The sequence below is a fragment of the Amborella trichopoda genome, chromosome 13 (assembly GCF_054954075.1).
Source record: "Amborella trichopoda isolate Santa Cruz 75 chromosome 13, AtrichopodaSantaCruz75HAP2 v2.0, whole genome shotgun sequence".
Lineage (NCBI taxonomy): Eukaryota > Viridiplantae > Streptophyta > Magnoliopsida > Amborellales > Amborellaceae > Amborella > Amborella trichopoda.
Genome location: NC_142348.1, coordinates 13016265 through 13088353, shown reverse-complemented (window position 1 = coordinate 13088353; position 72089 = coordinate 13016265). Strand labels below are relative to the sequence as shown.

Sequence of the window (72089 nt, the reverse complement as noted above, 5' to 3'; positions counted from 1 at the left end):
CTTTAGCCTATTCTAAGCTGATATCAGACACGCCCTCATTGGATTTGATTCGTTTATTTGAACAAGAGGCGTCATCTTCTCAAGCAGGCACGAGATCGTGAGTAGGAGCAGAAGATTCATCACGAAGTCTCAAAGCCTTGGGACACAGGGGAAGAGGACATGCACGTTCCCCCCAAGAATCATAGTTGGAGGTTGCCGTGGGGTTGTCTTGCTTGATCAACCCCTCACGGGAAGAAGACTTCTTCCTTTTCCATAACAAACCTGCTTTAACAAGGAGTGTGGAAGAGTGTCGTCGAAGCAGAAAGACAGGACAACGATCGATCGCTTCCCCAAGAGAAGTATAATGTTGAGTATTGTGAAACTGGCGAAGCACCATTTGAGGGAAATACCCCTTTGAGAAGTACTGTCCCCCCAGATTATGACATGAATGCCCCATAACAGGCAGAAATAGGGGCATATTCTCAAGACTCCTGATCACCCAATCAAAGCACAACAACTCGTCCAAAACCTAGAGATAATAATTGACATACGTCAATCCCAAAGCAGCAGATACGACCGTCGTTGATAGAGTAGGACAGACAATGGCAATGTGTTCATAGGCCCAAATTTGTAGAAAATATGAGGCAAAATGATCCCAACAAGTCACATAACAGAAGCCCAGAACCCCGGAGCCATCCGAGGCAGATTGACCAGGCCGACACTAGTGGTGTCGCCCAGCCTGTGTAGGCGACACTAGTGGTGTCGCCCATCCTGTGTGAGCGCACTAGTAGTGTTGCTCAGGACACCACCAGTGTCGCTCAACTGAGACCCTCCCGGATCGAGCTGGGCGTTTTCCAGTGAATTCTTGTGGCAAAAATATGAGATCCAGGGGCCAAAACCAAAAAAAAAACTGAGTTGCATGGGAAAAATAAAATAAAATTGAGTTTGAAAATATACCTGCAAAATCAGGATATTACCCTCAATGAATCGGTCACCAACCCCAGTAAATGTCCGCCAACACAGTCAGAACAATGGTGTAACCCGCTCGCTCCCAAAAGGCATGGGCTAAAGGAATACGGGAACTTCGAACCGTCTTACAACCGCTTGAAAAAAGGATGGATCCCAGCAACACAAAAAGAAAAATACGGATATATTAGGCGGCCCGAGACCGCTCTCGATTCTAGACCAGCAACTCCATATCTACCCACTGACCATGTGAGGAGGAGTAGGCAGCCCTCAACAGTCGCGCACCCATGATGGAATGATCGTCGGTGGTAGTAGAGCATTGATACGCAATCCCGACCAAACTCAAGTCAGAAACCCTGGCAATTTCCTCCAAAGTTGACGTTGTCTTGCCCATAGGAAGGAAGAATTTGATATTTGAACCTCTCAGTGAGAGCCTCGAGGAGCGGAAATTTCACATGGCAAGAGGCGATGTTCAAGACGCCTATCATCGAAACTGAAGCCAAAAATGCCATGAGCTCGGGCCACTGGCGAGCAAAAAGAAACCATTCCCTGAATTAGGGCCCGAGGATAGGAAAGTCGTTAGCACGTCGAGGAACTTCACCCGATCGAAGGCCCAACAAGATATGGGAGGGCAGACCTTCAAGGACGTGCCTAACCCTAGGAAAAAGAGGGGAGGCCTCCTCTTCTCTCCCATTATCAGCCTGCTCAGAAACCTTTCCCTTGGCCTTGGAGATCGTGTTGTCCTTCTTAGGAGCCATAAAAGCCTAAGGATGAGTGCAAGAAAAACGAGTAAGATCAGAGGGAAGATGATGAAGAAGGAAGAAGATGGAGATGGCAAGAAGAAAGATGAGTTTAAAGGATGAAGGGAGAATGGGAAGGAAGATTATTTTTATAGAAAACAAGAAATCCGACCCAAAACTAGTCCTGGAGATATCCACTTCGACCAACAGAGAATTTAGATAACCCTAAAACCTTCCAAAACCATAAACTTCGATTTTGGAGGTCGGAGGTTTGGGCAACACGCCTAGTGTCTCCCAATTCCGTACTCAGGCTGGGCGGCACCACCCGTGTCGCCCGGGTGACACTACTAGTGTCGCTCATAAAATTTTTGAAAAAAAAAGGACCTTTTCTTATCCTACTTTCTAAAAAAAAATAAAAAATTGTTTGGACGACACGGCTAGTGCCGCACATACTTTTTTGGCCCAAAATGAAAATTTTCTTTCTCGTGTTGTTTTTCCTACCTTTTGTGAGGTTTTTGCCCATTTTACTTGGGCGACACTAGGCATGTTGCCTAGATCCGCACCCTAAAAAACAATTTTTTTTTATAGGGATCTGTTGGTTATGGAAAGTTATCATTTCCAACAAATTCTTGATCCCTATAAGATGTTATTTCGTGCCCGTTTGAGGGACGTCTAGAAGAGAAATGAAACCTTAGGAAAGAGTAAGCTGAGAAAACCTTAACCCTAAGCCTGAAAATCCTAAACCTTAGACCTAGAGCACAACAACCTTAGTTCTAAACCATATCCAGGGCACAATAACCCTTCTTCAACCACAGATCTTCTAGTCAACATTCGAATCACAGAGGAAAAGAGGACGCCGGTTCTGATACGGGCGACCCCTCAAAGGTTCGGGAGTCCCGAGCCATCAGGCCCGGTTTGGTATCATTTCTTCCTTTTACTGTTTTGAATATGTTTTATTTATTTTTATCTATTAATTTGCTTTAAAAATCGTGTTTTGATGCTCTGTATCATGCTGGCTTTGCCACAGATCTAAGAGCATATCTGCTCTTTTTCGAGTAGATCTAGCCTCATATCTGAATTCGATTTGTCTCATTTTCTCTACCACTGCATTTTCATCAGTTTAAGGTGTCAAGATCTGAGAGATCTTCGTCAGAAGATCAGTCAGATTTTCATCGTAAACAACTTTCATCTTATATATATAAGATTAACAATCCATACTAAATAGGAAACTTCCTATAGATATCACATATTTCTCAAAAGTCCAAGAGATATATCCAAGACTCCTAATCCTTTTTGGATTTCTATTTACCTTATGAAATTATCAATATCAATCTCAATCCCACATAATATGGGAATATCTCAATCCCACAACATATGGAAATATCTTAATCCCACATAATAGGGGAATTTCTCAATTCCACAACATACGGGAATATCTCAATCCCACATAATATGGGAATATCTTAATCCCATATAATATGGATCAATATCAATCAATCCCACAAAATATGAGATTTCCTTATGTGGGTGATTTTTGATAGCACCAAATTCAACAATCTCCACCTCGATATCAAAATCATCTGCTCACCATGCCAACATACATTGCATAGCTTTATGGATTCGTCATCTTTTACCAAATAATTTTCTTCATCAATCTTGTTGAAAAATAGTGTTTGCCATCAAATTTACCCACCTTGAATTTTGCATTCGAAATCTTTACTCCCATACCGACAACCCAAAACCAAGGCTTTGATGCCACTTGTTCTGCGTGGAAGCTCTAAACCCGATGGGTTGATTGTTGGCAAATAAAGTACGAGAAAAAGAATCGACATGTCACGCCCCAAGAATTTACAATACTGGTATTCCTGAGATGTGACAGTCAAAACATATATACATCTCTTTTTAGGACAAATTTACAATGGAGAAATCTTACAAAGTAACAAAAGAAAGTTTAAGCACAACTACAATATCTTCCAGAGTTGATCTTGACGAGCACTCAAAATGAAACCGCAGTTATCTTGAAAAAATGTTTACCATAGTTTGATGAGTTTGGCTACTCAGTAAGTGATCATCATAATCCTAAAAATAATCATGGTTGAAAGATATCAATATTTTAAAAAAAGAAGATCTATTAACAGAAATGCATTAATAGATTCACTTTCAAAATGCATAATTAACTATAATCCGAATAATTGAAATGCATATAACATTTTAAAAGCAGTGCATAATTCAAAGGATTTCACAAATTACCTTACTCGCGTCACAAGTAGGTCATCTATATACCCCATCAGCATCCTGATGGGTCCACTTAATCCCTATCGGCGTTCCAGATAGGTCAACTTAATCCCTGTAGGTCCACTTATACCTCACCGGCGTACCCGATGAGTCCACTTAATCCCTACTGACGTCCCAGATAGGTCCACTTATACCTCACCGGCGAACCGGATGAGTCAACTTGCATACTTAAAGTATTTCTAAATCTCTTTAAACATTTGAAATCAGCAATTTCATGTACTCAACATATCAATGAAATTACTTATATGAATGTCACTAAAACCATTAATAACAATCACTTTCAATAACATATCAAAAATAACCAGTCAAATATTTTGGGCTCAAATTTAGAAAGGTAGCAGTTCGTAAAGACATTTTATCATAATTGCCAATCAAATATGTACAGAAAAATTCTTATAGAAATTCAAGAATACGGAATTATCACAATTTATGGGATGTCAATTTGCAAATAAACATTACACAAACAATGCTATAATCAAATGCAAAAAGAGCAGTTTTCAAATAATATGGCAGTCATTTGCATATGAATTTTATGATGTTTAAATATTCAAAAACAGTAAAAAGAAATCTCAGCATTTTACTAAAAGCATAAATATCACATTTATTTCTAATAATTTTGCAGTATTTAAAATTTTCTAACAATAGGCAAGAAAAATAAATAAATTTATTTTTCTAAGAATTTACAGCATTTAAGATTTCTAACATAGATAAAATATCACAATTTTATTAAAAAAGATTATTTTTCAAAATAATGAGGTCGCTTGCGCATAAAATTTATTGCGCCTAAAATTCATGATAAGAAGCAGAGGTAATTATTTCATTTCATTTGAAAAAGAACGGATTATTTTTCAAGATAATGAAGTCACTTACCTAAAATATTTGAGAGGGAGCTTCCGATAAAAATTCAGCTAAAGAGAGAAAGAGTTCACTGCGTTTCGACTAGAGAGAGAAAGATCTTAAAAATTTTCTAGGGTGGTCATCCTCGCCTCTCCTATTTAAATTCTTAAGATACCTTATTATATTATTTTATTAAATTAAACCTCATACATGAGGTGTAACAATTATATTACACATGAACGTTTAAAGCCCACGTCCACTAAAGGACGTGGCAAGGAAGCAAAAACTTAAATTCCCTAAGGACCATCATGCTCATATGGATCATCACTTATTAAAAGTTTCTTTTTTTTTTTTCTTTTTTTTGAAATTTTAGGATTACTACATTCTTCCCCCCTTAAAGAAATTTAGTCCTCTGAATTTAATTTTAAGTACCTTCTTTTTTAATTTCCTAAGAATCTTTGACCTAATGCTCTAATACCATAATTGTCACGCCCCAAAAATTTACAATACTAATATTCCTGAGATGTGACAATCAAAACATATATACATCTATTTTTAGGACAAATTTACAATGGCGAAATCTTACAAAGTAACAAAAGAAAGTTTATGCACTACTACAATATCTTTCAGAGTTGATCCTGACGAGCACTCAAACTGAAACCATAGTTATCCTGAAAAAATGTTTACCATAGTTTGATGAGTTTGGCTACTCAGTAAGTGATCATCATAATTCTAAAAATAATCATGGTTGAAAGATATCAATATTTAAAAAAAAGAAGATCTATTAACAGAAATGCATTAACAGTTTCACTTTCCAAATGCATAATTAACTATAATCCGAATAATTGAAATGCATATAACATTTTAACAGCAGAGCATAATTCAAAGGATTTCACAAATTACCCTACTGGCGTCACAAGTAGGTAACCTATATACCCCATCAGCGTCCTGATACGTCTACTTAATCCCTATCGGCATCCCAGATAGGTCCACTTAATCCCTGTAGGTCTACGTATACCTCACCGGCGTACCCGATGAGTCCACTTAGAAAGGTCCACTTATACCTCACCGGCGAACTTGATTAGTCCACTTGCATACTTAAAGTATTTCTAAATCTCTTTAAACATTTGAAATCAGCAATATCATGTACTCAACATATCAATGAAATTATTAATATGAATTTCACTGAAACCATTAATAACAATCACTTTCAATAACATCTCAAAAATAACCAGTCAAATATTTTGGGCTCAAAATTAGAAAGGTAGAAGTTCGTAAAGACATTTTAGCATAATTACCAATCTAATATGTATAGAAAAATTCTCATAGAAATTCAAGAATACGGAATTATCACAATTTATGGGATGTCAATTTGCAAATGAACATTTCACAGACAATGCTATAATCAAATGCAAAATATCAGTTTTCAAATAATATGGCAGTCATTTCCATATGAATTTTACGATGTCTAAATATTCAAAAACAGTAGAAAGAAATCTCATAATTTTACTAAAAGCAGAAATATCACATTTGTTTCTAATAATTTTACAGTATTTAAAATTTGCTAACAATAGACAAGAAAAATAAATAAATTTATTTTTCTAAGAATTTACAGCATTTAAGATTTCTAACATAGATAAAATATCACAATTTTATTAAAAATATTAGTTTTTAAAATAATTAGGCCGCTTGCGCATAAAATTTATCACACCTAAAATTCATGATAATAAGCAGAAGTAATTATTTCATTTCATTTTTAAAAAGAACGGATTATTTTTCAAGATAATGAAGTCACTTACCTAAAATATTTGAGAGGGAGCTTCCGATAAAAATTCAGCTAAAGTGAGAAAGAGCTCACTGCGTTTTGACTAGAGAGAAAAAGATCTCAAAAATTTTCTAGGGTGGCCGTCCTCGCCTCTCCTATTTAAATTCTTAAGATACCTTATTATATTATTTTATTAAATTACATCTCATACATGAGGTGTAACAATTATATTACACATGAACGTCTAAAGCCCACGTCCACTAAAGGACGTGGCAAGCAAACAAAAACTTAAACCAAAAGCGTTTGAAAGTAGTGATGTTCCCTAAGGACCATCATGCTCATATGGATCATCACTTATTAAAAGTTTTTTTTTTTTTTCTTTTTTTTCTTTTTTTTGAAATTTTAGGATTACTACATTCTTCCCCCCTTAAAGAAATTTAGTTCTCTAAATTTAATTTTAAGCACTTTCTTTTTATATTTCCTAAGAATCTTAGACCTAATGCTCTGATATCATAATTGTCACGCCCCAAGAATTTACAATACTGATATTCCTGAGATGTGACAATCAAAATATATATACATCTCTTTTTAGGACAAATTTACAATGGCAAAATCTTACAAAGTAACAAAAGAAAGTTTAAGCACAACTACAATATCTTCCAGAGTTGATCCTGACGCGCACTCAAAATGAAACCGCAGTTATCTTGAAAAAATGTTTACCATAGTTTGATGAGTTTGGCTACTCAGTAAGTGATCATCATAATCCTAAAAATAATCATGGTTGAAAGATATCAATATTTTAAAAAAAGAAGATCTATTAACAGAAATGCATTAACAGATTCACTTCCAAAATGCATAATTAACTATAATCCGAATAATTGAAATGCATATAACATTTTAACGGCAGTGCATAATTCAAAGGATTTCACAAATTACCCTACTGGCGTTATAAGTAGGTCACCCATATACCCCATCAGCGTCCTGATGTGTCCACTTAATCCCTATCGACGTCCCGGATACGTCCACTTAATCCCTGGAGGTCCACTTATACCTCACCGGCGTACCCGATGCGTCCACTTAGATAGGTCCACTTATACCTCACCGGCGAACCGGATGAGTCCACTTGCATACTTAAAGTATTTTTGAATCTCTTTAAACATTCGAAATCAGCAATATCATGTACTCAACATATCAATGAAATTATTAATATGAATTTCACTGAAACCATTAATAACAATCACTTTCAATAACATCTCAAAAATAATCAGTCAAATATTTTGGGCTCAAATTTAGAAAGGTAGCAGTTCGTAAAGACATTTTAGCATAATTGCCAATCTAATATATATAGAAAAATTCTTTTAGAAATTCAAGAATACGGAATTATCACAATTTATGGGATGTCAATTTGCAAATAAACATTTCACAAACAATGCTATAATCAAATGCAAAAATATCAGTTTTCAAATATTATGGCAGCCATTTGCATATGAATTTTATGATGTCTAAATATTCAAAAACAGTAGAAAGAAATCTCATAATTTTACTAAAAGCAGAAATATCACATTTATTTCTAATAATTTTACAGTATTTAAAATTTTCTAACAATAGACAAGAAAAATAAATAAATTTATTTTTCTAAGAATTTTTAGCATTTAAGATTTCTAACATAGATAAAATATCACAATTTTATTAAAAAGATTATTTTTCTAAATAATGAGGTCGCTTGCACATAAAATTTATCGTGCCTGAAATTATTGATAATAAGCAGAAGTAATTATTTCATTTCATTTTTAAAAAGAACGGATTATTTTTCAAGATAATGAAGTCACTTACCTAAAATATTTGAGAGGGAGCTTCAAATAAAAATTCGGCTAAAGAGAGAAAGAGCTCACTGCCTTTCGACTAGAGAGAGAAAGATCTCAAAAATATTCTAGGGTGGGAGTCCTCGCCTCTCGTATTTAAATTCTTAAGATACCTTATTATATTATTTTATTAAATTACACCTCATACATGAGGTGTAACAATTATATTACACCTGAACGTTTAAAGCCCACGTCCACTAAAGGTGGCAAGGAAGCAAAAACTTAAACCAAAAGCGTTTGAAAGTAGTGATGGTCCCTAAGGACCATCATGCTCATATGGACCATCACTTATTAAAAGTTTCTTCTTTTTTTTTTCTTTTTTTCTTGTTTTTGAAATTTTACAATTATTACATGACAGAAACAAGCAACAAGCAAACAAAAATAAAGCAGAAACTAAATAATAGAAAAAGAACACCATGATTTATGTGGTTCATCACATTGTCACTACATTCACGAGTGAAGACGATCGATGTTTTTCACTAAATCAAAGAAACAAAATTACAAATTAACTTACTTGAGAGAACCAGAGACGCAATCTCCTATAGTGCCTTCTTCTCTACAATTTTCTCTCTCTGCAAAAACCACCAAAATTTCTTTCTATTTTTCTTTATGCACTTTCTCTCTCCAAAATATATCTTTGTAAGAGAGGACAAACCCATAAGTGCACTAAGTATGGCCTACTTTTTCCACACAGGTTTTCTCTCTCTAAAAAAGCATCTTCATACAGAGAGAATAAAGTCTCAAAGACAAGTACGTCAAACCAATCTCAACTTTCCTAACTTTATCAAAAAAGAACTTTATCCCTATCCATGTGGACTCAAAGCCTCATCTTAATCTAAGTAAGACTTATCTACAATCTTAGATAATAAACAATAGGCTCTACCCAAATAAATAGGAAACCTAGGGAAATCACGTAAGAGCAAATTTTTATGCTCATATCTCTTGCCAATTTAGAGATTTCCAAACAATATTAATTTCCTAAAATTTAGGATTTACATCCCAACAAAATATGGAAACTTAAACCGAGACTTATCTTTGAATACAAGACAAATCAACAGATCCTTCATCTCAAATCTTTTGCTCAAAGAAGTCTTGAGCTTATCAATTTTTGCCTTATCTTTGCACACCAAAAGTATGTCCTCTACATATAAGACTAAAATCAAGTATGTATCATCAACAAAGAACTTTAAATAGATGCAATGGTCAGACTTACTTCTTGTGTACCCAAATCTCATCATGAACATATCAAATGTTTTATATCATTGTCTTGATGCTTGCATGAACCCATACAAAGACTTCTTCAATTTGCATACAAGTCCTTCTTTGCCTTTCTCTATGAAGCCTTCTGGTTGTTGCATTTACACTTCCTCTTCAAGTTCTCTATACAAGAAAGTTCTATTCACATCCATTTGCTCAAGCTCTAAATCATGCATAACAACTAGCCCAAGCACCAAGCGAATTGAAACCAACTTGACTATCGGTGCAAAAATTTCATCAAAGTCAATGCCTTGTTTTTGTGAAAAACCTTTTTCCACCAATCTTGCCCTATATCTTGCAAGCACGCCATAGTGCCCCTTTATCTTGAACATCCATTTACAACAAAAGACCTTTCAACCTTTATGTAGCTCCACTAAAATGCAAGTCTTGTTTCTTTGAAGGACCAATATCTCTTCTTCCATAGCTCTTTTCTAATGCTTGGTACCATTGTTATCAATGGCTTCACATAATGATGTTGGCTCTTCATTTTCAGCTATCAAAGTGTGCAAAGTATTTGGATCTACATAATCTTTGTGCCACTCTGGTGCATGAGTTTCTCTAATAGAGCATCGATGTGTCAAAGTCACAACTTCATTATGATGGCCATGTGGTTCTTCATCTTGACTTCCTAGTTCTTCATGTTCTTTACCATGATCAATGAGTATATTCTTTTAAGACATAGTTACACTTGGTGGAAGTATTTCAGGATTGCTTTCAAATTCTTGACTCTCTTGTAGCACTTCTTGACCATTGTCCTTCGTCATCATCCCTTTTACCACTACCTTGGATTCATCAAAATGCACATCCCGACTAGTGAATATTTTTTAGGTACTTGGATGCCATAACTGATATCCCTTCACACCCTTGTTATAACCTACAAAGATGCACTTCTTTAGCCTTGGATTTAACTTGTTCCTTTAGAACTTGGAATAGGTGCATAGGCATCACAACCAAAAAATTTTAAATCGGAGTAGTCACTAGGAGTTTTATACCATAGCTCATTAGGAGTTTTGCTTCCCAATGCTACTGAAGGTGATTGGTTGATATGATAACAAGCCATTGATACTACTTTCGCCCATAATTCTTGTTTTAAGGCCGGCATTGCTTAACATGCACCTCACACACTCCATCAAATTGCGATGCATCCTCTCGGCCACATCATTTTGTTGAGTATTATAGTCATTTGTGTAATGCCTTGTAATTCTCTCGACCTTTCAAAAACTTTCGAGCTCCTTTGATACAAACACTCCACCATTATCGTTCCAAAGAACTTTGATGTGATGCCCTGTAGATTTTTCAACTTCGACTTTAAAATTCTTGAATGTACAAAACACATTGGTTAAGTGCTTCGATCTCACCCTTCAAATCTGGATGATCTGGCAGTATGCGTCTCGAGTTTCGAGGGTTCCCGAGACTTTGAGATCGCTCTCTTAAGAACCTCACTCAGGAACCTCACTCAGGTATACCAACCGATGAGAGAGGAATTTAAGGTGGGTTTGGACTTACTGGGGTTGGCTCTCGTGGGCGCCCTCTTAGATCACGAAGAAAGCCTCTCAGTTCTATAACTGGTTCAAAATCACCTTCCTTGGTATGTATTCTCCTGTTTCTGCAATCACACACACATGGTTAATTTTATAAGCCAAGTGGGCCGAAGGACACCACCTTGTCTTTGGGTGAATGTACACAACGCGTGTACATTCGAAGGAGAAATGAGAAGAAGTGATGAGATGAGGGTTTGGAGAAGGAAGAAGAGAGAAGAAGAAGAAAAAAAAGAGATATTTGATGGGGTGACTAGCCTAATACGGTGGCTAGATTGGCATGATGATTGACCTAATTTGGTAGCAAGACGCGCACGGTAACACAGACCGGTACGGTGGCAATACTACTCGACGACAAAACACCAACACCGACCAGCTTAGCACAACAACTAGTTCAACGTGGCAGCAAGACGGGCACAGTAACTTAGACCTACACGACGGCAATACTGCTCGATAACGAAACTATCGGGATAATGCTAGACTTGTGTCTTAGTCAAATGAGAGAGGCAAAAGAAGAAGAAAGAGGACGATATGGGATAAGAAAAGTAGAGAGAGAAGAAGAGAGGAAAGGAGAGAGAAAAGAAGAGAAAAAGAAGAGAAAGAAATGAAGAGTAAGAAAGAAGAGAGATAAAGGAAGAGAGAGAAAGAAGAGAGAGAAAAGCACAGACGGTGATGGACTTTCGCCATCCATGATAGAGAAAAGAGGATTTTAAGAAAGAGGAGGAAAGGAAAGTAGAAAGAGAAAAAAGGAAAGAAGAGATGGCAAAGGAAAGTGATGAGAGAAATTGGGAAAGAGCCGGAGGAGAAAGAAGGAAAGAGAGAGAAAGAGATTAGGAAAGAGAAGAAGAATAAGGAAAGACGAGAGAAAGAAACACGCACGGCGTTGCCACCACCGTGTGTGTTAGAGAGAGAAGAAAATAGAAAGAGAGATTTGTAAACGGCGTTGCCACTGCCGTGCATGCTAAAGGAAAGAAACAAATACACACGACGTTGCCTTCGTCGTGTTTATCAAAGAGAGGAGAAAATAGAAAGATAGATTTGTGCATGGCGTTGCCATCGCCGTGCATGGTAGAGGAAAGAAAGACAGAGAGAAAGACAACAGAGAGAGAAGGGAGACGAAAGGGATTCGTGCACGACGTTGCCATCGCCGTGCAAGTTCTGACAGAGAGAGACAGAGAGAGATAGAGCAGAGAGAACATAAAGGAAGAAGGAAAAGAGGAAGAAGAAGAGTAAGAAGAAAACGCACACGGCGTTGTCATCGCCATGTGTATGAGACAGAGAAGAAGAGAGAGAAGAAAACCTACATGGCATTGCCATCATTGTGTGTGTGAGATAGAGAAGAAGAGAGAAAAGAAAATGCACACGACGCTGACACTGCCGGGTGTGTGAGATAGAGAAGAAGAGAGAAAAGAAAACGCACACGACATTGCCATCTTCATGTGTGTAAGATAGAGAAGAAAATGCACATGGCATTGCCACCGCCGTGTGTGTAAGATAAAGAAGAAGATGGAGAAGAAAGACCTCATGGTGTTGCCACCACCGTGGGTGTGAGATATAAAAGAAGAGAGAGGGACGTTCATGCATGGCGCTGCCATCACCATGCACATTCAGTCAGAGAGAAACAGAGAGAAAGATCTAAAAGAAGAAGAAAGAGAGAGAATGTGACACCCACAATGCTGCCATTGCCGTGTAGGTTAGAGAAAGAGAAGAAAGAAGATGATATGCACGGCTCTGCCACAACCGTGCGTGTTCACAGAAAAGAAGAGAGAAAAGCCGAGAAAATAAGAAGGAGAAAAGAGAGAGGAAGTAAGAGAGATAAAAAGGAGGAGGAGAGAGAAAGAGATAGAGACGAGAGGAGAGAAAGAGAGAGACGAGAGGGGGAGAGATAAAATTACCTTACCGAAGGGTATCTACCATTTTCTTCCTTCTCCTCTTTCTCTCTCCAAGACGACCCACAAACTCAAAGAAAAAATGTGAAATTTATTGATCAATTGAAAGTCTAAGGGGGAATCAAGGAAGAGTTAGGAAAAGCCAGCCAAGAACCCTTTACAATTAGGATTAGCATGTATTTATAGAATTGGGCCCAAACATGAGTGGATGCCCAAAAACTATCTCAATTGATGATAATCACAATTATTTTGAATTAAAATAAATTCTAAAAATGGGTACAAAATGATTGTTTTCCCCTACCTAACAATTTATGGAATTCTAAAACAGTCCCTGCTGCTGCCCAAGAAGATAGTGATCTTCCATAGATGATCCGAAGTTTCTCTTGTGCCCGTTTGATTGAAAGATGATTGTTTTCTTGTAGGGCTCGGCATGGCGATCGATTTGATTCTAACTTCAAGCCATGGATCGTGTGTTTAAGCCACGATCATGCGACTTGAAACTTAGATGAATCGTGAAAACTTTGGATCGATAGTGTGCTTCTTTTTTTATGTTTCTTCATGATTACTTTGCTGGATCACACTGAGCATGCCGTCACGATCATGTGGCAACAAATGCAGCTCAATTTCGTGTCCGGACGAAGATTTTGCAACTTTCGAGTTTTGGTCGAAATCTGAAATTCCGGAGCCAAAATTTACAATCACTTTATTGGCTTTGTGTGCGAAATCCGACTGTTCATCATGCACAGGGTTCGGACCAATGGTAGCCCTTGACCTTACGCACGCAATGGAACTGCTCTCATGTCAATCTGACATGTGAGCACTGTGATTTGGCCACTCGAGCGAGAGGGGTTGCTCTTGATTTTCCTACAACTTTCTTCACGAATCAATAACTTATCTCTAGGTTTTCTCCTTGTTCAGGAGTCGTCACGAGGCGTGCCACATATCAAAATGCTAATCTTGATGAGATGAACGCGCTCATAAAATTTGGGCACGGTCCGATTCGAAACGAATGAGATATGGACCCCGAAAATCACTGCCTAAGGCAACAAAAACAGTCACCTTTAATGGTGATTTGGTGCAAGGAGGCCACACGAGAATAGCGTGCGGCCTACCCTTTTTTGATATTTTACCTATAACGTTGTCATGGAATAGCCGATTAAGCCATAAGGGTTTTTTATCGTGTTAGATCCAATTGCGGTGGTCCTACAGTAATTTGACGCACCGAAAATAGAGCTCTAGTTACAGGGTCCGTTTCAAGATGCTAGAGGCTGCTTTTTCCAAAATTGTTTCTTTGTCTGCACTGCCTAAGACATGTTTGATTGCGACGAAACTTGGCAGGTGGCCTTTTGAAGTGCTTAAGAACATTTTGACTTGTTCTGGGGCAATTTTGACACTGTTGAGACTATATGTCAGGATTTATTGACCGGCTTCCTCTTTATTCCACATCGGGGACCTAAGGTGTTGAAAAATATCTTCAAACAGCTTGCCCTACCGAATGTTGTGCTTTAAGAGAAGTAAGAAGGACAACATTCAAAAAATTTCCTTCAGCTTTATTACTTTTTTCTTCCTAGCCACAGGACCACGTGAACGCCGAGGAGATTCACGCAGTGTTGTAACTAGGATGCTCAGACATTTGTATGCAATGTACAAGTCCATATGTGGAGACTTTATGGGGAGAAGAGACTTTTTTGAAGGATCCTATCAATGTCCTCACCCTCAAGGGACTAATTGTGATTCTGACAACTGAGGATTTTGGTATAGACCTCGTTGGTTAGAATCAGGCCCGTCTGGCGGTTGAGTGCCACACTGAAGGGCATTTTTCCCATTTTGGTCTAGGTTTGTTTGTGGATGGTCTGCTGAAGGACCTTTGGTTGGCGCCCCTCAGGGTGGTAGACTAGGATTCTACTCGATGGGCAGGGTACCTCAGTTTATCGTGGTGACCAGCTATGGGTATAACCCCTGCCCCCTGCTGACAGTGTCGTTACATAGCAAGTCCAAGTTCTAGCTAACTTTGGCCTTCTTGGGGTGTCTTTAGCATTTTGTAGTGTGTTTGTTTTGTTGTTGGTGGTGGATGGTGTGCTAAAGGGCCTTTGGTTGGCGTCTGTCTGCGTGGTGCACCAGATTGTACTCAGTTGGACAGGGTACCTCAGTTTATCGAGGTGACCTCTGTATGTATAACCCCAGCCCCTACTAGCAATGTCGTTACATAGTAAGTCCAAGTTCTAGCTGACTTTGGCCTTCTTGGGGCGACTTTAGCATTTTGGAGGGTGGTTGTGACCTCGTGGGAATAGTGTTCTTCCTCATGAGACTTGTCTTGCCTTCTTGGTGAGTCTTCTGTCTTTCGAGTCCTTTTTGTAAATGGACTCAGGTTGTCGAAATCTTGCTTGATGCTTGTATTTTTTTTTATCCTGGTATTGTGACACCAGAGATTTTTTCTTGAATGTGGGCTGAAGCCACCTGTTGAGGCGAGTGTTACATCAACCTGTTTATTGATCCAAGCGTCCTTTGCAGATTTTCACTTGGACTTGGGAAGCGGCACCGTATAGACGGTTTTTACCAACTTCCTTTTATTCAGGGCTCTTTTACCCATGACCTTTCAGCCATGTCCACCCTTATTTTTCCATTTTTACTCATGGCTCGTTTGAGGTTTTCACCGTGCCCAGGTTTTTATTTACGAAACTCTTTTACTCATGGTTTCATGACCATGCCCGTTCATCATTTTTACTCATGACGTTCCCTTGTTCAGGTATACACCATGCCCGTTATTCTCTTTTTTTGTGAAGGCATATCTAGAATCATGCCTTCAGGACCTGTGCGAAGTCTTTTAACGTCATGCGGCCAGGAGGTGCACTACAATTTAAGGTCATACAGTTGGACCATAATAGAGATGGATGGCAGTCTGTTGAGACCATAGAGTGAGTATGGTGGGTGTTTTGACTGACTTTGTGGAGATGACATGAGACTACCTATGAAAGATGGATGATGTATGAATGGTGGGTGAAAAATGGTGACCCACTAGCTGACGGTAAGCATGGATGGTAGGATGGTTCGTCGTTTTGTGAGCATGGGCGAGATTCATTGGGGAATGATAAATGGTAATGGAGAAAGATGGATTTACTGGGGAGTTTGATGAAGGTGAAGCGCGCACATGGACGGGTCAGTTAGGGAAGAAGTGCGCGAAGATGCACATAAAAGGCATGTGCACGTGTGTGGGGGCGTGTTTAAGGTCATGCCTCAAGGACTTGTACAAAGCAGTTTAACGTCGTGTGACCAGAACATACACTATGGTTTAAGGTCATATAGCTTTCACAGTGGTCATGCAGTTTAGGGTCATGCGACTAGGACCATGCAGTTTAAGGTAATGCAACTAGACCTCCACTACAATTTAAGGTCATATAGTTTGGAGCATGGTGCTAAGCCTTTTAATGTCATGCAGTTTGGACGTGCACTAAGGTTTAAGGTCATATAGCTTAGACTGTAGTTATGCAATTTAAAGTCATGCAACTAGGACCATACAGTTTAAGGTTGTGAAACTAGACCTCCACTACAGTTTAAGGTCATATAGCTTGGACTATGGTGCTAAGCCTTTTAACGTCATGAGACCATGAAGTGCTCTACAATTTAAGGTCATATAGTTTGGAGCGTGGTTATGTAGTTTAAAGTCATACAACTAGGACCATGCAGTTTAAGGTCATGCAACTAGACCGTCGCTACAGTTTAAGGTCGTATAGTTTGGACCATGTTGTTTTAAGGTCGTGCATCTAGACCAAGGCTGTGCAGTTTAAGGTCATGCAGCATGGACTAAGGCTGTGCAGTTTAAGATCATGCAGCTCAGAACAAGGTTGTGCACTTTAAGGTCATGCATCACGGACCAAGGCTGTGCAAGTTAAGGTCATGCATCATAGACCAGTGTGGGTCGCCCAGTAGGTGAAGCTTTATGGGAGATAGATATGTGGATAGTAATTTAACTCCCTAGGGATAAAATGATAGCATGGGGTTTTTAGGTGGGGAGCCGACTTCACTAGGGATTAGGGGACAAGTACGACTCCCTACGGAACTCCATGGGGAATAGGCTCATGGAAGGTAACCGGCCTCCTAGGGATGAGACAGCTTGGTGCGAGACTGACCCACAGGGGATTGAAGGGGTAAGCATGACCTTAAATCCGCTAGGGATCAATGGGCTGTAATACAGGTGTATTTCCTACTGGGGATGAGGGACAATGGCCTACTCCTGACTCCATTGGGGATGACCAGTCATGATCTAGGTGGAACGGCCTGAATGCAACTCCACTAGGGATGACAGAAGTTACGGCTTTGATGCAACTACGCTAAGGATAATGGTAGAATACTCACAATTATGATCAAGTTCAAAAAATGGCGACACTAGCCACGGAGAATAGCAACATAGGCGGTGATAGTCATTAGCGCACATAGCGCTAGCACGAGCGGCACTGGCATGTACGAGACTGGTCATAGGCAGCAGTAGCACGGATGTGCATGTCGCTAGTACGCGCAACATTGGTTGCATGGGCGTTAGTCATGCACGGCGATACAGCCGGTGTTAGTCTGTGTTCAACATTGGTTGCACGCAGCATTAGTGACAGGCGACAATAAGCCTCTATTTGGGCCTCAGGTCTGAGCCCAACCCGGTCTAGCCCATCTGAAGGTTGATGCTCGACGTTGCGCAGTTAGCAGTAAGCCTCTGTTTTGGGCCTCGAGTTTGAGCCCGACCCGGTCCGACCCATTATGGCGTGGCCTTCAGGGACCAGTCTGGTATTCTTGCTTTGTGAGGGGTACCTTGGGGAACCGTCTTCTATATAAGGGGGAAAACCCCCATTTTTACTGTTCTACTGAAGGTAAAACAGTGAGAGAGAAGAGACTTCCGGTGGGAACTTCCAGCGAGCCCGCAGGTATTTCGGCAAGTTTAGCAGCTTCAGCAAGGTGTCCATAGGAGTTTGCTGGGGAGTGCCGAGGTTTCCACTGAGGAATAGAAGGTTCAGGTGAAGAGGGAGAACATCGGTGGGTTGCAAAGGTATTCTAGTAGAGGTTCTCAGTCACCAGAGTGGTGGGGAAAGAGGCAAGCGAGGGCCGCCAGACATTTCCGTGAACTTCCGGTGGTTTTCCATCACCGGGGAGTAGTGGGAGAGTGGCAGCGGTGAGCGGAAGTGTTTTTCGGAATCAGGAAAAAGTGAAAAGGCATACAGTTGGTTTCCAACGAGCGGGAGACGGTTTCTCGGTGGGTAACCGAAGGTCGCAGGGAAAGTGATCAGTCACAGGGAGACGAAGGGTTGCCAGGGATTCTAGTCTTATCAGGAAAACGAAGAGTCTCGGGAAAGTGCACAATCACTGGGGAGACAAAGGGTTGCGGGGAGACAAAGGGTTGCGGGGAGGTGAAAGGTCACTGTCGGCATTACCCCTTTGTTCAACACCGTTGGTGCTAGCCCTCTAAGTCACAGCCGGCATTAGTCCTCAAGAAGCGCAACCGGTGCTGGGCTTTAGAGACACAAGTGGCGCTAGCCTCATGCGGTGCATATCAGTGCCTCAGTCACGCATGGCCAACGACATGACGCATACGACCTTGATCACATGGGGCGGTGGCTGTTCACTTGACGATCCTTTCATGAACGGCAGTAAGTTGCTCTCGATTGTGGTTATGCTAGGTGAAGAGTTGCGTGAGGCGATTGTCACACACAGCGATGAATAGGCTAGGCAAAGGGTGATAGCCAACTGGGATGAATGGAAGTTAGATGGAGAATTTTGACTTGTCTTTCTTCCTCTTTAAACGTGCCCATGAGTCTTCTCCCAATATCTGCGATCTTCATGAGGCAAGGGTATTGTTTTCCCCACAGACTCCGGATCACCATCATTTGACTTTTGGGGTGACATCAAATTTGTGAAGTAGTACTTGACATCAGTATAGTGAGTTTCGGCTACAGGAAACGAAATTCTATCAGCATAGACCATATACTTTCTTCCATCTCGACTATACTTGAAGCACTGATGCAATGTGGATGGAACCACCTCCTGATCATGGAGCCATGGGCAGCCGAGAAGGATGTTGTAAGATGTGTTGGTGTCGATCACATGAAATTGGGCATAATCATTTAATTCACCGATCTTGAGACGAAGGCGGACCATGCCAGCCGGCATCTCTCCTAACTGGTTGAACCCCTGGACTATGATATGAGTTGGAGTAAGATCCTCAAACCCTAATCCCAATAGAGTGAGGATCCTTCTTGAGATAAGGTTGACTGCTGACCCTCCATCCAACATAATTCGGTTGATGGGGCATGCAACTTACCAGTCACAAAGAGAGGGCGGTTAAGAAATTTTTCTCCCAATTATAAATCATCCTCTGAGAAGGTGACTGTCATACATCTACTCAAGATTGTTGGGTCCACCTCAATGGGTTCCACCTCAATCTCGTGCACCTCTGGATTAGAAAGAGCCTGAACCAGAGTCATACGGTAATCCCTTGAGAACATGAGGGCGTCATAGATGCTGAGAAGGGCTGGAATCTTCCTTAGGTGTCCTATCATATCATTTTTCACCTTTTCCTTGTCAACTTCCTGTGCTTCTGGTCCTGCCACTGGTTTGGGTGGTATGGTAGGCTGAGGAGCAGTTTTAGGTGGAGAAGGTTTGTTTTGGGCTGCTGGCTGGCCAGATTGCGCGGCCAGCTTGGTTTGGGTAGTCTGATTGGATGTTTGAGGTTGAGGTTTAATAGATGGCTAGGTATATGGGACTAGCGGAATCCCAGGGAATTGAAGGATGGGTGGATTGTCAAAGGTATTTGGGCGAGAAAGGAGCCCAGGAAGTTGGAGGATGGGTAAATTGTTTGAAGAATTTGGGTAAGGGAGAAGTGGCGGACCAGGGAACTTTAGGATTCCAGGCTTCTGAGGTGGAGGTTACAGCGTTTTCCCCGACCTTAGGCTCATTTGCCCCATGCTGGGTGAAGTTTTTGAGATTTGCACCATGTGGCAAGCTTCCTAAGAATAAAAGCTCTGCCCCCTTGTTTCTCTCAGTCTCTGCTCAAAGTTGGGCACAAGAGGCCACTGTGATTTTTTTGACTTTGACTTCATGTGCTTCTCGATAGAAGATGATGGCTTTGACTTAGCTCGAGCTGCCAAGGCATCAACAACTGTTAAGAATCCAGCCGCCTGGGCTAACGTCTTTTTCAGCCGTCTCCGATGCGTCTTGCTTATATTGGTTCCTTTGAGCTCTCTGTCAAGAGCCTCAAAGTCTAGACATTTCAAGGATGTACCTGCAGGAGATATAGAAGACGAAGGGTAAGAAAAAGATGAATAAGAGGAAGAAGGACAAGGGTAAGTAGGTGAGGGACTTTTAAGGTCATTCCCCTCATAGGACCGATCTGGGCAGCTTTTTACGTCATCACTAGAATTGGACGTGTGCATGAGTCTTTTAGGTCTTTCCCCTTCTTAGACCATTGAGGAGTGCTTTTAATGTCGTCACCCTCATTGGACGTGCCCCGAGTAAGAGATGACTCAAGGGTATCCTCTTGATGAGATGAAGGAATGAGGTCGGTGGAAACCGGGATGAAGTCTTTTAAAGTCGGCAGGGGAGGAAGAGGCTCAAGGAATTCTAGCTCGACCGGTAGTTGAGGAACCTTGTTCTTCCGGTGAGCAGCCCTTGGTAATCGTCTTCTTCTAGTCACCTTTGGAGGTGCTTGGTCAGTCTTGCTAGGTGTCACACCCCAAGAATTTACAATACTGATATTCTTGAGATGTGACAGTCAAAACAAAGCAATTTTAGATATCTACCATGCATTGAATCAAAATTAAAAACACCTTTTAATTTTTTTTAAATTTTTTTTATTTTTTTTTTGATATTTTAGGATTATTATATAAACTCTGTTCATAACTAATATTAACATAAAGGTCTAAACATATATACATCTCTTGACAGAACAATTTTATAATGGTGAATTCTTACAAAGTAACAAAAGAAAGTTTAAGCACAACTACAATATCTTCCAAAGTTGATCCTGACGAGCACTCAAAATGAAACCGCAGTTATCCTGAAAAAAATGTTTACCATAGTTTGATGAGTTTGGCTACTCAGTAAGTGACCATCATAATCCTAAAAATAATCATGGTTGAAAGATATCAATATTTTAAAAAAAGAGATCTATTAACAGAAATGCATCAACAGTTTCACTTTCAAAAATGCATAATTAAGTATAATTTGAATAATTGAAATGCGTATAACATTTTAACGGCAGTGCATAATTCAAAAGATTTCACAAACTACCCTATTGGCGTCCCAAGTAGGTCACCTATATACCCCATCTACGTCCTGATGGGTCCACTTAATCCCTATCAGCGTCCCAGATAGGTCCACTTAATCCCTGCAGGTCCATTTATACCTCACCGGCATACCGGATGAGTCCACTTAATCCCTACCGACGTACCGGATAGGTCCACTTATACCTCACCGGCGAACTGGATGAGTCCACTTGCATACTTAAAGTATTTCTAAATCTCTTTAAACATTCGAAAGCAGCAATATCATGTACTCAACATATCACTGTAATTATTAATATGAATTTCACTGAAACCATTAATAACAGTCACTTTCAATAACATTTAAAAAATACCCAGTCAAATATTTTGGGCTCAAATTCAGAAAGGTAGCAGTTCGTAAAGACATTCTAACATAATTTCCAATCTAGTATGTATAGAAAAACTCTTATAGAAATCCAAGAATACAAAATTATCACAATTTATGGGATGTTAATTCGCAAATAAACATTTCACAGACAATGCTATAATCAATGCAAAAATATCAGTTTTCAAATAATAAGGCAGTCATTTGCACATGAATTTTACAATATCTAAATATTCAAAAACAGTAGAAAGAAATCTCATAATTTTACTAAAAGCAGAAATATCACATTTGTTTCTAATAATTTTACAGTATTTAAAATTCTCTAACAATAGACAAGAAAAATAAATTTATTTCTAAGAATTTACAGCATTTAAAATTTCTAACATAGATAAAATATCACAATTCTATTAAAAAGATTATTTTTCGAGACAATGAGGTCACTTACAGTTGCTCATCAGATTTGATTCATCGAAACCATATATAGGTCTGGACCTTCAAAATGGTCTAAGAGATTCAAGGTTTAGAGTCCCTAAGCTTTACTTTGTACGGTTACTGCTCTCTCATTTTTATTTTCTTTGAATGAACTAACCCTTGTAGAATAGTAAAGCCCCTTGAAATCGCCGACTACATAGCGGAAGTAAAAATTATATAAGCGAAGGAAGACCTCATTACTAAACTATTAAAAAGGGATGGTCGGAGAAGGACTACTCCAAGAGAAACATCAAATCGTGCTTTCTTGTTATTCACAGAACTCATACGTATATAAGGAATATAAGGGAGAACACATTTTTTTTTTTTTTTCTAATGATTTACAATATTTAAATTTCAAACAGCAAATAAAATTTCACAATTTTACTCGAAGTTTTTTTTTTTCCCAAAATAATGAGGTCGCTTGCGCATAAAATTTATCGCGCCTAAAATTCATGATAATAAGCAGAAGTAATTATTTCATTTCATTTTTAAAAAGAACGGATTATTTTTCAAGATAATGAAGTCACTTACCTAAAATATTTGAGAGGGAGCTTCCGATAAAAATTTGGCTAGAGAAAGGAGCTCACTGTGTTTGTAAGAGGGAGAGCGAGAGTGGAGTTCTGTAAGGAGACGCCTTACCCTTCACCCTATTTAAATCTATTAAAATGCCTCCACTTCATGTATGAGGTGTAGTATAAATGTCTGCCTTTAACACATAAAAACCACGTCTACAATGCAACAAAGCTTAAACCAAATGAAGGTAAAAGCTTTTAAAAGTAGTGATGGTCCCTAAGGACCATCATGCTCATATGGACCATCACTGATTAAAAGTTTCTTCATTTTTTTTTTTTTTGAAATTTTAAGATTATTACACTAGGTTTGTGAACAGCCTTAGCTTGACAAATAGCTTCTCACTTTAAAGACTTAAGCTTGCTCCGCCCGTGATGGGCCTTCGATGGTTGGGAAATTGAGGGTTCAGCGGGATTCAAGGCTTCATCATGGGAGTCTTGTACTGGGACACTCTCCTAAGTGGAAGTATCAACTTGTGGGTGTTCAGCATAAGCAATGTGACCTGCCTGGACTTTTTCCACAACCACGGCTTCGAACCTATAATATTTGTGCAGCTCATGGCCTCATATATGATTGTATGGGCACCAGTGATTCTTGGTCCCCTGAGCGAGGTGTTTTGGCTGCCTCGCAGGCTTAGGAGTGATGAGCCCTTGTTGGAGCATCGCCTCAAACAGGGCTAGAAGCGGGTTCGAATAATCATTTCTCAGGTCTTGAGTCAAGGGGTCCTCTTGTACTAGTGGAGGAGAGATTTGGGGATCTCTATTTGGAATGTCACCAACTTCTTGGCCTCTCTGCACTTTCTTCGCTAATACTTAGTGGAAGCCAGCGCATTCGCTCAGGTCATGCCCTGATATCTAATGAAATGGACACCAGAGACCCTTAGCTCCTCGAGTCCGGTGCTTGGGTTGTCTTGTTGGTTTTGACGTGATGAGGCCTTCTTGAAGCATCATGGCAAACAAGGGTCGAATGATGCTGGGTACCTCATCTTCATCCTGAACTGTCACTACGTGGGACGCTTCTGCTGCCCCAAATGCTTTCTTGTTCTTCGAGCTTGATCTAACCCTTTTGGATCAGAGCCTCAATGAGATCTTTAAGTATGTAGCATTCTTTTGTGGGTGGTTTACCCTTCGATGATAAGCACAGTATCTTGCATGCGTACCGAGACCGGCTTGATCAGGAGACTTGATCTCAGGTAGCTCTATCATGTTATGTTCCATCAATAGTCGAAGCAATGCGGTAACCCATTCCTTTTCAAAAGGATAAACCTTTTTCTGATGTCTGGTCCAATAGTCATCTTGGTTAAGGTTTGCAGGTGGAGGTACCCGATTGTATGACGTATGTTGTTTGCTTGTCTGAGGTGTTGTCTTTGTTGTGCTTACCCCTTTGGAGAGATCCAAAGTCTAAGAGGCATCCTTATTGGGGTCACTCACGGTAACAGCTGCATTGATTACCCCTTTTGTTGGTTTCCTTGGGCGTTGGATCGAGAACTACCATTGCCCCGGTTGTTTCCCAAGCTTGAGGATTGTTGTCGTGACCCAACATAGTGCGGTGATAGACTCTCTATGTGAACTGACTTAGAGATCAGCTCAGACATGCAGATCAAGTTGGAGGCCTCGACATGCAAAGCGGTCTCAAGTCGTAGGTTTCGCACATAAGTCTGAACTGCTTCCTTCTCAAGCATGGGTTGGGATGACGAGCAGCCAAATCTCTCCACCTTGCTATGAATTAGTCCACAGGTTCATCTAGATCTGGGGTCAAGGTGAGAAGCTCGATGGTTTGACCCTCTCTCTCAACCTCGTAGAAGCGTTGGTGGAACAGCTTCTCTATTTCCTCCCAAGTATGTACTGAATTTGGGGGAAGTTGAGCATACCACTGAAAAGCTGGGCTATCAAGGGTTTCAACGAACTGATGGAGTAGGAGTCTCCCGTCAGCTATTGTCTCTTGACGTGCCGCTTGGAAGTGAGCGATATGCTGGTACCGGGATGTGGTGCCATTGAACAGGGGAAACTTCCCTTTCTTGTAGTCTGATGGAAATGGCACCTGATCAATGTAAGAGGGGTACGGCTTCTGGTAAAGCGTTGCACCCTGTATTCCCGGGATCTGCTTGTTCTTTATTCTATGAGTTACCATAGCATTAATGTCTACCTGTGAGACAAGGTGAGGGACAAAATTGTCCTGTGAGGCAGGGGGTAGAGGCTGCCTTGGAGGTGCACCATCTAAGTGACAGGAGTTGGCCTCATGGTTAGCCGAGTGTTGCACAGCTTCTATGCGATCAATCTTCTCCATCATTGCATGCACCATGTCTTCGAACCTATTCATGCGCTCTTCCTGCGAGTTGCCAGGTTAGTTTACCACCATTACGCTAACTATTTCTCCAGGTAGGTCAGACTTAGGTGCATTTAAGGGCCTCCGAGCTTGACAGATCGTATGTGGCAGATCAGTCAATAAGGGGTCAGCATGCCCTGACTGGACTCGACTCTTATATGCGGACTGTGTGAGGACCAGTTCTTGACGGGTTTGGGACCGTGGCTACTGGGTAGTCAGGTCGTCTTCTATGACGCTGACCACGATGTAGGATTCTTGCACCCCTTTTTCAGTCTCTGCGATTCAAAGAGGGTAGAAAGGATTTTCATGAAGGGGACCTTTGGAGCTGGGTGCCCCAACCTTTCTGGTCGACTCCTTAATCAGAATCTTTAGTCCTATATCTTGCTTGATCTTTAGACTGCGATAGACCTCTATCCAGAACTAAGAATGTGGTCGAGGTTGGCCTACCTTCTTAGAGCATGAGAGGGCGGTGTCCATGAGAAGGGGGGGGCAGTAAATGTGAACCTTGGACCGGGGGCCAGCTTGGGCTGCAACCTTGGAAGTTGAAGAACTTCATCAGTCGTTAGGCCTTTGCCCCGAGCTCCTATGTGGCTCCAGGATGGGGCTGACTGAGGATGGTACTCTTAGGGAAAACCTTCGAGTACTAGGTCTTGAGGTTTCCGTCGGGAGGAGAAAGGGCAGAAGAAGAGGGGAGCGCTCTCAACGATGTCTGGGTCGCGAGTAAACAGTGGCCTGGGAAGGCGACACGTGTACGCCCCTTGAAGTAGCATTCTGGGTGACTTGGGGGTCAGCCCGGGCTTGAACAGGTGGTTTGGCCTTAGGAGGCCGAGAACTGCGAGCACGTGCCTGGAAGGGAACAGGTGGAAGCATGCCCCTTACAGAGTGCGCAAATTTGTGCTGAGTGAGAGGACGAAGGGGTCGTCTCCCGTGTGCTTGGGTTGGCACCGCGACGACGTTGCCCCGAGCAGTGGGATGCATATGCATGCGCACCGCTTTCGGCTCATGGAGGCTTGATCCTGAACGCTTACTCGAGGTAGCACAAGGGCTGCCCGAGGTGTGACTCGAGTGGATGACCCACGAGCCTTAGTGTGTGTGCGTGAGGTGGAGGCCCCAGGGTCTCCTCCTCGATGTGTTGAGTCTCTAGTCATAGAGACCCATGGTGGCGCAGGAATGTGGGGGGGGTGGCCTTACGATGACCCACAGAAGCAATGGCAATTTTCTTGCCTTTTGCAGAAAGGGACTGGGCAGCCTTCCGGCGTACCTCGGCAATGCGACCAACAAGTGACTTGTCGGTGACAGGGTGCATGCTGTGAGTGGCAGCAGACGTGCTACCAATGCAAGGAGCCTTGGTAGAAGTTCTACCAGGGCAAAGAGATGGGGAGTTAGGGACCTTTAAGTCCCTCCTCACGCCTATCCAAGTTAAGACGTGGGAGCTAGACATTGGGTCTTAGCTCAAAAGGAAGGTTGGGAATGAAGTTCGAGGAACTTGTTCCCGGGGGAAGTTTGCGAATGCGAGGGATCAAAAAATCCCCGATTCAGATAAACGGGTTAAAGAACCCATAAGCCATGAGGTGTGTGAAAAGAGAAAAATAAATGAGAAACTAGCCAAACAAGGATAATCAGACGAATAGGTTGTAAGTCCTCAGTGGAGTCACCAAGCTGGTTAGGTGCCTCTATCTCACTCTTCGGATCTAGATGATCTGGCAGCACACGTCTCGGGTTTCGGGGGAACCCGGGACTTCGAGATCGCTGTCTCGAGAACCTTGCTTAGAAACGAGGGCAGGTATACCAACCGATGAGAGAGGAATTTAAGGTGGGTTCGGGGCTTACTTGGGCTGGCTCGCGTGGGCACCCTCTTAAATCACGAAGAAAGCCCTCAGTCCTACAATTGGATCGAAATCGCCTCCCTTTGCCTATATTCTCTTGTTTCTGCAATCACACACACATGGTTAATTTTACAAGACAAGTGGGCTGAAGAACCCCACTTTGTCTTTGGGTGAATGTACACAAGGCGTGCACATTCAAAGGAGAAAAGAGAAGAAGTGATGAGATGAGGGTTTGGAGAAGAAAGAAGAGAGAAGAATAAGAAAAGAAAGAGACACGTGACCGAGTGACTAGCCTAACAAGGTGGATAGATTGGCATGATGATTGACCTAATGTCGTAGCAAGATGGGTACATTAACACGGACTGGATACTACTTGACGACAGAACATCAACACCGACCAACTTAGCACAACAGCTAGTTCGACATGGCAGCAAGACAGGCATGGTAACTTAGACCTACACGGCGGCAATATGCTTGACGACAAAACTACCGGGACAGTGCTATACTTGTCTCTTAGTCAAATGAGAGAGGCAAAAGAAGGAGAAAGACGGAGATAAGGGATAAGAAAAGTATAGAGATAAAGAGAGAGAGAGAAGAAGAGAGAAAAAAGAGAGAGAAAAGAGAGAGAGAGAGAGAGAGAAATGAGAGAGAAAAAGAGGAAAAAAGGAAGAGAGAAAAGCACAGACGGCGATGGACTTCCGGCGTCCATGACAGAGGAAAGACGATTTTAAGAAAGAGGAAGAGGAAAGGAAAGTAGAATGAGAAGAAAGGAAAGAAGAGAGGGCAAAAGAAAGTGAGGAGAGAAATTGGGAAAGAGCCGGAGGAGAAAGTCACTGCCCGAGGCTGCAAAAAAAGTCACCTTTAATGGTGATTTGGTACAGGGAGGCCACATGGGAATAGCGTGCGGCCTACCCTTTTTTGGTATTTTACCCATAACTTTGTCTTAGAATGCTCGATTAAACCGAAACTTGACCCATAGGGGTTTTAGATCGTGTCGGATCCCACGATAATTCGATGCACCAAAAATATAGCTCTAGTTACAGGGTCCGTTTCAAGGTGCTCGAGGCTGATTTTTCCAAAATTGTTTCTTTGTCTGCACTGCCTTAGACAAGTTTGATTGCGACGAAACTTGGCAGGCGACCTTTTGAAGTGCTTAAGAACATGTTGATTCGTTTTGGGGAAATTCTGAGACTGTCGAGAATTCCACTGTATGTCAAGCTTTATTGACCGGCTTCCTCTTTATTCCACATCGGGGACCCAAGGTGCTGAAAAATGTCTTCAAACACACGACACTTTTGGATTTGAGATTTTTTATACATAATTTTCTTGAGAAGTCATCAAAAAATGAAACAAAATATAATATACCTCCATAAGATGTAGTTGGTGAATGGCCTCATACATCTGAGTGAATGTAATCAAGTTTGCACTTGCTTGTATGCTTCCCATAGACACAATGTTCACAAAATTCAGATCCATCAGTTTTAAGTGTAGGAATAAAATTCATCTTCATCAGGACCTCCATACCCTTATCACTCATATGCCCCAATCTTTTATGCCATAGGCGAAATGGAACTTCCTCACCTTCGACCACGGAATTCACTTCATCATTTATTATTGTGCTTCTCAATAACTTGAACAAGCTCTCAACTATGACTCCTTTCATCACAATTAGAGCCCCTTTGGATATTTTCATTACTCCACCTTGGTCGGTAAATTTTAATCTTCCGAATCTAGATAAGAGAGGGAAATCAAGCACTTTTTTAGTTCCGACACATGCCTAACATCCTTAATTACCCGAATAGTTTCATCAAACATCGTTAGAAGAACCGAATCCATTCCAACCACCTTGCTATTGGAATTATTACCATAGATATCGATCATCCTTCACATGACTCATATGAGCCAAACCATGATCTATGTGGGCATATGTGTTGGGTAGTTCCATTATCAAGTATCCAATTTTGATAGAATATTGAATTATATGTCACCATCAATACTTCATCTTCAATGAATCTGGATGTAGACTCTTCAACTTGATTTGTTTCATTCTTGGATTCACTTGGTCTTTCACCTCCAGCATTAGGAGCTTTGGAAGAATTCATCTCCTTTCTTTTAAAACAATTCTTCCTTATATGATCAGGCTTCCCACAATGCCAATACACATTCTTGTTATTGGACCCTCTAGATTTTGATCGAAATCTTGAACTACTTCTTGAATGATTCCTCGATGAACCACCCTATTCATTCGATCGATCTCTTGCCACAAGAGCTTCCATCTTCGATTCTACCAAACTTCCTAAAGTTACCTTCTTTCGTAGTTCATCGGCAAGTAGGGCACTACACACCGAACCCAAATCAAGAGAATCTTCTTTACTACAAAGCCCAAATCAAGAGAATCTTCTTTACTACAAAGCCCAAATCAAGAGTAACAAGGTTATCATAAGATTCTGGCAATGAACAAAGCAAGGTGACTGCTTTATTTTCATCATCCATTCTCGCACTAATACTCTCAAGTTAACAAATGATGTTATTAAACTCATTCAAGCATTTCGACACATTTGCACCCTATTCATTCTTAAGGAATACAATTTCCTTTTTGAGAAAATTCAGTGATAATTTGTTTGATTCAAACTTTCCAATTTTTTCCACAAATCTTTTGCCGACTTTTCCCTAACAATGTTAAACAATATTTCATTTGCCAAACAAAAGCGAATAGTGGTTCGTGCCTTCATATCGAGTTCAGCCCAATCATCATCGGTCTTATTGATCAGTTTTATATCTTTTCCATGCAATTCCTTATGTTGCCCTTGATATACCAATAAATCTTGTATTTTTAATTTCCAAATTTCAAAATTATCTTTCCCATTAAACTTTTCCGCCTCAAAGAGATGCCATTTTCCCAAAAATATTATATTAATTCCTTGAGCTTTGATACTTCTTGTTGTAGAATAGGGATAACCCAATTACCCCTTTTGAGCAAATCAGGATATTTCAAATCCCATGAGATGTGGTGAGCACTCCACCACAATGATTTCAACACTTAAATAACATGCCCAAGATGCAATTATTAGTGTAATATAATTGGGAAAAATAAATAAACAAGAAAGCAAGTAATGTGGGAAATCATCAAAGCATAACACAAATAAAAACTAGAGAGAGATATGCACATTTACGTGGTTCACCCAAAATGGGCTACATTCATAGGCAAGACGGCAAATTATCAAGAGGAAAACTTACAAGATTAGGGTTATGTAGAGTTGCATCATACAAGTTCAAACAAAAGAACTTCCTACCACAAAACCACCTATAATCAACTCATTTCTTCGATTCACCGATGCCTCGAAGAAATACCGACAAAAACCAACCTAAGATGAGCCCAAATGGTGGTGCTAGGTTTTTGTTGTAAAACTCCCAATTTTCAATCCCAAGCTTCTCTCGCTTCAAGTTCCCTTTTCTCTTTTCAATAGCTCCTTCACTCACCCACATATTTCTCTCTCTATCAAAACCCTTTTAAGAGCCTCCACTAAAAAGGTCTATATTTAGTGACAAAAATACACTTTAACAAGAGGGAGAATACCATAGGGCTATAGGGTTTGATCTTTGCATCATATCCCTACAGCATAAAGCCCAAAAAGCGCTGGCAGCTAAAAAGACAACAGAGTTGAATATTGTTCATGAGTTATACTACCAGTATTTTATATAAGTAACCTAGTTCAAAGATATAAGCTACCACAGTACTTGATGGACTTTGTAATGTACACTTTAAGTGAAGGTTCAAATCGAAAGATACCTTTATGATATGCGAATAATATGTTTTCTATGTTTTTTCTTATTATTTTGAAATAGTTGAGGAAAATGTTGGTATTTTGATTTGAAAAATACTTGTATCTATTTCAAAACAACAATATGGTTTTTGTGATTTTTCCTAAACTGTTTTTGTAGAGAGAAAAAATTATGGGTTTGAGTTCCAACAGACCTTATAGTGCCAAAAAAACGAACTTTTTTACAAATTAGCCTGTTCAAATCTTATAGTGCCAAAAAAGCAATTCAAGAAAAAGAAAAAACATTATGGTTCGAAACATGAAGTTCCGAAGCCATGATATTTTGAGAAAAATAATATGAGCATTCAATATTTGTGATAGGGGTTTTTTCAATAATGATTAAAGAAATATTTGCATAAATTTCCCTTTTTAAGATACTCATCAGATAATTTAACACGATGGTGGATCCCAAAATTGTGTTCAAAAGAGTCCACCTAAGCGTGCCTCTTAACCCTGGGAGTAAGTATAAAGTCTACGTAGGTGTGGCAATGGGCGGGTTGGACCGGGATGGGCCACCCGGGTTTGGCTGCCTCTAAATACCTGAGGCCTGGCTGTGAAATGTTGCCCGAAGGCTAGGTAGGGGTCAAGCAACTATAGCCCAAGGGTGGGGCCAAGCAACTATAGCCCAAGGGTGGGGCCAAGCAACTATAGCCCAAAGGCATGGCCAAGGCCAGGAATAGGCCCGATTCAGCCGGCCCAGCTATCTTCTTCTATGTTTTTTATTTAACCCAGCCCGGCATGGCCTTGATGGCGCCAAGGCCGAACTTGAAACAAGAGAACTAGGAGCGGCCCGACCCGTTGCCACCCATAAGTCTACTCCTGCGGTAGTACAATATAGAGAATCAAATTTAACGAGAGAGAGAGAGTAATGCTCCCTACATTCGTAATCCACCAAATGGTCTTAGTAAAGAAATGCGAGAGTAGGGAAATAATTGTGTGCCCCAAAAGATTGGTGCTAAGCCCATTTACAAATTATGGGCACGCAAGAAAAAAAAGGAAATTTATTTAACGTATCAATTATTTATTATTTTATGTATTTCCAACCGTTGTAAAATACACGCTTTTTGAAATTAAATCAAAAGAAATAAATAAATGTTGAGGAGTTCATCTCTTATATGCATTTTGATAAATTTCTGCAAAATAAGTTCATTTGAAGTTTTAATCATTGATGTAATGTGCGACTCGGGATGGGTGCTCGGCCCAGGCCTGAACGAAGTACTTGGATTGAGTTCAAGTAACTCGGCCTAAGTGGGGCAAAGTTCTGGCCAAGGCCAAAACATGTTAAAAAATAAAAAAGCACTAAAAAAATCTAAAAATTAGAAAAATATCTTTAAAGTAAATTTAAATAAAACATATCTAAATAAAATTAAAAAAGTAGTAAAAAATAGATTTTGCAAAAAATCAATTTGTAACGAAATATTTTAAAAATAACCAAAAAAGGAAAAAAAATTTAAAAAATTTAAAAAATAAGCATCCATGGCGAAAACATTTTTTAATCTTTGCCAAATTGATAGCATACAATAAAGAACATATTACTAATAAATTCTTATTTTTTGAGTTTTCTAATAACTTTTTTGACTTTTAATTTAAAAAAATCCCTACGTTGGATACCCAAATTCGCGGTTACTCAGACTCGCCCTACTAGCAAACCTGAGGTACTCGGGCGACTCCAAGCTAGCTTACCGGAATAATTACATACTAGTTTTAATTACGTTGGAGCTCCAATACACCTTCAAATCTATACGATTGTTACCCACTTCCAATAAAGAGTCAGATTTGATATTAGAACTGGGAAAAATCGAAAGCATTGTATTTTTTTTTTAGGTATGAAAGAATATTCTAAATGTAAAGGATAAAAATCAAGGCTTAGGAAAAATAAGGGCAAAAAAAAATAGTGCATAAAATTAAAGAAGCGAGACATAAAGATTTTCATGGTTCGACAAATTGCTTACGTCAATGAAGCAACAATTTCTTCCACTAAGCAGAAAAACATCATTTCATACATGGTGAATACGAGGGTTCACAAGCCTTAAAACAAGATCTTTTCTCTCTCTGGAATACCCACTCAAGGACTTAAAAATTAACCCTCTCTTTTATCTAATTTTCTCAGGAAAAAGCTGGGATTAACCTACTAGCTCATATAAACATATGAGCACAACGGCCCAAATTGAATCTTAGCCTATTTAACGATCACGGATGTCCAGTAATATTTAAATTTTAATTTTTTTTTTACAATCCAAATCAGTTGAAATTTTAAGAGTGGGCTAATCCCAAATTTTTTCATTTTCTCTCTCTACAAAACTTCCTAAAACACTCCATACACTACCCACATAAGCCCTATCCCAAAATACACCCCTTTCGTACTTCTTAGGATTGAAGGTATCTCATCCAAATAAGAAATGCGTAATTTCCTAGGCCAATGGATAACCACCTATAAAAATAGAAGAGCTTTTAGGATTTAAAGTAATCATGTGATATATTTTTCTCCTTGAACCATGGCTTCACCGTCCAACATTCTTCTAATTGAAGACATGTTTCTACTCTGGCTAGTCTACTCCAACATTGTTGACCTTCGGTTACTAATTATCAAGTAACCACAAGCCTCAAGGAAGTCTTGCATCAAGTGAACTTCTATTTCCCTATGGGCTTTTGTCAACATATCCACAAGATTATCATCGGTATGAATTTTAGATATTAAAATTAGTCAATCTTCTACCACATCACGAAGAAAGTGATATTGAATATCGATATGTTTAGTCCTATCATGGAATGTTGGATTCTTTGCTAAAAACAAGACACTCTGGTTATCACAACAAAGTGGTATACCTTCTTGCACAACTCAAAACTCACCAAGAAATATGTTTAGCGAAATTGCTTCTTTAGATGAATGAATAAGTGACATATAGTAAGCCTCTATTAAAGACAACACCACCGATGACTGCAATCTCGATAACCAACTGATTGCACCACCTCCCAAAGGAAAAGCATATCTAATAGTAGATATTATTTTATCTAAGTCACCTGCAAAATCTGCATCAATATAACCAACAACTTTCTAATCCATCCCTTTATAACAAATACCAGCATTACAAGTTCCTTTCAAATACTAAAGAATCTACTTAACAATGTTCCAGTGATCATAGCGAGGATTTGTCATATATCTGCTCATAACTCTTACTACTTGTATAATTACGGGTCTAAACATGAAGCTACCTAGTACTAATGAATATGGTAGTTGAGACATCTGTGTCTTCTCTGCTTTAGTGCTAAGACATTATTTTGAAGATAACTTCATATGGAAATGGGGTACTAACTGATTGGCATTGTGCATATTGAAGCAATGTAGGACCCTCTCCATGTAACTCTTCTTAGTCAATCAGATTTTCCTCTTTTTTCTATCTCTAAATACATTCATCCCAAGAATTCGATTAACAGCTCTCAAATATTTCATCTCAAATTCCCTAGCCAACTGAGTTGTAAGTGTTGAAATATTCTCTTTACTTTGTCCTGCAACAATCATATCATCGACATACAATAACAATATAATAAAAATTCAGTCGCCATAACTACGAAAATAGGCACAATAGTCAGCTTCATATCTACCAAAATTTGAGTCCAACATAAAAGAGTCAAATCGTTTATACCACCTTAACATATGTTTCAACTCATACAACTATTTCTTGAGCCTACAAATCAAATTCTCCTCACCCTCCTCAATAAAACCCTTAGGTTGGGTGATATAAATTTCTTATTTAAAGTCACCATGCAAAAATGTAATTTTCACACCAAGTGTTCAAATTCTAAATCAACAACAACAGTCATAACCAAAACAACTCTGATAATAGACGTGCACACAACAAAAGAAAAAATCTCATCAAAATCAATACATGATTTCTAAGCATAACCTTTCACAACCAATCGAGCTCTATACCCTTCAATAAGTCATGACATTTCTTCCTCTTGAAAATCCACCTGCAATTGTCTTTCGCCTTTTTAGTAATATGACAAGATTCCATATTTTATTTTTTCGCAAGGCTTTCATCTCTTCTTCCATGGATACTCTCCATTGACTGGCTTTATCGACCTCACATACCTCACGATAAAAATCTGATTCACCCTCCTCTATTAGGCAAACATAGGACAAAACATAGTCGTTAAGCCTGATATGAGTTTTTTTAGGTCTATCAGATCTTCTTAATTCAACACCACTTAAATATTATTCAAGCTTGTGTACAATTTAAGGTTCTTGGTCTTAACCAATATCTCGCTAATTCTTATAGACGCATTCCACCTCAACAGTTTTTGCATCTGGCTCATTTTTCTTTTTCTGCATGAAATTTTTATTGAAAATAACATCTCGGCTAACCATAATCTTGTGGTCAGTAGGATCCCACAATCTATGCCCTTTTCTACCATCAGCATCGCCAAGAAAAACACACTTTTTAGATTTTATGTCTAACTTAGTTCTCTTCTCCTTTGGAATCAAAAATATGCATCACAGGCAAAAGCACGAATGAAAGAATAGTCAACTGGTTTTCGTGTTCAAATATTTTCTGGTGTTTTGTAGTCAATAGTAGAACAAGAAAACCTATTAATTAGAAAACAAGTTGTACGAACTGCTTCTGCCCAGAAATACTGCTCTAACCCGACATCACTCAACATATACCTGGCACGCTCCATAATAGTATGATTCATACTCTCAGCAACACCATTTTGCTTAGGTGTTTTAAGAACTATTAATTTCTTAGCAATATTATGCTCACTACAAAAGTTATTAAATTAACTAGAATAAAATTCTCCCCGATTATCAGTTTTTAGATACTTGGCTCTCATACATTTCTGATTTTCTATCAAGGCCTTAAAACTTTTTTAAATAACTGAAGGCTTCTAGTTTCTTTTTTAGCATATAAACCCATATTTTTCTTGAAAAATCATCAATAAACGTGACAATATATGCAGTACCCCCCATAGAAACTGACAGTAGACAATGTGAACTAGCACAGTTTATGTAGTTTAAAAATTTTCATTTTCCAAACCGGCTAGGGCACTTACATAAGTCCACTGTTATTGGTATCAAAGCCTTGGGGCATGCCCCTTCTAGGTCTTAGAGAGAGTATTAGAGTATGAGAGATAGAGAAGAAAGATAGAGATATGAGAAAGAGAAAGGGTGGTGTGCCACCTGGAGGAGAGAGAGAGAGAGAACTTTAGGTCATGGGTTGTAGAGACAATCCCATTGAGATATTTTATGGACTTGTGGCCAGGGTTAAGGTTTTTAGGGTTTAGCCATCCTTATGGAGATTTCATCAAGAACTTTGATTAAATGGGACTTGTGAAGTAAATGATCTTTTTCAAACATGTCGTCTAGGCTATTTTAGGAAAACTACACCAATCGTGTCATTAAAAAAAATAAAAATAAAAAATAATAATTTAAAAGATGACACATTTCGTGTCGTCTGCTCCAAATCCCAAACCCCCTGTGGCCTTTAAACTTTCATCTAATTTCATAACAAAAAAGGAAAAAAATTACATAACCTTGATATTCCAGAAAAGCAAAACTTTATTCTTCCTCTCAAATATGTGGATTATTACATGCATTAACGTAATTAAATCTCGTCATTAGACAATCACTCCTACAATCCTAATAAACTAAAAGGAGGGAAGAAATCGGAAATTAATCATGAGACTGTCTACATGTCATTCATGATTAAAGCAGGAAACAATAAAAGGAGTTTGTTTCTACTCTTTCTTCGTCTTTGGCTCGTCTTCCTTTTCTTCAAGGGCTGCCACAATGGCCACCCATTGAGCCAACTCAACCTCTACCTCCTCTAAAGTGATTTCAGTTGATTCCTCACAAGATTTAGCCCGCTTGCTTGAAGAAGATGCCTCGACATCGTGAGAGGATACAGAACCCCGAACAATGGCGGAAGATGGCTCGCCTCAAAATATCAGAGTCCGGGGACAAAGGGTAAGAGGACAAGCATGCTCCCACCAAGAATCATAATTAGAACTAGTTGTAGGTTTATCCTACTTCACAAGGCCTTCGTTTGGTGTGGACTTCTTCCCCTTACAAGATAGAGTTGTTCTGTTAAGCAACCTAAAGAATGTCGTCTGAGGGGAAATATGGGATGACGATTAAAGGCATCCCCCAAGGATGTATACTTTTGGATGAAGCGAGACTGTCGGAGTACCCTATGAGAAAATTAACCTTTAATAAAATTCTGGCAAATCAAAAGCAAGTAGGAGTACCCCACATCCGGGAAATCATCGAGGAATTCTTGAGGCCTCGAATCACCCAATCAACTGAAGACAAATCATCATGAACCCTTCGCTGATAGTTAACTATACAAGGCTGGGCAGTGTCATTGATGTACAACAACCTGCGAGCGATAGACATGTCAATCATAATTCGAGGTGCACAGATGATTGCAATATGCTCGTATGCCCAGACCTATGAAAAACAGAGTTCTGAAGAGTTTAGAGATTACTGGAATTGAATATGTTAAAAAACCAATTGGGGCAAATGGACGACATGTGTCATGTCATCTGGGTTAGTCAGGCTTAGACAACACATGTCGTGTCATCTAAAACAGGCTCAAATGACACATGTCATGTCATCTAAAACAAACAGTCTTAGATGATGTGTTGTGTTGTCCATTCTTGGAAGGTTCAGATGACACATATTGTGTTGAATATGACATAGGCCCTTTGAAATTCGTAGAAATTCATCAATTCTAGTAACAGTAAGGAAAAAACAAGAAATGAAACAATAGGTCCAGGGAACGTACCTGTAAAATTAAAATGTTCCCCTCGATGTAACAGTGACAACGGGATACTCTGTCGAGAAGACTGCAGTAAATACCTGCTAAGACTATTGGAACGATGATGTATAACTTATGCCAAAAGGCATGGGCCAAAGGAATAAGGGTGCTACGAAAGGGTCTTCCGACCACTAGGAAAAATAACCTACTCAAGAAGCACAAAGATAGAAATCCAAATATGTTCCTTTGATCAGGATGACTCCCGATTAACAACGAGGGCCGACATATTACCCACTCTCCTTGTAAGGAGTAGGTTGTTCCAAAAATCTTCTCCCCAAGACAATATGATCATCTATAGCCGTTGGGGCATGATAGGGGGATCCAGACAGACTTAGACCTGAAATTCTTGAGACTTTCTCTAGAGTAGGAAGGAAAAACATATTCGTCTGAAAATTAAATCTATCTGCAAGAGCTTCTATGAAAGAAAATTTATATGGGAGGATGCCATATTCAAAATTGCCATAGTGAAAAGAGAGGAAAGAAAAACCATAAGCTCGGGCTAGTGCCTCGCCAAAGAAACCAATCCTTGAACCAAGGACCAATAAGAGAATAGCTCTGAGCTCTTAGGGGGGCATCTCCCGCTCTAAGCCTTGAGATATATGATAGGGAAAGCCATCCAGAAAGGACCTCACTCTAGAAAACGGAGGAGGGGCAACTTCTTTCCCCTTATCTTCAAAAGAATCCATATTTTTCTTGGTAGCCATGGAAGGAAAGGCAAAAATCAGCAAAGAAAGAAGAGGAAGAAGGAACAAAGCCTAGGGGAAAGAAGGATTTGAAAATTTGAGAAAACTAAATAAACAAATAATGTAATGATGAAAATATTAGTTTAAATCCCTTTTGTGGATGTAAAAGGATAAACTCCAAAAGGAAAAAAAAGACTTTTAGATTGACTAGAAGTGTGAAAAGGTTTGGAAAGCTGTCCACATACGGACGACACTACTCATGTCATCTGGACATAGAGGTAAAAGATACGATTCATGTCGTTTATGTCAAAAATTCTGAACTACTCATATTGTGTCTTCTATGTCTCCAGCCCAGAAACTGTCACTCTAATGTCCAAAGGCTTCTTGAAGTCCAACACAACCACATGTATGTATCTTCTTCTAAAAAACACTTATGATTTTCATAAACCTCAAGACTTGAATGGTCCAAAATGAATTTTAAAACTTTCAACCAATGCTCCTTGGTAGCACGAACCTAACTGCTAACCACTTCCAATTAAAAATCATGTTCAAAATAACAGTTCAAAAAGGTCTAGCCCCAGATGATGTAAAAGGTTAGGTGTATTCCTGAAAAGATATAGCCGTATGAGATAAAAGGTTGGGTGTGTTCCAAAAAATGTCCAGGTCTATATAACGTAAAAGGTTGGTTGTATTTAAAAAACGCCTAGTCTCATACGATGTAAAAAGTCGAGTGTATTTCTAAAAAATGTTTATCCCCATTTGACATAAAATAGTCGAGTATTTTCAAAAACCATCTGCACCACATGACGTTAAACGGTCGGAATGATTATGTCCATCGCTACACGACATTAAATTGCTTAGAGGGAACTATGGTTGCATGAGTTAAAACTGTTAACCAAAAATTGTTTATCAAAACATCTTCTTCTTTTCGACATGTCCCCTATGTGTGAAAGTACTAATTTCCCTTTTAAAATCGTACACCCGCCTGAGCTCTTAGTTCTATTTCAAAATGCCTTTTTGTTTTCAAAATTTCTAACATGTCTTCTAAAAGAAGGGAGTTGAGCACCCATAAAGAATGTTGCCGCATTACCCCACATCTGTTACTCTCTTTAGAATTGATCGAAACATCTTTTAGGCAAACTTTTCCGATAAGAAAGACCTCCTCAAAACTTCGAAATCCTTGAAAGAGAGTCAAGAAGATATGCCAAGTTCATAAATTTGAAATGCAAGTTCAAAACCCCTAAAGTTAAGTGGCATGTCCATAAACTCCAGCTCGAAGTCCAGATTAGCACAAAAGAATTTCCCAAAATAACTCATGCCGAAAAACCCTAGGATGAAAATGCCCTAGATGGGTGAGTTGGAAAGTGCAATGTCTTGGGCGGGAAAGCTGGTGTACCCTCTATCCATGTGAATTAGGAAGAAATAAAAAATGTCATCAATGTCTACTTATTTGTCACTCACTTATCCTGCGAAGGACATGGAGCATCAAAGAGGGGTAACTATAGACCTTTATCTTTTAATTTGATAAAATTTATTTGTTTTTTTTTATCCTAAAAACACTTACAAAGCCCTTAGCCCAAAATACCTTAAACTGCAAACATCATAGTCTATAATCCTCATTGCATGATCCTTTATCCCAGTATTCCTCATTTAAATTTGAAACTAATCAAGATACAGGATAGAAATCACGTTTAAATTCAAAAATGAGATAAAATCATCCAAACATGCATGAGAGATAATGGCAACAAAAAATCCTGCAATCTGGATGTCTTTGACCCATCGTGTCATCTGGATGGACTTGACAAAAACGATACATATCATGTTGTCTGGGCCATTTGGTGCAAGATCTTGTGTCTAGTTGACACTGAGCTTGGACAACATGTTGCATGTCGTTTGGCATCGATGACCCAGATGAAGTGTCTTATGTATCATTTAGTGTCAGGATTTTGTGTCTATATACATTGAGCTTGGACGACACATTTCGTGTTGTCTGGATCATCGTCTAAACCCCAATGAGACATCTAAGCCTTTGACCGCCAGAATTTTAAATTTTTAGTTAAACCGACTGGATAAGCATCCCGAACCTCTTTCTAGCCAATCAAAGGTCTATAAAAGAACCAAAGTCCGACCTCTTGAGCTTTGGTCACTTAAGTCAATTAGGCTCCCACTTAGTTTAGGCATTAATGAGTGAAATGAGATACTTAAAAATTTAGGAGAGAGAAGAACCATGAATCCCATTAGCAAAACCTATATTTCAGCTTTCAAATATTAGATCTAGGAAAACCCTAACTTAGAAGCCTAATAGTCCTATTTCATCCAAAGTTAAAGCTTCGTTAGTTCTAAAGAGAACAAATGGTGTAAACATAGGTGCGACCTTGATACGAGTGAAGCTTCAAGCTTCGGGGATCCCGGGCTAACTAGCCCGACTAGATAAGTTTCTATTTTCTTTTCTCTTAATTATTCTCGGTTAGATCTTGATTTTAACATTCTCTTAAGTATTTTGGTGTAGAGATCATGTCGGTGCTGACAATGATCTAAGGGAAAATCTGTTCACTCAAATAGATCAACTCCTAGGTCATAATTTGAGTAACTCCCCATACTCCTCTACTGTTTTTTATTAACTAGTTTATATTCATATATGTAAAATTTCATTCGAAAATCTCTAAAATTGCACTATAAACATGTAAACCCACAAAAAAACTGATATAGTGTTTCATATAAGTCTTCTATCAAGGTTTATGCACAATACCACCAACCATCATATGGGGATAGCTAAGTGAATTTTGCACTACATTCGTGGAACATCCATATATGGCTGCTATATTCATGTTTCTAATTTGGAATGAATGGATGATATTGAGTGTGGTCGGCAGGTTTTTAGATGACAAGCGAAGCACTTTTGGTTGTGTTTCCAATCTTGGCTCTAGAGCTATTTCATGGCCATCAAAGAAACAAAAAATTACAATATTGTTATAAAAGGTTAAGTACATTGCTGCCTGATCAACTGCATAAGAATATGGATGAGGAGATTATTAGTAGATCTTTGTGAAGATCACAATAAGGTGACTAAAATTTTCTACTAAACTAAATAAACGCCATCGTGACAAAAAATCCAATATTCCATGGACAAACGAAGCATATCAAAATCAAAACATCATTTCAATGGAGACATTGTGTGAGAAGGCCTGATTGAGATGTATTGCCCCCAAAAAAGATCAAGCTAGTCATGGTTTCTCGCGCACTCTCATTTATACTTATTGGCTTCAAAATTGTAGAAGCCAATAAGTATTTGTATGTGGTGAATCGTGTTCAAACATGTATAACCGTGTATCTCTCTTAGTGGCTATTCATATTCTTCTTCTAAATGGGTTAGCAGTTATCTTACGCTCTCTCTCTCAAAGTTATCTTTATTAGTTAAGTCATGCCACCACCTCCTAATGCACACAAATTAACTTTTGATGGAAGCTATTTTGGAAACTCAAGTGCAACTGGTTTTGGTGGATTGATAAGATAACATATGGGGCATATTATTTATTCATATTCTGGCCCTTATGTTGTCACTACAATTAATAAAGTTGAAGCTAGAGGCCTTTTGGAAGGCATTAAACTCTTATCAAGAATTGAGGGAGAGAAGATCATAGAAGGGGATTCAGTAAATATTATAGCTTGGAGTAAAAGCAAAGCTAATGTACTGTGGAGGTTGCCTGTAATTTTTCATGAGATATGGGATATTCTCAAAAGTATAACTGCTGAAATCCATCACTATTATAGGGAATCTAATGTCGAGGCTGATTGTCTAGCAAAAGGAGGAGTACACCAATCTTCACTGGTGATAACTTCCTTCCATTGACTTCGTCTATATTTTGTAATTTGTTTCTTTTTTTTAATAGGAATTCTTTGGTAATGTTAAACAAATAATAATAGTTAACCACTATTTTCTCTCACTAAACGTAAGTGGGTACTTATTACCAACCGGAAGTTATTCACATTATTTTGTGGGGCAAGCTTTCTATGCTTCCCCTACAGCATAGAGTTCTATCCTCCTCCTTATCTAACCGTCCATTCTAAATGGAGGGCTAAGATTGCTCCAATCACAATGTCACGTCTATACACTATTTTATTTTTAATATTTTTCTATACATTATTTTGACACCAAATTTTGGATGTCCATTCCTCTATTAAACTCGCACTAATGAAAAATATAAAAAAATATTTTCAATAAAACAAAATGATCAAACTACCCCTGAAAATTTTAAAGTGTATTTTGGGCATTATATTTCATCGAAAAATTATTTTTAATATTTTTTATAGGTGCGCCGTAATGAGAAGATGGAACGTACAAAATTTCATATTCATACAATTTGTATAAAAAAACTAAAAAATAAAATACTTTGAGACATCGGATCTAAGATCAAACGGTGAGTGACTCTCTTGATCAAAATTGGACGGCTGGATGGTAGGGGGAGGATAAAACTTCTATATTGTAGGGAAAGCATAGAAACCTTTCCCTATTTTATGAGGGGAAGCATAGAAACCTTTCCCTATTTTGTGGGGTAGATTTTAGAGATTAATGGTAGGAAGTTATTCACATTATTTTGTGGGGTAGATTTTAGAGATTAATGGTAGTTGATTGAGAATAGGAAGTGGGTCCATAGAGGTGGTTTATTAACTGTTGTGTGAAGCTTATATAATAGGCACAAGTTAAGGCAACCAAAGTAATAGCATTGTGTTGAAATTTATTTCTCTAAGCTTTTAGTTGCTTCTAATATATTTTAAAGAAAGAGAAATTTATGCTAGTATCCCCAAATTAGCGCTATTAAAAAATTCTTTCCAATTTTTCAATTTTACGCACTTATCTTGTTTTTATTTAAAAAATATAATCATTTCGGATCTTTCAGATCTTCAAGATCTGAAGTTACAAAACCATTTTGTGAATTTGCATCTTGAAGCTCCAAAGTTTGGACCATATACACAAAGTGAAATGTGACTTAAGATCTTGAATAGCTGAAATCATTTTTTACTCATATCTTGAATATATGGTCCCGTATGTAAAATGTCAAATGTGCCTTCAAAATTCAAAGTCAAATGTGACTTCAACTTTTCAAGGTCCAAAGTCAAATATGATTTGGGTTTTGAAGATCCTAAATCGTATTTGACTTTGTATATAGGAGACTAATTTTGAATCTTCAAAATGCAAAGTCATTAATGGTTTTGTCACTTTAGAAAATTTAGAAACAAAAAAACAAACAAAAAACACATAAAATAAAATAAAAAAATTGGGGCCGACTTTTTTAATAATGCTAGTTTCAGGGGATATTAGCATAAATTTCTAAAAAAATAATATAAAAGCTGTTAACATCTCGCGAAGAGCTCCTGCCCTAAAAAACAACTTTCGTGGTCCCAATCACAATTTGCTAAAATACCTCGAACCAAACATATGACATGTTATTGCCTAGTTCAAGGGCCACTTTGGACGCAGCTTGACACGTTATTGCCAAGTTCCACCTTAATGGGGACGGTGGAAAATATGTTTCTAACAAAGTTTTCCCCATCCCGAGTATGACGGGTTTACTGTAGTAAACTTCAGCTCAAGATGAACCTGCATATCAAGGAAAAGAGCCCCTGCATATACAACCATAATATCTGCAGTATGAACCGCATCGACACATGTCATGAAACTTGTCCTAACGGATTGATGGGCACTTTTTATTTTTATTTTTTTTTTAATTTTCGGCTCATGTTAACTTTTTTTTTCTTTTTCTTTTTTTTGAAATTTCTGCTCATGTTCACTTGAATATCCGCTACAATAGATTCTCCTAATTTTTTAAGGAAAATATCGTTATGACCCTTATAAATCTCACTTATTTCAATGTAGCCCACTATCTTTTATTCCTAGCAAGGGGCACTAATAAGTTTAACAATATTTTATTCTACCCGCATCTCTCATTAAGTGTCACGTTTTCTTCGTTCTTTACTTTTTATTTTTCAAAATCCATATATCTTTATATTTTGATGAATCACAGAAACACATGAATCACCACCAACCACCAACGTACTCCACGCTGCTACCGGAGGCCATGCAAAGAGATAAGAGGGGCACAAAGAGTTAGATTTATGGGTCTCGAAAAAGAAAAAAAAAATGAAGTAAGAGAAATGACTATCATTTGAGAATTAGTGGGGGGCACTTAAAGAGGATTAAAAATAAAATAAAATAAGATGGTATAGACATTTGGGAGGGCGGAACGAAATATTTATAAACTTCTTAAGGTTGCTTAATAAAAGATAAAAGATGGGAGATTGAAATATGTGCAATTTGTAGGGGTCAGAATGATATTTTTCTCTTTTGTATCCTATGTCAATCCTTTTTTTCTTCTTATTTTGTTATCTTTTTCCAAAAGCCCCCAGTTCAGTCATTGAACTCCATATAGCACTTGGACCTTCAAAGTTTGAAGTCATACTTTGTGACTTGACTTCAAACCTTAGGTCCAAAGTTAATGGGACTTCGGGACCTTGAAACTGCAAAAGTCACAATAAAAAGATTCTTCTGTACTTCAATCGAAAGTCATTATCACCCCCACATTGAGGCATTCTCGGGAAAAAAAAACAAGAAATGGAAAAAAAGGGAGATGAATATAAAGAACGATAGGATTAGCTAGGTCCCATTCCCAAACCTAACTAGCCAGAAGCACGCCATTAGTAAACATGGAAAGAAACACGCATGAAAGGACATCCAGCAATAACTGACTGAATATGGACCAAGACTTCGAGCAATAACAGACTGAATATGGACCAAGGAACCTTTCATCAAAGATTAGTGAGACCTCCCATTTCTAACATTTGCAGGGCAACCTGTGTGTCTAGCTCAATTAGTATACTTAAAGTAATCATGGCGAAATAACTACCAAAAAGAATGACTTGCACGGAACAAAAATGAAAACCTTCATGAATATACATTTGGGTCAAAAGGAATAAACACAAGCATTAATGCCAAAAGAAAAACGAGAATAAAAGGAGCAGAGTTAGATGTCCTAGTAGACACAGTAGCAGAGCTAGCAATTTGAACAGCTGTTGGCCCCGAACCAAAACCATGCCCTGCAAATGGAGCAGCAGCAGCTGGTGCAAGCGAAGGAAGCACATGCACTGATGGAATGCCAATTGAACTTGGAGGTAAGGATGGCGACAAAGGATTACTATGGTTACTGGTACATTGGGCTCGATAAGTGTTTGACAAACTGCCACCAGTCAAGATTTTAATCAATTCTCCAAATTCTTTTCATAAGAAAATAATATGCATTATAATTCAAAAGTTTATTCAGTTCTCCAATATTTGTCATAAACAAATACCATATGTTACATAGTTCACTGTTGAAAGATAAAATGCTGACATAATTTTATTTTAGTTTTTGGTTATTTTGGGTGTGTTTTACCTTTTCTTTATGTTTGGTCAGATTGCTATTTGAAGCCACATATTCAGTAGTCCCACCCAAACATGGCTGAAGTTCTAGAAGCCTGTGGTTTTTCTCCACATGTTTGATGGAAATAGCAAAAAATGTGGGCTAAATAGCAAATTATGAATGCATACCCCTCTAGAAGTGATCACACACGAATGATAACTTTAAAAAGAGAAGGGAAATCGACAGACAAATCCCTTCTTATTTTCGAAATCTGAAAATAATCCCATATATTTTATACTTTACATGCAAGTCCCACTTTTCTTATAGTGAAAAATAGATTTTAATTTTGGACTCTTATTTGTATACAGTATGTGTCTCCCTATAATGTTTTACCTGCTAAGAACCTTGTGGTTGACATAACCACGATATAAACATGTCGTCACATTACAGCCAGTTCCCATTAGCTCCTCTTCTACATCTCCGATAAAAAGATTGTTCCCCTTGCATTGAAGATTCGGGCACGAGGCAGATAGAGCAGATGGTACACAGTGAAGACTGATTTATATCATACATGTGAAAAACATAACAATTAAACTAGGAATATGGATCAACCCCAAAGCTGAAATGAATAGTTATTATTCTTACCTTAAATTTCTTGGTCCGCAACTACAAAAGATGCAATTACCAGCTGTCAATGCATAGCCCCCATTTGGCACAAGAAGACTATCATTATATAGGTTCATGTTGGCTGACGAACAAGCTGAACATATGGAGGGATAGAATATATCTCAATAATGGTTGATGGACCCTTTTAGGAAAAGAAACTACATAAAACATTGTGCAATCCATCATACTTGCCATTGGGAAATGCTGTCATAAGCCCATTAGCTTATACTTATGAGCTCAATGGCCAAGATTCAATCAAAGCCGATCTAACAGTCACGACCTCATTTCGTATTTTAATTTTAATATTTTTTCTACAAATCCAAAACACATGAAATTTTAGGAGTCTATTCTTCTCATCAAAACGCACCAAATAAAAATATTTTAAAAAAAAATTCTTAAAATATACATTAACAAAACATACCCTTGAAAACTTTCAGGGGTATTTTGGCCAATTTATTTTTTGCAAATGAATGTTTTTATATTTTTTATTAGATTCTCCTATTTTTAAAAAACACACGCCCAAAATTTCAAGTGATTTGGATTTATAGAAAAAAATTAAAATTAAATTACGAAATGTATTCGTGATCATTGGATTGGCCCATATTGAATCCGGACCGTTGGGCTCATATGTAGCTGTGAGCTAGTGGGCCTATGCCAGCATTTTCCCTTTCCATTTTCCTTCATTTTTGCAAGTTTTGATAAGATTCTAGTGGTATCATTTTGAATTATGTTTGATAATATTTTATAGTGCTTATTGCTTAACAACAGGCATTTGAAGCAAAAAGGCAACAGATTGATTAATCAAAAAATGAAAAATAAAAAATTACAGAAACTGTGATAAAAGGTTAAGACTATTGATAAATCACACTCAAAACAAATTTTTTTGATGAAAACATTCATAAAATAAAATCAAACTTCAGTAGATCACGTTTTTAATGACATCATAACATATACATCACAAACATAAACCAATCTCGAATATGATCAATTTCCAAAAGTGCTGCAAGATAGCAATAACTTGAAAATTCTGTAAGCAGATCATTTCAAATTAGATGTAAGAGAACTTATTCTTTAAGTTGAATAAGTTAGGAACTAAAACTTCCTTGGGTATATAATATTGATATTTAAAAGGATGTGTTTATATTGGATCTTGAAAGGTGGTGCTTCAAACAGTAAATGCCTCTTCATTGCTTGCTTCTAACAATTAAATTGCAATAGTTCATAGTTGACCAACAGTTCTAGGACATGGCTCATGTGAATATGTCAGACGTTATACCATCCCCATCTTCAGGCAACTTTCTATATTGACAATGCAGAATAATTTTTTTTAAGTGCTACTAACTATATAGTATAGAGATGAAAGCACCTCATGGAACACAAACTAAAATGGCTTTTCTTTGAGTGGAGAATAAATGTGGGACATACGTTTCAAAAGATACATCTAGATAACTGATTTTTCATTAGAGAACTCTTCGAAGTCAAAAGACACAAAACTGCCCAGTAGTAAGGACATAAATTTTAGGGGAAATGGTAGAGAAACCCAATGAAGACTATTATGGGCACCGAATGTGCACATCTTCACAATCAGATATTTATAGCAATGTACTTTGTGAGGGGAAGAGCCACTTCGAGATGGTGACGTGACCCTTTGGGTGCCTAGTGTTTATTGGGTTTCTCTTACATTCCCCTAATTAAAGGTAGGAATTGCTTTAATTTATTTCTTCTGTGAGAGGACTTGAAATCCAAAATTGAGAACTCCTTCCTGTAAAAGATGTTAAAAATTTATATATATATAATATTCTGCCCAGCCCTTAATCCAGACCCAAAATATCTAAGGCTTATGCACTTTGATACATAGCCTATTTTGACTTAAGAAAATTTGAGAGAATCCAGTAGCCCTAAGTGTCAAAGACATAATATCACATATGTCTTCAAGTAAAGCAAGAATTACTAGGCCATAAAATAGGATCATAGATGAAGAGGCCACCGATTGCTATCATAGTTACTAGGATAAGGATCGAATCAGATCTAGAATTGGGATCCGGACTATAGGAGTATGACCAGCAAGAAGCTCTCTATAGTAGGGATCACGGTCCATAAACCTTGCAATCCAGGGATTTTGATCCTAACCACTGCTTCAAAATGCGGACCGCCCAATGTCTAGGTGGCCGCCTAGGCGGTCCAGAAGGCCTGGGGCGCATCGCCCAAGCCTAGGCGTCAAAACTAGGCTGTGGCCACTGGGCAGGCACCCAACGCCCAACCCTGGGCGGCCGCCCAAGGAAGGAAATGTATTTTTTTTTTTAAGGTTGTATTGAGTTTTTAAAAAAAATTAATACTTTTAAGGATGGTTTTTACATTTATTTGAAACCTAAACCCACAAGAACCCATTTTTGCGAGAGAAACCTCAAAAACACTAGATTTTGAGATTTTTATTGGATCGAAGTGTTTCTCAAAGTTTTGAAGTTTTGAAATTTTTTAATCCTATTAGAGGGTGTTTTTTAATATTTTAGCAACAGAAAACATCTCAGAGGTGGAAGTTGGAGTTCGAGCAATTAAAGCAAGTGCAAAACTTTATTTTTTAGATTGCTTGTTTTATTTTAAGATGTCTTCTTCTGTATCTAGTCGAAATGGAGATCTGGGTTGGAAATATGGTTATAACCCAAATCCGAATGACAAAAATTGTATAAGATGCAATTATTATGAAAAAGATACAAAATGGGGCATAAACCGGTTTAAAAAACATCTTGCCGGTATTAAGGGCGATGTTGCCCCTTGTAAAAATGTTCCTGAAGCTATCAGAGAGAAGATTAAGCAATATATGAGTTATGTAAAACAAAAACAGGAACAAAATCCTTGTCATTTGAATGGGTCTATTTTTTGTTCTACTAGAAGAAGTGATCCGGGTTGGAAGTAAGGTCATAACCCGAAACCAAACGATTAAAATTGTATAAGGTATAATTTTTGTGAAAAAGATACCAATGGAAGTATTAACCGATTCAAGAAACACCTAGCCGGTATTAAAGGGAATGTGGCTTCTTATAAAAAGGTTCCTCAAACTATTCGAGATGAGATTAGACAATATCTGAATTTAGAAGAACCAGAAAAGGATAAAAATGATCCTTGTTCTATGGAAATATCTTCTCCAGGTTCTTTTAGAAGTAGTGATCCGGGTTGGAAGTATAGTTATAATCTGAATCTAAATGACAAAAATCGTATTAAATGTAATTATTGTGGAAAGGATACTAATGGGGGTATTTACTGGTTCAAAAAACACCTTGCCGGTATTAAAGGGGATGTTGCCCCGCGTAAAAATGTTCCTGAGACTACCAGAGAGGAGATTATACCATATTTGAGTTTAGGGAAGCACAAAAAGACAAAAAATGGTAGAACAGCCAAGACTCCTAAGGCCTCATCTGCACATAGTAAGAGAGAGGTAGAAGAAGAGGAGGAAGAGGCAGATTCAGAGGACGAGCGTTATGTTGAAGTGAGAAATGACTCTGATGATGATGGCCTCAAATCTGATGCATATGATGAGGCTTACCCTACTCCTTCAGATGATGATGATGATGACGATGACTGAAGAATGAAGAGTTGAAGACACTTGAGTGCTTAACTCTGGGTGTTAATTGTTGAGAGTTGACTATTGTGTCCTAGACTGTATATTTACGAATTTTTGTATATTTTCTTTTTCTTATTTTTAGTTTCTACTTTCTAGTTTCTACTATCTAGCTTTTGTGTGTATCAGACTATCAGTATATGCTTGTATAGTTTTACTGTTTTAGCATTGTATAAGAATAAGTCTTATGGATTATCAAAACTCTCCTCTCGACTTCTCCTCAATTCCTCATTCATGGAAATATTAAATATGGATTATTTCTCCTCAATTCCTCAATTTCTTTCAACTGGGCCGCCCAGGTTATGGGCACCCGCCTAGACGCTGGGCGGCCTGGACCCCCACGACCGCCTAAGTGCCACCTAGCGCTTTTTGAAATACTGATCCTAACAGGTGGGCAAAATCAATCTAAAATTAATTCGGTATCGAATGCAAATTATACGGGATCGGGGTCTTCTGGTTAAAGTAAGGCCCCTAAGTGCGCAACTTAATCAGTATACTAGTATATACTATACTACACCACATTGTTGTACAATAATATGCCATTATACAATATTACAATACTATGCTATATAAAATATCTTACTATACTATTCTATATTTAGTATAATAGTATGTACTACTATACAATAATATATTGTTGTACTATATTACAATACACTGCTATACAATAATATATTGCTATACTATCCTACTATACTATATGCTATAATATCTAAATTTACTAAACACAAATATATAAAATACGCAATAGTATAGTGTATACTACTATGCTATATATACAATATACTATACCATACAACACAGTTAAACTATACTATACTGCTATCTGCTTTACTAAACTACTATACTATCCCACACCGGGAAACCATACCATATAGCTAGAACATACAAAAATGCCAGCGAATCTAGACCCCACTCAGTATCTAGAACCCTAATAGGAAGGATCAAGATTTTTTTTTTTTTTTGAGAGAAAAAAAATCGAGATTCCAAAGTTTAAAAATCAGAGAAACAAGGTTCCATTACCTGGAGCATAAGAGCGATATTATAGAGAGAAATTGACCCCTTGGTTGGAAATCCTAGTAACCATGGTTCACATCTGGTGGGAGTGCATTGAGATGGATCATATAATCAAATATGTGTACCTATGAACAGGTATCAAGATATATGTGTTATAGAAAGAATATTCACTACGAATCTAGAACATGGGTCCAGAAATTATGAGATCTGAACTAGAACTGTTTTTTGGCTTTTGGGGCAAATTTTATCCAGTTGGGCTTAATCAACTTTGATAAATTTTCAAATTTTTCATAAGAAAATGATGATGATCATTACCAGTTAGTGGATAATAAGGAAGCCACTATGCAACGAACCAGAGGATGATAAGGTCTCTGTACATAAATAGGCCTTCTAAGAATCTTAGTACGTGTAGAGCAAATCTTCTTGTGAGAATATCCCAGACAAGGAGGGGATGAATAATCAATGAAAATACTTCACTGAAGCCAATGATTTAATTCTTTCCCAAATAAAATTCCAAACTGCAGTCATGGGTTGTTCAGCTGATCCCATGAACAGAACATAAGACCCACAAATTATTGGGGAAAGAACCCAGATACAAGCCTAATTATAAAAAAGAAAATCTGAAAGAACATAAAGTGAGCATTACAGAAAGACTAAAACTAGAATAAGATATTGATCAATTGATACATTGAATATGAGTAACATTGTTGGAATTATATAACGAAATAATTTAGCAAATGAACTCACATCTATGACAGACAGAGGTCCTAGATAATGGAGCAGGCCTTTAGAACAACTCAATAATCATGTTACAGGATCCTTTGATGTGTGAAATCACTGATCTCACAGAAAGATTCCTGGAACCAAAAAATTCTATTATCTGACGAGATTTGGGATGCACATAACCATATAACTTAGCTAGGTCAAGCAAATCTCATTTAGATTAAAAGCACTGTAATAAACTCATGGTCTAACCCCAAGCTAAGCACTACTGTACCGAGTATAAAAAGAAATGAATAGAGAAAGTGAACCCTTTGAAAGAACCAACAAAGAGCTGCAGAGATAGATTTCATTACCATTCACCTCTCCCTGACTCAAAGCCATGAGGGATAAGGACAATATGATTTGATAGAACCAAAGGTCAGATGGGACACAAAAGAAGGTCGACTCAACGAACATAAGTTGATAACTTCTCTAGAGCATATATAGCCTAAACATTTAAAAGGGAGACAAAGATTAAAATCAACATCATCAAAAACCAGTTCACAGCTCCTTCTGAGCATGTAGATTGAGCCTTTAATCCCTCCAACAAAACACTTACTCTCTCTCTCTCTCTCTCTCTCTCTCTCTCTCTCTCTCTCTCTCTCTCTCTCTCTCTCTCTCTCTCTCAGGTTTCCCAATCCCCAGAGATGCAAAAAGTAATATGTATAATATTTATATACACACACTTTGACTTGTGTTGTCATTACATAACAGATAGTTTGTCTAAACAAAAAACATAAGTTATATGTGAAACCCTATTAGGGTTTCATTCTTGTAATGAGAATTGATCCAAGAAGATCTCATTCCTCTCTTTCTCTTTGTACACCTCCCTGCCTCTCCAAGTCTATCATGGTATCCGAGCATTGAAGATTTGACCCTTGGTCCATTGTTGCTCACAAATCATCATATTTCTTGTGAAGGTGACTTCCTGAATAAATTTTTATTCCATTTTCTTTAAAATTTAATCTTGGGTCTTTGAAACCTTGCGAGAGAAACCACATCATGGTGTGCTCCCACATTCTCAAATCAAACAACCTCTACATTTCTCTCTACAATGTTTTCTCAAGCTGATTTGGATCCTATTATGGAAGTCTTTAAAGTAGTGTTTAGAAAATCGACTCGGCCAAGGTACTAGAGCCTTGTCCGAGGATAGTATGAATAACTCGCCCAACTCGAGCTCACTATTTTAAAAGAAAATGAACATAAAAATCCAAGGCGAGTACGAGTAACTCACCCGAGTCGAGCTCATTTTTTTTAAAAGAAAATGAACATAAAAACGTGATATATATAATTATTGGGCTGCTTTTCAATCAAACAGCCAATGACATGTGGGTTAAGCTGCCTAACATAAAGTTGCCTCTTTGTAGGAGGAGTAGAGTTCGATTCATGTGAGGCTACTTTTTCAAAAAGTGACTGTCACTAGGGAGATTCGAACTCCAATCCCGCTGGGACTTATTCGTCAAGGCTAACCACATAGCCATTCAAACATAAATGACTAAAATTTGCTTCACTAATATATAAAAACTTTACAAATATGTTGTGCAACCTACTGCCCAAAACTTGCCTCGCCCATGGGGCAAGACCAAATTACTCGGCCGAGTCTGAGTAGCCTCAGCCAAGTCCCAAAACATTTCTTTCAAGGCACTAAACACACTTGTGTTTGAGAAAATAAACCAATGTATACTTAAATAAAAAAATAAAATAAAAAACCAATGTATACTTGGAGAAATCATCAATAAAGGTCAAAGAACCGCTAATTGAAAGAATAGGAGCAGACCCTCAAATGTCATAATGCACTAAAAAGAAAAGATTGATACTTTTATTATTGCCAAGGGGGAAAGGTGGACCCAAGTGTTTTGCCAACTTGCAACTCTCACAAAAAATATTCTTTTCTTTTTTTTTTTGAGATTGAATTACAAAAGATATTCTTATCAACCTTTTTATGAGGGAAACAATAGAAAACCATTTTTTGAGAGTTAGGGTGTCCTTACCTACAATGCCCAACATATTAGAGAGAATTTGATTAGCTTATTTAGCTAGATGAGGAAAATGACATATTTTCTTGCTAATTGTATTATTCATCAGCATTCTTGCCTGATAATAGTGTATCATATGCAAATGGTATTCTCCTATCTAACCAGCGTTCTGAGACTCGGTCAAGGCCACTCGGACTCGGCTGAGTGACTCGGCCTCACCCTATGGGCGCGGTGAGTTTTGGGCAAGTTGGTTGTACAAAATATTTGCAAAGTTTATTTGTATTAATGCGGCAAATTTTAATCATTTACATTTGAAAGGCTTTGTGGTTAGCCTTGACAAATATATGGTAGCGGGATTAGAGTTCGAATTCCCCCAATGGCCATCACTTTTTGAAAGCTGTCATATTATTTTATGAAGAGAGTGCCAAAAAGAAAAAGTGGCCCCCCAGGATTCGAACTCTACACCTCCTACAAATGGGCAACTTTATCTCAGGCGGCCTAATTCACTAGCCATTAGCTTTTTCAATGAAAAAACGACTTGCTAATTATATATATCATGTTTTTATAATCATTTTCTTTAAAAAACGTGAGCTGGACTCAGGTGAGTTACTCGGACTTGCCCGAGTAAATCGCCTCAGCCAAGGCCCAAGTACCTTGGCTGAGTTGATTTTCTAAACATTGTATCTAACTATTCCCTTGCCCCATTATCTCTAGACTTCTGTGCATATCTTCTTGTAAATGGTATTGTTCATTACCATTCTTGCCCTGATGCCTCCACGCAAAACGGGTTTGTCAAAGAAAAAATTGATATATTATTTAAACTACTCATTTTCTTCTCATAAACTCCCATTCCTCAAAAACAATGTGGGCTGAAGAAATTTCCATTGTTGTCTACCATGTCAATCTTCTTCCTACGCCCATTTTGCACAATGTCTCACCTTCCCTACTCACGTCTCTTGCAAGAGATGAACATGTAGGTCTGTCAAATGCATATTCATGGGCTATGCAACCAAACAAAAGAGGTATCGATGTTGTAATCCTTTTATTAATTGTTTAAGAATCTCACAGCATTTTACCTTTTCCAAGCGTATACCATTTCATCAACACAGTTCACACCCCATTGCACCCACGCATGCACCTGATTTTTAAATCGTCCTTGAAATTGATATTTGTAGTTCCCAGGATTATAGATTTCATTGTTGTAATAGTCCAGATTCTCTTCCTCCTATCCATCAAAAAAGATTTTCTTCCTCTTGTAACTAACTCTAGTTGGCCCCCTTTTTCAATTGTTGATTATATACCACCTCCAATTGTTGATCCTCCTCCAGTCCCCTTGCAACATCAGAGTGCTCTTCACAAGCCAGTTCCACCTAATCGTTTTAACTTCCTAGTGGTTAGCTTATCCCACATTTTCTCCAGCAACTAATACTAGTCCTTATTTTCATGAGCCATCCTCTTATTCTCAGGCATCTAAACGATAATGGTGGCATACTGCTATGAACAAGGTATTTATAGCTTTACACGAAAACCACACTTAGGATTTGGTTATATTGCCCCAAAAAAGTATGTCAGGGTTTATAAGGTTGAGTTATAAGCTGATGGAACCTTCGACGGTCATAAGGAACGGTCACTTGCTCAAGTATATGCCCAAGAACATGGAATTGACTATGAATGAACTCTTGCTCCAATTGCCAAGATCATCACTATTCGTACTCTTCTTGCACTAGCAATTAATCCGTGACTGGTGTGTATGGCAAACGGATGTCAAAAAACGATTTATCTAATGAATACCTCTAAGAGGAAGTTTAAAGTTTTCAACCACCCACATATGCTAATCAAGAACCATATTTAGCATGTCCACTTCATAAGGCAATTTATGGTCTTAAATTGGTTCATCGAATCCTTTGGGACTATTGTTCTTACAACTGGCTTCATTCAAAGCAAACATGATCATGCAACGTTTCAAGAGAACAAAAAAACATGATGTGGTAATTTGCTTTGAATGATCACTCCAGATTTTTTCATATTTACTTTTCTAGTATTTATTGATGATATTCACATATCTGGAAATGATTTCAACCCCATCACAGATGGAAAGCTGTGATTGCATGAAAAGTTTCAAATGAGGACCTTGGGGAAGTTTCCCATTTCCTTGGCCTCGAGATTACTTGCTCTAAACATGGTATTTATATCCATCAATAGAAGTGTGCACTTGATCTTGTTTCAAGTGCTCGATTAACTGATGCCAAGATTGTTGATACTCAATGGACCTCAATGTCACACTTTCTATAGATGTTGGAGATCCTCTTCTTGACCCCAACAATGTATTGCAAACTTGTAGGCTCCCACATCTATCTCGCCCAATATGCGCAAAATCGAACCGGAATGGTCAACCGGACATTGTCCTGGAAGTGGTTTAACCGGCGTAACCGGTAAACTGGCCGATTCAACCGCCCTAACCGGGCAAGTCCCATGCAGTCAAAAAAGTGTTGAAAAACATAAAAAAAATCTACTAAACTATGAAAAGCATATAAAGAATGATTAAAACAAAGCACATTCAAATGAAGTTGAAAACTAATGAAAAAAATGGATTTTAACCCATTTTATATTTTCCAAGGGCTATTTTTTAAATTTTCTAAAAAGGATGGGAAAATATGAAAGTGAGTATTAATAACCAAAACAATTTTTAATGTGAAGAATATTTAAAAATGCATTACAAATCAAATTCCTTATTTTTGAGAATTTATATACATTTTTTTGAATTTTTTTTTTAAATACCAGTTGATCACCCTAACCACCCAAAACCGGAACCAGGCAGTTAACGGTTAGATCGGGCAATTTTACGAACAATGATCTCACCTTGACACACCCAAATATTGCATATATTGTCCATCTGTACAACTCTATCTCTCAACCGATCACAAATATTGCATTATGTTTGAGGAACATCCAATCGAGGACTATCCTTTTCATGCACATCATCATTAGATCTCACGACATATGTGGAAGCCGATTAGGTAGGTAATCCAGATACATGTTGCTTTTTTACATGCTCTAATGTATCCCTTGTTCATCATGGATCTAGTAGAATAGTAAGAAACAAGAAACTGCATCCAAATCCAGCACCAAGGCCGACTAACACATTATTTCCTTGATGACTTTTTTCTTTAATAAAATTCTTCATGGTGACTTTGGTATCTCCATTTCTAATCCTAAACCTTTAATCAGAGAGCAATTAAGATTGCCACTAATCTGGTTTTTATTGAGTGAATAAAACATAAAAATATGGATCGTCACTATGTCCACGATCTCTATCTTGATGGCACATTATCTCTTCCTTATGTTTGTTCTGCAAAACATAACGCTGATATTTTTACCAAATCAATGACATGGAAGTGTTCTGATTTTCTTATGGACAAGTTGAAGCTCCACTAATGCCCACATCAGCTTGAGAGGGTAATAAGTATCATTGCATAATATTTATATATATGTAATTTCATATACATGAACTTTGTTTTATGTTGTAAACATTGCATATAATCCCTATTAGGGTTTCACTATTGTAATTAGAGTTGATCCAAGAAGATAGAATTCGTCTCTTTTTCTCTCTATACCACATCGCGAAGTATATTCAAAAGTCCCCAAGGAAAGGCCCTAAAAAGGGATACATATAGGAGAGGAAGAGCCACTACCTTGGACTAGACAGGGCAGAAACAAAAAGGAAACTGGTTTGCTAAGCTTGACCTTTTTGAGGCCATGGAAAATGTTACAAGGATTGAAGGAATAACAAAAAGGAAAAGAAAAAAGAAGATTTAAAATATTGTACTAAGTAGAGAAGCATCCAGGTTTCCCAAAAAATATTGACTTCAATAATATCAAAATAAAAAAAGTTCACTATAGGATTCAACTCCACAGATATTATGATTTCTCACATTTTTGTAAAGCCAAATTTAACCTAAAATCTGCTTTGGCAGGTGAAAATCTAAATTGTACAACTTAAAGAAGCTAATGCTGTATTAATAATGTTCCAAATCACATAATCAGTAAATCATATCAAGATGATTGAGTTGTGCAAATCAATCCCTAATTGTGGCTTTATTAAATGTACACGACTTCACCTTCAAGGGTTTACTCCTATACACCCAAAGTGAGAGAAACAACGCACAACGAGTTAACCCAGAATATAAAAAACCAGGACTTTATTTCAGCATCAAATTTGGAAACGGTCAAAAATTTCATGTCTCCAATTGGATCCATCCATGATGTGCTTTTTTTCATATTTACATGCTCTTCAGGTGCTGCTTTTTGCTAAAAGCACCTAATGAACTATAATCCGAACGTACTGAAGAATTAAATTTCTGTAAAGACTATCCGTTGGTTGAACTCAATCCATGATGTCATGTTGTACTTGGATCATGAATTTTGTGGCAATAATTGTACTTCGGCCTCTGTTTAAGTTCCACATCAAGTGTAAGCACCTTTTCTTATGGGAAAAACAACTATTGATAACACATGTGTTAAAAATTGCAGTAATAGCTGATCCAGAACATAGCTTCTCCTCACTAATAAGCATACTTTTTGTTTTTCACAGGTGTTTTCTGACCCATATATTTTTCAATGGAGTCCAAGAAGTTAGGGAGTTGGAATGACACACAGCAAATTATGGGATGAAGCAACGACTCGAGCTTGTTCGTGAAATTTGTTGGAAGAACCATTGCAAACAATCAAGCTAGTTGTTTACTTTCCATAGTAAATTTGACAAATATAGTATATCAAAAGAAAAAAGAAGGAAATAATAATGAACAATTTCAAAAAAGAAAATAATACAAAACTATGATTAGTGTCTTCAGTTAAGTGCTAAGCTATATGGGAAAAAATAAGGTCCAATAATTCAGATTTCTGCTCGAGCATTGGCCAGGACTGAGAGAGGAATAGGTATAGTGCTATGATTTAGAGTCTTTTTTGCCGAAGTTCCAATTTCCATCCAAAGCTGATAAAAACAAACAGAAAACCATACTAACATGCAATGTAATAAAAATTAATTTAAAAATCAGGCTGAAATGCAGGGGATAACAGCCAATGACTAGATGTCTGGCTGTCATTCCCATTTCAAAGTTTGGTTTCTAGTGCCGATTTTAAGCTAAATGTATTCACCCAACTAGTTATTATTGAATGAAAAATTAAACTAATTATCATAGAGTAGAACATAAAAAGAGGACCACCAATCCAATAATACTAAGAATCTCTCTCTCTCTCTCTCTCTCTCTCTCTCTCTCTCTCTCTCTCTCTCTCTCTCTCTCTCTCTCTCTCTCTCTCTCTCTCTCTCTCTCACACACACACACATTCCCATTTCAAAGTTTGGTCTCCAGTGCCAATTTTAAGCTAAATGCATTCTCCCAACTAATTATTCTTGAGTTAAAAAATTAAGCTAATTATCAGATAACAGAACATAAAAAGAGCACCAGCAATCCAATAATACTAAGAAAATCCCTCTCTCTCTCCTAATTGAGTGGAAAACATCCATATAGAAGAGCTTAGATTTCTCAAGAAACAAAAAGCCCACCTGAGATTGGAATAGCAAGTATATCACCAGGATCAATAGAAGGGCTCCCCAATTTGTTCACACCCACAAGATCTGTAACTGTAGTCCCGTAAGCTCCAGCAATGCTATCCAAACTGTCCCCTTCTCTAACAACATAAGATAAATACAAAGCAGTGACCCCATTATCAGTGTTATTGAAGCAGGTGCAGGGTAATGGGATTTTCAGAGACTGTCCACTCTCTAGAGAACTAGACGAATTGTCCAAGTCATTGGCTGCTTTTATCTGGTCAGGACTAACCAGGTTTCCAAAACCAGTACAAATGCTCTCGATTGTATCGATTGGTTGAACAGTGTAAAGTGTCGATACAGACTGGCGAATACCATTTATACAGGGACATTGAATAGGGATCTTAATGGTGGTTTTTGCAGAGAGAATAAGAGTTTGGGAGGTCTGTTGATCTAAATTATTTGAACCCACTAGCTCAATTGGGTTGATGTTGAATTTGGTGGAGATTTCTGCGAGTTTCATATCAGAGGGGAGGAGATAAGAGAGAAGGGAGTTGCAGGAGGTTGATGAGTTGCAGGGCTCTATGACTGATTTGGAGAAGGCCATGGAAAAGAGAAGTGAGAAAAAGAGGAGGAATTGCAGAGAATGGGGCCATGTCGATTCCATTTTGTGTAGCTTTCTGAGGAAACAAAACATGAAGAGAGACAGAGGGAATGGTGGCTCTGGAAACGGGAAAAGGGTTTGAAAATGAAGGAAAACTGGCTCTACCTGTGAAGTGAAAGAGATCAGGCAGTCCTTGTAAGAATGATGAAATGCAAGATTGAGACAGAGAGAGAGAAAGAGGGGAGAAAGGGAACTAAACTCTGGTGTCTAGAGAGAGAAAGAGGGGAGAAAGGGAACTAAACTCTGGTATCTAGAGAGAGAAAGTGAGATGTAGGTTTGGGGGAGAGAAGATTAAGCAGAGAGAGGTACGGTGTGAAGAAGAAGCGGAGGTATTTCTCGAGATAGGAGTTCACGTGTGCACCAGATTTCTAGAGAGAGAGAGGGGCGGCGGGAGAAGCGAAAAGCTCATGCTTCGAGCAACGCCAACGACTAGCTACTCCACGAGTGCATGGTTGGTTTAGTAGATTCGAAGGCGACAAGACGAGAGAGAGTCAAGAGAGCGAAGGGCAGAGGAGAGAGAGTCAAGAGAGAGAAGGTTAGAGTGAAGAGAGAGTCTAGAGAGAGAAGGGTAGAGGACAGAGCCGACAGGAGGAGAGTCAAGAGAGAGAAGGATAGAGAAGAGAGAGAGTCTAGAGAGAAGGGTAAAGGATAGAAAAGTCTAGAGAGAAGGATAGAGTAGAGAGAAGGGTAGAGTAGAGAGAGGAGAGAGAGTCTAGAGAGAGAAGGGTAGAGGAGAGAGAGTCTAGACAGAGAAGGGCAGATGGATTGCTTTTTGGGCCCGGATACACCGTACGGGCGTTTATGAAATCATAAAAAGGGGGAAAAGTTTGATATAGAAGGTTGGTAGTTGGACAAACGTTGTCTGTCTTTTTAGCAACGGTGTTCTCCATTCCCAAGGGTTGTATGTCATGATTAGACAACGAAGAAGCCACGCTGGTGGTCCGCCTAGTTTAATGAAGAGGGCTTCAGTGAGTCAACCGAGTTATATGTAGCATTTTCCCTCTAAAACCTATTTTTTGATCGAAATTTCTAGAGATTCATGATTCAAGCCATGGTGATCATGAATAAATTTTTAAAATTGTAAATATATTTTTTTTGGATTTTTTTTTTTAAAAGTTGTTTCATGTAGGTTGGACCGCATTTCTACATATACGGTCCAGAACGTGTAAAGCATCTATTTTAGAGATAGATGCAAGTAGGTGTTTTATTTAAAAACAATAGAAACTAACGATCCAAATATTTTTTTATTAGAAATATTATTTTTTAATTTTTAAAATTTATTTCTTTTTTCATATTCATGATCTCGATGTTAGAAATTATATGCCCTTAAAAATTAAGTCTTAAATCCATCTAAAAAATATACTTATTAAGAGACCCGCATTTCTATATATGCAGCCGTATTAAAACCGGACCCTCCTCTTTTTTATTTTTTTGCACCAACCAAAAGTTATTCTAGTCTGGTGCACTTTGCATAACATAATGGTTCCGTCTATTGACTCACATAAAACTTTTCCTTATTTAATAGTGTGGGACATGGCAATACTATTGATCTCTCCTCACCCCCTCTGTCTCTAGTGACATACCGGCAGATAAAGTGCCAGCAAAATACTATTTTAGGAAAAAGTTATATATAAGATTGACACCTTATATTGTAGAATGACGGTGCATCTCAAAAATATTTTGATAGTTAGAAAACTATCTAATTTATCATATTGACATTGAGATGCATGAACATGTGAGAAAAAAAAAGATTTCAAGTACATGTTGCAACATATTGTTTAAACCGTCCATTTTCAAGATTTTCATGTATTTATAGATATGTTTGATTTGAATTATTTTTTGAGTTTAAAATTTTATAATTAAATATAAAGATAGATTCTTGTGTCATCCTAGTACTATTTTGATACGAAAATTGCATCAATAACAAAGTTTAGAGGTGCACCTTAATTTTATCATTTAAGGTTGCAGCGTTATGCAAACCTCACCTACTATTTTATAAAGATCCGGTTTTGGGGAATCCATGGTTTCATTTATTTGCAATTTTTTATCCAAATTTTGAGGGCCGATAATTTGGACATAGTGATCATGAACCTTGAGGAAAAAGTTAGGAGCTTTTTAATGTTGCAAAATAGTATTTCTTGAAATCTCTTTAGCACCATTCATTTAATTTTTTGTAGAGGCAATTGTTTGCAATAAGGAAAAAAATTATATAAGGTTGCAACCTTAAAATATAGAAATAAAGATGCACCTAAAAAATCCATCGAAAAATGTTGTTTTAATGATGAAAAGCCCTCTAATTTATCATCCCAACTTCGAGATGTATAATTTTCATTTTTTTATTTTTTTAAAAAAGATTTTGAGCCCTAAAAATAGTGCATCTCATAACACATTATCTAGACCATCCATTTTCAAGATTTTTATATTTAGATATCTACTTGATTTTAACCAGTTTTGGAGTTTAAAATTTTATAATTAAAAAAAAAAATAGATTTTCAGATAATCCTAAAAGAAAATTATACCAAAGCCTTAATTTGATTGTTTGAGGTAACCACACCCTAATAATAATCTTCACTTGGATTTAGCCTCAATTAAAGTGGGTCCATTGTTATCGAAATCCATTCATGCTCATGCCTCGCATGCCGTATTGCGTACCAATCTAGCAAGACGTTATCATATGGTGCACTAACGCCCTTCACCAAACCAGTTAAAAGCCTCATCATTCTTTACCTCCAACACATGAGGTCTACCTTCCTCAATATTTATTGAACCCTTTGTTTCCATTTCATAATATTTGAGAATTATTCTTAGTATAAGATACAAACAAGCTTCAGATTCAGTGGTTAGCAAGTGACTTTAGCAATGTTGAATTTCAAATTCGACCCCTACTATTGAACTACGTAAAAAATAATGAAAATTTTGTATGGAAAATTTTGTATGGAATGGAATTGAGCCCTATCCTTACGCACTTCCTACCATTTAGGCATAGGTGATTAGGGCAGCGGAACATTCGAAATTTAAAAATAGTGGGGCTATTTCTCGTTTAATCCTCCATAGATTGATTACAGCTGAGAATTTATCTAGTCCAGATCCGAAACTTGAAATTTGAATCCTATCTGGATCTGGGTATGGATCCAAAATTTGGATCCGGATCCAATATCTAGATCTGAATGACAATTTGGGTCGGATCTGGGTATAGGTGAATCTAATCCTATTTTTTAAAATAAACATATATTATTATATATGGAAAAAATTTATATAAGGTTGCAACCTTAAAATGTAGAATTACATATGCACCTCAAAAATCCAATCGGAAAAAGTTGTTTTAATATTGAAAAACTCTTTAATTGATCATCTCAACATCGAGGTGTATGAATATAAAAAAGAAAAAAAATTTGAGTCCCAGAAATAATGCATCTTGCAAGGACCGTCTATTTTCAAAATTTCCATTTGTTTATAGATCTATTTGATTTTAACCATTTTTGGAGTTTAAAATTTTATAATTAGATATAAAAAATAGAATTTCAGATAATCCTAAGAGGTTTTTACACAAAAAGTACATGTTATGATAAACTTTGAAGGCTTGCCTTAATTGGATTGTTTAAGGTGTATAGAAACCACACCAATTTACACATCAAACACAAATTGTTAAATTGGAAGAAAGAAAATATATTCAATCTTGAAGTTAAGATTGATGGGGTTTTAACTAAGATTGAATTGATAGATTTTAATTCTCAGACTAGTGGTGTGTTAACAGAGCAACTGGTTATTGATCATAGGGAGAAACTAAAAGAGTTAGAGGAGTTGAGAAGAGCAGAGGAACTTTATTGGAAACAAAGATCCAGGAATAAGTGGCTAAAGGAATGTGATCTAAACACTAAATTTTTCCATGCCATAGCTAGTACAAGAAGAAAGTAGAATGATATTTCGAGTCTGACCATCCTTGAGTTAGCTCCTGATAATAATAATGATATGATAAAGGGTGTTATTAATCACTTTAAAAAAGCATTTACTAAAGAGGTGGTGGTATCTCTAAGGTTTTCGAATGTTCCCTTTACGATGCTAAATGATAAACATAGTCGTTTTTTGGACAGGGAAATAACTATTCAAGAACTACATCATGTTGTCTTTGCTTTATTTGGTGATAAGGCACCAGGTCCTGATGGTTTTTCTAGGATCTTCTTCCAAAAATTCTGGCAGTTTCTCAAGGATGATCTTTTGGGGGTGGTGCGAGAGGTCATGATCATAGGTGAAATTTTTAAAGGTATTAACTCTACTCTTGTGGAGTTGATATCGAAGAAATAGGTGATTAATGAGCTCTCAAACATTATGCCTATTAGCCTTCTCACAAGTGTTTATAAGGTTATTGCCAAATTCTTGCAGAACGTCTAAAGGTGGTCCTTCCTACTATTATTTCGACTACACAGTCAGCTTTTATTCATGATCGCTAAATTACTGATTGTATGCTGGTGGCGCAAGAATGTATCCATTCGCGAGTCCTGAGCAAGAAGCCTGGCATTCGTTTAAAGCATGACATGGAAACGGCATATGATAGGGAGGAATGGGGAATTCTTTTAGAGATTTTAAAACGGATGGGGTTTGGAGAGCAGTGGAGGAGGTGGATCTCTGGCTGCCTATCTTCAGCTTACTTCTCTATCATTTTCAACCCGAGGCCTTCGTCAAGGAGACCCCCTATCTCCTTTCTTATTCACGATTTATGCTGAATGTTTTAACCTTATATTAAGCATGGTGGTAAGGGCAAGGGTTTTGAGGGTTTCCTAATTGCAAACTCAGATATCTCTGTTTCTCACCTTCAGTATACTGATGATACCTTAATTTTCGTTAATGCTGAGGTTACACAAATAAAAAATGTCACTAGATTTTTGGAGATATGTGAGATTACTTTAAACCTGAAGGTTAATTTTCATAAGTCTTCTATGGTAGGAGTCAGCTGCAGTGATAGTGCTGGCTAAGGTTATGGGGTATAAAGTGGACTCTTCCCCTATTACTTATATGGGGGTTCCGATTTTAGACTCTAAATTTCTTATTGTTGTATGGGATTGGGTGCTCGAGAGAATTCAGGTTAAGTTAGAACTATGGAAACACAAATACCTGTCTTTGCGGGGAAGGGTGATTTTGTTAATATCGTGCCTCGCGAACCTGACGGTATATCAAATGTCCTTAATACAAATGCCAACTTCGATTGCAAAGAGAATTGAGAAGATGATGAGAGATTTCCTTTGAGAAGGAAGTTCCATTCATTAAGATGGGATAGAGTTACCCAAGCGTGAAGGTGGTTTGGGTACACGGAAAGTGACGAGGTTCAACTGGGCCCTGCTATGCAAATAGTGGTGGCGTAGCATTCACCTAAATGATCACCTATGGACCCAAGTGCTGAGGATGAAGTATGGGTTTGATATGCATAATCTATGGATAGGGGGCGGTAGAGGGAAGGATGTGTCTTATATGTGGAGGGCTATCTTCAATTGTAGGAATATGGTCTCAAGCTACTTTAGATGGAATGTGGGTTGTGGTAATCAAACTTTATTTTGGCACTACAAGTGGCTCGGAGATTACGTGCTGAAGGCTACTTTCCTTGACCTCTTTAAGGTAGTTACATCTCCTTATCATAAATTTTGTGAGGCAGTTGAAAGTAAAGGTCAGTAAATGGTGTGGGATATACCCCTTATGTATAGAAGGCTGAACAGTACCATGTTGTCCCAATGGTGCACATTGATGGAACTTTCGGATAAAGTTTATATTTCTCGAGGGGCAGAAGATATCTTGATATGGGAAATTGAAAGGGACGGTATATTCTCTGTTAAATCATACTATAATCTCTTCTTTCATCATCGTTGGAGATGGTCGTCACCTAAAATTGTGCAGATATGGAAGTGGCCAATACCACATAAAGTTCAAATTTTCATTTAGCTAGCCTCGCAAGATAAAATCTTAACAATTGATAACTTGCGAGTGCTGCTTAATATATGTTTGCTTTGCAAACAGAATAGTAAATCAATTGATCATCTTTTAATCTATTGTCCCTATACTCTAAAGATTTGGTGCTGGCTAATTAGAGAAGTTGGTTTTCCGCTACTGTTACCTCAGAAAGTGATTGAGATAGTTTCACAATTTAGTATCCCTTGTTTACCTAAGGTGGGTGTTATGATTTGGAAGATTGCTAAAGGTTTGATTCTATGGGAAGTTTGGAAGGAGAGAAATAAGAAGACATTTGAGGGTGTGGGGCTGTCGATAGATAAGCTTATTCACCTTATCAAGTTATCTATCTGGTCTTCTTTAGTGGGGTATCTCTAAGGTTGATGTCATGGTCAATCTGCCCAATCGTTTTTCTTTGGGTTTTAGATCTAGCAAACCCAAATGTATATGGTATGCCCCACCGATTGGCAGTTTTAAGTTAAATTTTGATGGAAGCTCGATGGGAAACCCGAGACCAACAAGTATTAGAGGAGTTCTTAGATATTGCTATGGAAATGTTGTGTTTTCTTATGCAGGTCCAATTGATGTTGCAACGACTAATTGTGCGGAACTTACTGCTTTATTAAGGGGTGTCCAAACTTTCATTGGGAAGAATTTAGGCCTTAATTGTTTAATTGAAGGGGACTCCCAAAATGTTATTTGATGGTGCAAGAAAGAGCTAGGGTACCATGGGAACTACAATCGTTATGGTTACAGATTTTGGATGCGGTGGATAGTCTTTCAATTTCTTTCACACATGTTTACCATGAAGCTAATGACATCGCTGATGCATTGGCAAAAGGGGGTGTTTTTCTCTCTTCCTTTACTATAGTAATGAAATTGTTGAATCTTGGTCAATATATATATATATATATATATATATATATATATATATATATATATATATATACACACATATATGTTATAATTTATATATAATATGTATAATTATTATAAAAGTATATTTTAACTTTATAATATACAAATTGGAAATGATCTGAATTCCGATTTGGATCCAATATATACTTTTTGGATCTAATCCGGATTTGGCTGGATTAAAACTCGATCTGAAAAATTATCATCCCTATTATTAATGATGTTGTTATCCAATACTGAAAATTAGCTAAGCCTTTCATGGAATATATGTTGATCGCCATATTTGGCCTTATGTTTATCTCTATTAAACTGACCAGCTTGCATGAGTGTATGACTTAGAATGCGTTGGGAAATGCTACTTAATGCATTAAGTTGCAGTAGTTCTAAGGTAATTCCTAGTTTTGGCTGCCGTAGCTGCACGAAAACAATAAGATCTCAAAATATTCCCAAGTATTTGGAATCAAGATCCCAAAGTATTCCTCAATACTTGCAATTTCATTTTCTACCCCTAAAAATGGATTCAGAGGAGCTCATAAAATGGTGCAAATCTTGATAATCTGAAGTCAAAATGAACTCGCCAAATCGGATGTTAGGTTAGGCTCAAGAAAATATTTTTAGGGGTCTAAATCCCATTTTTCTTCACGTTCTTGATTTTGGATCTCAAGAAGAGGGGCATTCAAAATTTGGGTTCTCAACACATATTTTTGTTGGATTCTTATTGGGGGGCGCACACATAGTTTTGGTGTGACTAAGGCCATGCCGAGCACTCTTCCCTCTTATGCTCTTCGAGGCTTCTAGCGGCCAATGGGGTAGTGTTTAGGACTCAAGTTGGGGTTGGAAAAGAGTCTTCTCAACGCATTAAATTACAAGGTATGATTTTTTTCATGTCCAATACATATTGAGATCGAGATGATCAATTGTAAGGTATTTCAACATTAGATTTTGAGATAGACTCTACTTGAGACCTTATATAAACTTCTTCCAAACTGCAATACCTTTGAGGGACCAATAGCATAGACAACGTAGGGTTTTGCTAGCATCTTTTTGTTTGTGGAGCTCTACTCTAAGTCAATATCCCATTTCGATTTGTGCCCAAAATTGTTATTTAAGAATATTGGTAAAGATATGAGTTCCATCAAATTATGGTATTTTGAGAAATTAGCCTTGACTTTCTCACAAATCATTGGCCAAGGGCAGCTTAGATATATGTAAAACAGAAAAGAAATACTTGGAAATTGTAGGGAAAATTTGAAGAAGATTGTAAAAGATTTTTAGAAACAACTAATAAAGAAAATAATAAAAGAGAACAAAAAAATAAGGAGGTGATGACATTAATACCAATGAAAGCCCGGTCTTTGGGCCCAACACTTTGAGTTGGGAGCATGGATCAGACAGAAGATGATGAGTCCTTTATCCTTTCACCTTCGAGTTTTGTAATCTGAAAGTTTTTTGATCTTTAGGGAAGAAAATACTTAGGAATTAACTTTGGGAAAAGTTTATATAAGGTTGCAACCTTAAACTGTAAAAACACATATGCACTAAAAAATCTATCGAAAATGTTGTTTTAATGTTAAAAAAGCATCTAATCAATCATATCAATATCGAGATCTATGAATATGAAAAAACAAAAAAAGTTTTTGAATCTTGGAAATAATGCATCTTACCACGCATTATCTAGACTGTCCATTTTCAAGATTTTCATATATTCATAGATCTACTTGATTTTCACCATTTTTGAAATTTAAATTTTTTTAATTAGATATGAAAATAGATTTTAATATAATACTAAGACTTTTTTACAACAAAATTACATGTTATGATAAAATTTTAAGGTGCGCCTTAATCGGATTGTTTAAGGTTGCAACCTTATAGAAACCTCACCCATTAACTTTTAGGGCTTTGATTGGCTTGAAAAGGGTTGTCTTCTTCTCTAAGGTTTGTTATAGTTTTATGAAATTCAAGTTTTACGTTACCTGAAATTTGCTAGGTCTTTTGGGTTGCAAGGTGGGAAGCTAAGTTTAGGATTTTAATATGTAAGAGGGTTCAAATTTGGCCAGCTATCCAACTCAATATGAGTCGTTGAACGTCATTGGGGCCAGCGATGCATATTGTATCATTGATAGCTTTTTTACTCAGGGCAGCACAGTTTGTTCTTGGGTTTCCTTTATTATAAGATTTTATGACATATTCTGCGGTGTGTGTTTCAGTTTAAGTACTTTAGAAGTAGAGCAATGATCAAATGCAACGATTGTATCATTGTATAATGCAACGACACTTTTAGAAAACCATGTTTGTGGTATTTAACCTCAAATTTTGCACACACACTCTCTTCATCTCAATAATCAATCCCCCCCCCCCCCCCCCCCTCAAAAAAAAAAAGGTTCAATTTGAACCCTAGATATGGTCAAAATGAGTCCCCTCCAAAAACGAATCTAGACCATTCATTTTGTGAACTTCAAGATCTTAGACTTTATAAACTTAAAATTATTTTTTCTTTTTTTAACATTGTTCATCTAATAATAATAAAGCCATCCAAAAAAATTGGAAATGAAAAAATCCTTCCAAAGCCTAGATCTAAGCATCTCATCAAAATGAACGGCCTATGTAAATTGGGCTAAAAAAAACTTTCTAAGTTGTGTTTTCAATTTTTCTTTTTTTGTGATTGTTCATTAGAATGAAAAGAGTGTATATTTCAAAATTTGGATCAAACAAATGGCCAAAAGATGGTTTTTTCAGGTTGTCGCATCATATTACTATACAACGATTGCATGAAATCATTGCCCTTAAAAGTATTTCCTCTTTTTCACACACAGGACCTGCCTATTTTGGGAGTTAGTCTCCTAAATAGGATATTTGCAAATATTATGAGTATATTCTAAGGCTGGACTATGCTTCAAGTGTGGACTATCGTTTAGTGTATCTTATGGCTCGCTAAGCTAGTTGTGCTTTAGGATTCAAGGACTCAATAATAAATCTAGTTTTGGAAGAGCTATATGTTGTTGCCTCTCTTTAGCGATCCTTGTTATTCGAGGAATGGGTGAGAAACAATGAAGTAGATATACCTGCAACTGCAACAGATGGAAACTTGAACCACTATAATTAACTGGTCAGACCACCCACCAGATCTATCGGCATGTCAACTACCATCCTACTCAATCTCTTGGGAGAACTTCGAGGCTTTCCATGGAGCCTTTTTTTGACCTAAACACTTTTCAATTGTTGTCACCTAACGATGTGTCGGTCTTCTACCCTGGCTTTATATCGTCGATTGTAATTTGAAGATAGGACATGATTTAATTTTATTTCAAAGTTTCTTATCCCTTTGGCACCTAGGCCTCCCTAAAGCTATTGCCTTTTTCTGCTCTCGGTGTTTGGTTTTTTGCTAAGGATTATTTTAGAAGTAGGTTTTGAATGGTTGGCTTCCAGTTGAGAATGACATTTTTTGTTGAGTAATGATCCTATGAGACCCTCCCACACCTATATGTGTAGGGACCCAAAAGATCACCATTAAATTTGGCACAAATTCTAGAAAAATCAAGTTTCACACCCATGTGATAACTTTTCTAGATATCTATGCTAAATTAATGGTGATCCTTTGGAGTCTTACACACATGGGTGTGGGAAGGTCTCATAGGATCATTACTTTCTTTTTCTTTTAAAAAAAGTTTTAATAAAGGTTTTTCTTGGACAATCCCTTAGGATCTCAAATTTAGACTTTTGACAACGGTCATCCTTTTAGGGACCTGATCCAACTCTTATTATTTTAAAATATTTTTAGAATTTATGAAAGTAGGGAGAATTTTTAGAAAAAGATTGGTGCCAAGTTTTAAATTGTTAATTAACATTTTACAAAACACCTATCCTAAAATTTGAAAATCCAAATAAGGGTGGACTTGAGATGGTTTGAAACATACAATTAAAAATTTACCTTTGATTTAATTTTTTATTTTAATGGAAAAATATTTTTAAAAATACTTTTGAAAAGGGATTTTGAAATGTTTTTGAACAGGCCGGCCTTACAATTTAACTACTTGTGCCCCCGTGCTACAATTGTTATTATTATTGTTTCTTGTTCAAATGTTTAGTTTTTTCAATTTTTTTATAATTATTTTTAAGAGAAATTTTAATTTAATTTAATTTTTACTTTTTATATTCTATTTACTTAATAGTTTTGGGATCAAATAAATCTCTTGAACAAGGTCTTTTGCCTGCCGTAGACTTTATTGTCGTTATCATTATGGATTCTCCATGCTGCCATGTGACCAAATTTTCATATCATTGTCACAAGTTGAAGTAAAGAATTATGCATGAGCTTTGATATTTTGGCCAAGCCCTCCCCCACCTAGGGCTGGCTATAGGGTAGGCATGATCTGAGCTGGGCCCGAACGAGCTTGGCTCATGTCCCAATCAGGGCCTAACCTTACTCTGGCCAAGCTGAAGGGGCTTTGGCCTAAGCCTAGATGGAGGCCATGCAGGGCCTAATAGATTCATTTAGAAAAAAAAGTGCTAAAAAAAAAAACTAAAGGGAAACAATGGGTTAGGCTGATCGTGGCCCTCACTTAGGTCCAGGCCTATCCCAACCAAGTTGAACCCTCCTGTCTGGGCCCGACTCTCTGGCCATATTTAGTGGCCCAAGCTCTAGTTTTTTGGGGCCCATATTCTTAATGTGTAAATTAATAATAATTAGAAAAGGAAAAAGTTTATATAAGGTTATATCCTTAAAATGTAGAAATACGGATGCACCTCCAAAATTCATCGGAGAAGATTGTTTTGATGTTGAAAAACCCTCTAGTTGATCATCTTGATATAGAGATGTATGAATATGACAAAAAAAAGATTTTGAGTCCCAGAAATAGTGCATCTTATAACACATTATCTAGACCGTCTATTTTCAATATTTTCATATGTTTGCAGATCTACTTGATTTTAACTATTTTTGGAGTTTATAATTTTATAATTAGATATGAAAATAGATTTCCAGATAATCCTAATTTTTTATACCAAAATTACACGTTATGATAAAAATTGGAGGTACACCTTAATTGGATTGTTTAAGGTTGCAACCTTATAGAAACCACACCTATTAGAAAAAGTGAGATATTTGCCTTACAACTCAAATATTAAAGCAAACAAAAGCCATATTATTCTGCCATTTGATTATTACACCTAGTGAAATAAATTAAACGTCTTAAATTATCTTACAAAATTATTCAAAAATTCTCCAAATCACCTTTGTTTAGGGGTGGGAGAATCAGAAATAGCTTGGTTATTTGGCTCAATTAAATGGCTCACTGCGAATTATGAAAAGTAGCCCTTCTTGTTGAGGATTA

General features: G+C 37.7%; 1 protein-coding gene across 2 annotated transcripts; it reads right to left on the bottom strand.

Moving 5' to 3' along the window:
* Positions 1–45066: 45066 nt before the first annotated feature.
* On the bottom strand, positions 45067–60693 carry LOC18435189 (lysM domain-containing GPI-anchored protein 1). 2 transcript variants are annotated; one of them, XM_006845240.4, is made up of 4 exons: positions 59262–60693; positions 46307–46421; positions 46055–46216; positions 45067–45499 (listed from the first exon to the last, which is right to left on the bottom strand). In XM_006845240.4, exons 1-4 carry the CDS (start codon positions 59941–59943, stop codon positions 45208–45210), a joined length of 1251 nt encoding a protein of 416 aa, XP_006845303.3. In that variant the 5' UTR covers positions 59944–60693; the 3' UTR covers positions 45067–45207. The 2 variants fall into 2 exon arrangements, 1 of the variants encoding a protein (XP_006845303.3); XR_016048202.1 differs by lacking the exon at positions 46307–46421 and having other exon boundaries at positions 59262–60604.
* Positions 60694–72089: the final 11396 nt, after the last annotated feature.

Coding starts and splice junctions, on each gene's coding strand:
- LOC18435189 (XM_006845240.4), bottom strand. CDS start 59,943: ATGTTTTGTTTCCTCAGAAAGCTACACAAAATGGAATCGACATGGCCC. Junction 46,422..59,261: donor ACTTGCTATTCCAATCTCAG/GTGGGCTTTTTG, acceptor CCATATGTTCAG/CTTGTTCGTCAGCCAACATG. Junction 45,500..46,054: donor AACCACAAGGTTCTTAGCAG/GTAAAACATTAT, acceptor GACTGGTGGCAG/TTTGTCAAACACTTATCGAG.